This window comes from Mangifera indica, chromosome 10 (genome assembly GCF_011075055.1).
Source record: "Mangifera indica cultivar Alphonso chromosome 10, CATAS_Mindica_2.1, whole genome shotgun sequence".
Classification (NCBI taxonomy): Eukaryota; Viridiplantae; Streptophyta; class Magnoliopsida; order Sapindales; family Anacardiaceae; genus Mangifera; species Mangifera indica.
This window is the reverse complement of record NC_058146.1, coordinates 13,770,116-13,831,063: the sequence shown is the minus strand read 5'-3', so window position 1 is coordinate 13,831,063 and position 60,948 is coordinate 13,770,116. Positions and strand designations below refer to the sequence as shown.

Here is a 60,948-nt window from a genome sequence, read left to right as displayed (position 1 = left end):
AGCTTATGGTGATTATGCTCCTAAATCCCAAATAAAATGGCTTCTAAACATATAATGGCTTTAGGCACATGAAGCTTTGAAGCTAAGGTATAAAAATGTAATTAGATAAAAAGGCCTTCCTCCAACACTGTCAGGTTGAGAACGTCTCCAGAGGGAAGTGATCAATCCCACTTAACGGGGATGAGAAAGTAAGACATAACAAAAGCATTAAGAGTAAAACAAAGATGAAAAAGAAATACCATGTAGCATGCAAGCAGTTCTACCAACGATAAAACATTAGTCACATGGCACAAAGTTGTAGTGCCAATAGATTCTGATTGGAAAGCAGGCATCTCACACTTATTTGAGCAACATGATTCATCACCCTTCAGGTCATGAACATTACAAAGCTCTTGGCAATTTTGCTTAGCTTGACCCTCATGGAAAATGACGTTCATGGTCCCAGACTGAGAACAACTCTTTAAGTTTTTCCAGGTGCAATGATACAGCAACACCTACAGTAACTGCATCCTTAAAAAATGGGCATTCAACACACACATGGAACTCAGTTCGAATGTCACTAGAAGATATCAGACAAGAAGTTGCAGCAGATGGAATGCTTCCTTTCTCAAGATATGTGTTAGAACCAACGAATATGTTACACGTAGGAAAAGGCATGACCAGCTTGGCGAAAAACAAGTGACACAGGTGGCAGTCAACCTTGACCAGAAAGCTTCAAAAGAGAGGTTGATATGTGGCAGAGTTGGTGAGAATGGAAGGAGGAGATAAAAAGGAGAGTAGGGAAGAGGAGGGACAAAAGGAAAATTCAAAAAGAGAGTAGGGGAAAGTTCAGGCCTCTCGAATGCCGTGTGGAACGTTTTGTTACTATTTTGTGGAACTTGTTCTCCATTATTATGTAACCTGAATTTAGATTCTGAAATAAAAAAGGGAATGTATTTTGTAATTAAACTAGATGTATACAGAACTGAGATTAATGAATACACTGTTTCATTGATTGTGGTTTGATACATGCACTGTTTCATTGCTTTATTCATTTACAATGTTGAACCATGGTTGATGTTGAAATTGTTGAGGGCCGGATATCTGTGTGATGGTGTTGGCTGGTACTGAAGAGGGAAGCTGCAGGTCTGCTGTGGAGTGATTTTCTGGAAATTCAACCTGGGAAAACAGAGGGTGGAGTCAGGTTCGCATCAATATGTGACTATTGATTTCAATACAGTCATCGTTAAATTGTGTTTTTTCGAGGTAAATAACTTTCCCCCACTCAAATAAGCGAAAATGTGAAGAATTAACAGCACCAGCGAAGGATCACTCCTGCGCATCAGAGAAACATTGTATGCAGCCTCACTAATAAATCCAATGTGATTGGTTGCTGTACATATTGATGCCAATATAATGCTCCCCACCACCAACTGGTCAGCTGAAGCTGCTTGAAATGAGAACATTGTATTTACACCATCTTGATGGGCATTGACTATTAAATTACTTTCACTAAATGTTGCAGAAGATCCATCGGTGCATATCACAATGCTTCCACCCACAAGGAAATCCTCAATCAGACTCAGCAGCTCAACCAAAAATAAATCATCAAGTGCGCTTCTTGCCTCAGCATCAGACATTACTACAAATGAAAATTAAATTCAACTCAATTTATCCAACACATATAACAGGCAGATCATATAGTTTTGATAACTAGTTCATGTATATCATGCTCTAGTAAAATATTACATGATCACACAAGATCCATACCAACATGAACATGTCTGGCGAAAGAATCTGAGCAAACAGTGAAATTCCTTCTCAAAAAGTTCCCAGGCCATCCTGGAGAAGCTGTTGAGAAGTGAGGAGTAACAGTGAAAAGAATACACAGGCCTTCTCCCTAAACATGTCAGCAGAATAGTAAATTAAGTGTACCGACTTGCTATCTGAATGAGTATTAAATTTATATATATTAACTGCTATGACAATATCTAACAAAAGCAGATAACAAACACAAACAACATAAGCTAATTGATAAAGATTTGAAAAATCCAAGGAATGATATTAATAACTTACTTCAAAAGCAAATTTTCTTCAATTTTAAGAGCAAGCAAAACCTTTTGCAATATCCACTCTGTTTGAGTAACCAGCAATAACCGATCCACACACGTTTTTGTAGCACAAAATATTCTGGATATACTGCTATTGTCCTTTAAATCACATGATACAATGAAGAGCCTAGGAACATTATTACGTGTGGGTCCAACTTCACTTTCAGAAGGCACAACTTCATCCCTAGAACTACATGGATCTGATCTGACCCCCAACACACCAAAGTCCTCAGACTGATGATCACAAAAACTTTTTCCTGATTGCTTACTATTATGAAAACCATTCCCATTATTCACTTGAGGATAATAGGAATCAACAGGACCTTCATTCTCATAAAATAATAAAGTACAGACACATTTTTTCAACTAACTGGAATTAATCTCTGCATTGATGGCATCAAAGCTGCAAGAAGGCGCAATATCTACTTTTACATCAGACAAGCCACCATAGAAACTTTTGTCTTGAGATTTACCCGTATCAAATGATTCAGCACCTGGAAACTCAATCTCAGGAAGAGTAGGCGACATAGGCATTTCCATTGCTTTTCTGTAATATTCCTCATCAAGAGGATTGTCCAAGTCCAGCAATTTCATAAAATCTCCATATGCTGTCTCCTCAAATTTTCTATTAGTTTCAAAGTCACTGGTAACTGAATAACAAATGCCCTCTGCGCATGGCCGTGCAGATCCTGTTAGACCAATGGTAGATTGGGACACTTCTGTGGGCACCCTTCCATCTCCATGGCTATTTCCATCAACTTTTTTTGTCTTCTTCTGTGCATCAGTACTCAAAAAATACTGAATACCTACAGCCTCTTCATATGATTTCTTCCTCTTCTTGCGGCATCGCTCATGCTTGACAAACGAATTCTCTTGAAGTTTAGGAACTATGTTATTTTCCTCTTCCAAAGATACATCAACTTGTCTGTGTAACATATTATGAAAATCAGGCAGCTTCTCTCCCATCTGTAGATGCAACTTCTTACCTTCTGAGTGAAACAATTCAATGGATTCAATTGTATCAAGTTCCCTCTTTCTCTTCTTAAGATAACTGCGTATAAAAGACTGACACAAACACTCTCAGTTTATTTTTTTTTTTAAAAAAAATGAGACAGTATATAACACCTACATGAACCAGATGGAACATTTCGGTCTAAAAAGACTCTATGAGAGAGAGAGGAAGAAATTCTATTTTTATTTATAAATTGTTTAGCCCACCAGTGTTCTGCAAGTCTAATACTGTTCACACAACAAAGTATTAATTGCTAACTAATGCTCTACACACCATGTCGCTACACTAAAGCGTCTTCATGTAACCTCGTTTCTGAGAAAAATCAATCGGTAGCAAAGTTCAGCAACAAATGCCAAAACCTGTATGCTATTTTTCAAGAACAAATTTCACAAACATCATAAACAAAACAATCATCACTGTTGAGATTAAAATAATGCAAAAAGTGCAAGTAATTAGGGTTATAAACTAACCTTTTTCTTTCTCAGATTACCTATGCCTTCAGCCTTGTGCAAGAAGTTATCCACTAAATCCAAGCGATTGGAAAATTGAACAAGATCCAACTTCAACTGACCTAGTACTTCTCGCAAAAGAACATTATGACGCTTCTCCAATTTAGCCACTTGTTTTACCTGCTTTAGTTGCTTTTTTTCAAACTTTAATTGTTTTTCCAAAAGTTTCATTTTCCCAGAGTCAGCAGTCAAATATTTTTCAGGTGAAACAGCAGAAGCCTTAACCCTGTTTCTAGAGCACTGAAGGTCATATATCTGCTTCTGCAGTTCATCAATCTTTACTCTAGCTTCTTCTAACTGTTGGGAGAGCTTATCAGAACAACATTTTTCTTTCTCAACTCTTAGTTTAGTCTCTTCCAATTGCCAAGACATACTATCAGCATAAGATTTTTCTGCCTCAGCTTGATTCCGAATAGCTTCTGCTATCTTTCTTTGCTCCTCTAATTTATTCCTCTCCGCATCTGCACATTTTCTCTCTTTCATTACCTTCTGTTTTTCAGCTTCAAGTTTTTTGTTTCCCTCCGCCAATTTTAATGCCATAGAAACTAATCTTGATTTTGCATCATCAACCTCTTTACACATTGCCTCCAACTTAAGCCTATATTCATTAGCTTTCTTTTCTTCAGTATCTGCCAGCCTCCTTTCTTGATCAGCCTTACCGTTTTCAGCTTTAACATATTTCCAAGCTTCAACAGCTCTCTTCTTCTCTGCTTCAGCTTTCTTCTTTTCTGAATCTGCCCTTATTTTTGAGTTGACTTATTTCCCTTTCCCGATCAGAAACAGAAACTTGCAGCAGTTTCAGATCCTCACTTTTATCTTTAGCCTGCAATCTTCCTTTCTGTTGTAAAACAGAGATTTCAGACCTCAAAGCAGATATCTCATTCTCCAATGAAACTCTAGCAGCCAATTCTTTCTCTCTTCCTTCTTTCTCAAGTTCTGCATGTGTCTGCTTTCTTCACATGCTGAGAAAGTACACACTTACAAATCAATTTTAAAAATTGTGCTTTCATCACCAGAAATTTAAAAAAAAAAAAAGGGTTGTCTATTTGGGTAAAACCTTCAACAAAGAATACTTGACCCCTTCCCTGAAACCCACCTTCCTATTACCTGCACAGCCTAACTAAATTTTCCATTTACTATCACAATTACTGCCAACTTTGTATTTTCATAAGCCACAACATTTGAAAAGCACCACTTTCTATATATCAATATCCAAATTACTCACATAAACTAATTTTATGTAACATCAAATATTATCAAACCCTCCCCAATGAAACTTTAAAACAGAAAGTATAACTAAATGCAGCACCAGGCTCATCCAAATCAGTTTAACCTATCCAATAGCAAATAAGTAACCAACAGCTCTGCAGTGAGAACTTAAAGCATACCCTTCAGATTTATAAATTCTAGCATCAGCATAACCTAAAATCCAATAAAAAGTTTTCTACATTGACTTACACTTTATAACTAGATTCATACTAAGTATTACCAAAATTATAAATTACAATCATCATAAAAGGGGAAATATTACCGAGAAATGCCAGATTAATACAATGCTAGACCCTACTTACCCTTCTTGAGAGAGAGATTTTCATTTTGAACCTTGTCAATTTGTTGCTCCAAAAGCTTCAGAGCTTGGCGCAATGCACTCCGCTTCTCTTGTAGCTGAGAACACCTATTTCTCCACTGTAAAAGATCAATCTCCAATTAAAATTTGTTCACAAAAAAAATTCCGAATAATATATATATGCGTGTGTGTGTGTGTGTGTGTGTGTGTGTGTGTAAGTGCAAAAACCCTAGAAAAATCATACCAACTGACAGCAGGGATTCAACGGCAACATCAATCTTCAGTTAATATTGTTCACAAGAAAAAAAATCCAAATAAAAAATATATTTGCAAGTGCAAAAACCCTAAAAAGAAATCTTACCAATTGACAGCAGGGATTCACCGGCGCCTGCTTTTCAAAACAATCCGCCTCCATTTCTACAATTAGAAGAATTAACAAATGAATTAAAACTCGATATAGAAAATCAAAGCTTCGTAACAGTAAAAGAAAGAGAATTACTTTATTGCAGTAAATCGTTTAAAATCACTAAACCCTAACTGTCTCATTGTGCAAGATCTTACTGATACCCAGACCCCGGAAGTTGAGGCTCACCCCCGCCAAATTAACAAGGCTTCAGTCAGTGAAAAGTAAGGGTTCAGGGATAAAATAAACATGACAAAAAAAATTGAACAACTTCGCCTTAGGCCATTCAAATTTTTTGTGAGCTCAAAATTGGTTTAAATTGGAAAAACATTTTTTATTGATTGTCCTTTTTGGTAATTTTGTATTTATAATATATTTGTAAATTTTGAAAATTAATAATAATAGAGCTCAAATAGAATTTAGGTTGGGCATAAATAATTACACTCGATAAATTAATAAAAAATTAATATATTTTTTTTTATGATTTTTCATTGAAAATAGTTGAAATTTTCAAAAGTAGATATATGACAACAATTTTAGATTGGATTGGTTATTGATACGAACCGATTATAAGGCCACCAATTAGGCTTGGATTTAATGGAGGTTTCACTTAGATCAAAATTCAATTCAACATCGGTTAGAATTTAAATATAAAGGAAATTAATTAAATACTTATTTTACTTTTTTATTAAACAAAAATACTTATTTTTTTCTATTCCTAAGCAAAAATACTTTTTTTTTTTATTTTTAAACAAAAATTCTCTAAATATTTTTTAAAATACCAAAACTATTTTACACCACATCTATATAAACTCTTTCACTCTTACTTTCATTATATACATTTCTCGTATCACTTAAACACTCACTTTCCTTCTTATTTTTACTCAATATCAATTACTTCGTAAGAAAAAAGAAGTAATTGGATATTTGAATCGAAAGAAAAAGAAAAAATTTGTATGTCATATAAAGGAGGCATTTGGATAGTTGATAATAAATTAAGAGTTAAATAAAATATTAGACAAATATAAAGGGCATTTTGATATTACACAATATATGAAGGATTTAAATAATATATTAAGAATAGATAGATGCATTTTGATATAAGTCAGTATACAATGGTGTTAAATGAAATGTTAGATAATTATGAAAGGTAAATGAAATGTTATAAAAATATGGAAGTATTTTAATATTAAACATTGTAAGAACATTTTAAATGAAATGTTAGGAATATATAGATGTATTTTGATACAAAATAACATTCAAGAGTATTAAATGAAATGTTATATAATTATAGGAGGTTAAATGAAATGTTAGAAAAACATGGGAGGTATTTTGATATTAGACATTGTAAGACAATTTTAAATAATATGTTAAAAGTAGATAGATGTATTTTCATACAAGACAATATGTGAGAGTGTTATATAAAATGTTAGATAATTAGAAGGGTTAATAAAATATTGAAAAAATATAAGGGCATTTTGGTATTAAACTTTTTTAGACGATTTTATATGATATATCAGGAGTAAATAGATGCATTTCGAAAGAACACAACATTTAAAAGGTGTTAAATGAAATATTACATAATTAGAAAAGGTTAAATGAAATGCTAAAAAAATGAGGGTATTTTGATATTAAATATTGTAAAAACGTTTTAAATAAAATGTTATGAATAGATAGATACATTTTGATATAAGATAACATGTGAGGGTATTATATGAAATGTTAAATAATTATAAGAGGTTAATTGAAATTTTAAAAAAAATGGGGGCATTTTAATATTAAACTTTTTTAGACGGTTTTAAATGACATATTAAGAGTAGATAGATACATTTCTAGAGAACACAATATATAAGAGTGTTAAATGAAATGTTACATAATTAGAGAGGGTTAAATGAAATGTTAAAGAAATATGAGGTATATTTTTATATTAAACATTATAAGAACGTTTTAAATGTAATGTTAGGAATAAATTGATGCATTTTGATACAAAATAACATGTGAATGTGTTATATAAAATGTTAAATAATTATAGAGGGTTAACTAAAATTTTGAAAAAATATATGGATATTTTAATATTAAACTGTTTTAGACGGTTTTAAATGATATATTATGAATAGGTTGAAACATTTTAGAATATTATAGGTGGCATATATATCGATAAATTGTTATTGTAGATTTTTTCTTATAAATGTTTAATTTTTCCCAAAAATTTTTCATTGTAGAATTGATAATTAAAATAGTTATTTATACATCGGTTCATTTCCAGGGAGAATGGATTTAACGTGATGACAACATAATAAAATATGTTAGAGAATATAAATAATTGATTAAAATTTCCTCCAGAACAACATTTGAAGAATTTATTCAACTTCTGAGTGAGCATTGTGGTCGTGATCCGATTAGAAACTACTTTTAATTATCTATGAAGCCAAGAAAAATTAAGTTCGACTATCCAATACAGATCCAAAATGATGAAGATGTCTAAGGTTTTATTGATATGTCTCAATACTTCTAGAAATGTATTCCTGTTTTTGTTACATGTACCCCAATCGAAGGAAAAGAAAAAGAAGAAATTAGTGAAGTTAAAAAAAAAAAATTTGAAAAACTTGATTGATTTCAGTAACGATGTATTGTATATTACAAATGAATGGGCTCATGTAGAGAAATATAAAGTTCCCGACTAGGGTGACTTTGAAAGGAACGACATGACTGATATTTCTCTTGATGAGGCAAAGTCTCTGCATATGTCACCTATTATCGAGGGTATATATAGTTTGCAACTTGAAGATCTTATCTTGGGTGACGAAAATTATTTTGGGCCATTTTTTGACAATATCCCCACTGATTTGTTTAGGTGGTTTTCTGATTTTTCTTCACAATCATCAACATTATCAAATGGTATAAGATCGATCCGAGAGAAGAATATTGTAAGGTTTGGTGATATTTTTCATAACAAATAACATTTAAAAGATGTTGTAACTTAAATACCCTATATTGAAATGATTTCAATACAAGGTACTTAAGTCTAACACAGAGAGATGAAAGATTAAGTGTAATGATGAAAAATGTCATGGTTTATATCTACAACCAAAGCCAAAGTCAATGAAATCTTCTAAATCATTAAAATAGATCCAACTTACATGAGTTTAATTATCAAATAATGTCACATCACTAACAAACTGGGGCTCGAGCTTTAGGTTAATTAATAAAGTCAAAATTTGTATTAATTGATCGAATTTATAAACCTAAAGAGGTAACCAATATAAAATTGACATTTCATACCCTTTTTAGTTCTAGATATTTAATTTAATTTCTCTAAATATAAATAGATAGTTAAATTTAATTTAAAAATAATTTTATTTTAAATTCTGTCCAAACTAATTTAAATTGATATATTCAAATCGACTTATTTTATGAAAACAAGTTTTATCATTAAGCCAAACGCTATTTGTTCCATCCAATCTCGAATTTGAACTTGAGTGGATGAAACCCGACCTTGTCTCCAATGGATTCTGACAATAACATAAATAAAAAATATAACAACTAAGACATTATCATTAATAATAATATTATTAATGATGATACGATAGGCAACACTGATTAGAATTTTTCATTTTTTATAATAAAATATTACTCAAACCAAATACACTCTAAACGTTACGAAAAAGTTAAAATATTCAAATATTTTTGAAATACTAACATGGTAACTTCCAATTGAGTAATGTAATTATTTACTTTTTGTTTTACTTCAAAATCACTCTACCAACACTATTATCTCAATTTATACAAATAAATTTATACAATTTATTTATACATATAATATTACCGCTTAAGAATAAATCCAATCCGAACTTTGATCAAACTAACCAAGTTCAAGCAGAAAATAATACTCATTTTTATAAATTAACCTAAAATTTTAAACTAACCAGAATCAAAACCTAAATTAAATTATTTTTAAATCAAATTTAAAACATCGACTTATCAATCTTGAATTGACTTTTTTGAATTCAACCCAATCTCAAACCGGCTCATATTCAGACTCATCCAATTCAAATCCAACAGTATTGGTGTCCCTAATAGATAAGCATCTTCCTCAATTTTACACACACGCACACTATTTCTGGCAATAAAAAAATTATGAAGAAGTACCTACGAACAATTTCTATATATTTACAATAACCAAAAGAAAACTCTAAGAAAATAAAAGGCAATAATCAACTTAACAGTTGACGGAATTAAGGAATTTTCTTTCACAAATAGAATATAACAGGAAAATAGCAATTTCATTTATACAAAACTACACCACAAAATTGACACCACCCATGACCTGGAAGCAATCGCTTAGACTACTACTCATTCTAGAATAAATTAACAGCAGAAGAAAGAAAGAAAGAATGTTTGGAAAAATGTTATGAGCCAATAGTAATAATGAACAGTTTTTACCATCTCCTTTAATTCATTTCTTCTTTTCAGCTGATTTCCCCAGAGGAAGTGTTCCAAACACTCGATCCCAAAGGGATGATGTGATTCCGAACCCCTTATCTTGGATTCTGAAGTGATGATTTAAGTGATATTTCTGCAAAACACAACCAAGATAAACAATACATAAGTTATTCTGCATGCCAGTTGGAGCCATCCGAAAAAGGATACGATCATTTACAGACACCAAGAAGAAGAATTTCAATAATATCAGAAAGCTGAACTATTTTAATTTCATTTTTGAGAAATTTTAAACTAAGTTGAGCAAGACAAGCTGACGTATCTTTTTGCAATTGGACCATATGCACCCTTCTTACCTTGAGGTGTTTAGGTACTCCACTTGAGGGCTGACCATGGTGCAGGTAGTAATGGGTGCAATCATACATCACATACCCAAGTAAACCACCTCCAAACACAGCTGGAGCTATCGATGGAGTTGCTAGAAGTTTTACCAAATTCCATAACTGGCAAGGATTGGAAATGAAAAGGCAATAAGCAATAAACAAAATATTAAGAATACTAAATATGGAAAATCATAAATGCAGCTTCTCTATTTAAAGAAATATTATAGTTTAAAAATCAGTTTTAATCTTTCAGGAATTTTCTTATCATATATGATCCAAGGAACATATTTTAGTTTAGAGATTGCACTGGATTATCTAAATAGTATAAGAATATTTTTTACTAAGACATTATTAAATCGTATTCATTACTTACAATTTTGATAGTCCTAATATGTATTCTTAGCATACAAAGAGAACCTTAAAAAATTAGTAAAGTTACATTATAAGATTTACAGCCTTTAATATAGTTTTACACAATGCCTATTGATTGGATTCATTAGCTTAGGTTTGTGTAGACCAAAATACCAACAGAACCATTTAACAACTTATAAATGTAGCACTTGCCAGTGTTAGTAGAATTCATACAGCATGTATGGAACAAATCTAAAAACAAATATTTATCCCAGTCAAGCTAAGAACAGTCACAAAACAACAACAAAAATACATAGTCTACAATCAGGGCACTGCAAATAACATTATTACCCTGCCCATACTCACAATTAACAGATGAGTACTGTGCTGTTTGAAAATGGCATTAATTATGGTAAAATTCATAAATGTCATGTCTTTTATACATACATCATTGATCCACACCTGCCAAAGATGTTCAGTGCTATATGCATACAGTTTGAAAGGAAATAATGATTTACATCAAGTCAAACCTTTTCACATCTGGATATATGTGTTACAGGAAAATACAATAATAATTTCAACGAAAAAAAGGCAAAAAATACATACTGGTATACATAGAACAGCTGTCGCCGCAGGAGGAAAAACAAGCCGTAGGCCATCCATAGGATGCTTATGGTGGCAACCATGAATAAGATAATGAAAAGTATTACCCCTGCAAGTTCTTAACAAATTCAGGGTATTGGCTAAAGCAAATATAGAGCATGCATGCCCTACTCAAAAAGAAAAAAAAAGCGGTAGTGCATCTATATGTCTGCATATGTGTGTATGTTAAGACCACAGAGAAGGAGATAATTAGAGCAAAAACAAACCAATAGCTCTTTGTTTTGATATGGAAAAGGAAACGGTGCAAACTGTATTCCATCAATGTCCAAATAAAAATGCCAAAAGCCACCATTTCTACTATCTCTAGACATGTATGGCCCATTCTTACAGACATGGAGATACAGTAGAAAACAACTGGCAGCCAAATGACTGGAATTGCCCACCAGACAGTGCGAGTCAAGAACTGTTTCAAGTAAAAATGAGACATGTTATTTGAGAAGAGGAATTATTATATCAAATAGCATGAATGAGTGCATGAACATAACAAGGAAAATGCTGTGTATAAAGAAAGAGGCCATACCTCCCAAAAGTCACTTTCAAAAAATCGAGGGCCTTCCCTGGTTGGAATCGGCTGGTGAACCCATTCCTCATATGCTTCTCCAAGATGACCAACCTGTGATAAGCTCACACAAAGTTAAAAAAATAAAAGCTTAAACAAGCCGTAATACCAACAAATTCAACTTAGTATACAAGAAAAGATTCATAAAACACATAGATAGATGTATATACTATAAAGGTGAGAAAGAAAAGAAGCAATAAGAAACAAAAAAACAAAATTAAAAGAGGGGGACCAAGGCATATCCAAGAAAAGAAGAAATCAGAAGAAATGAACCAAAAACTCTGAAGTAACAGTGGACTAAATTAAGGTAGAAGAAAGCCGAACTAAAAAAACCAAACAGTTTTTAGTAAACTACAATAGCAACCATGACAAGCAAATAATGCTTTTTGTCTCCACTCCACAATATAGCACTGAACTGAAGAACAAGTACAGTTTGATTTCAGGTGATAAGGTAATAAATCCTAAACTATTCATAAACCTTAAAGCTGGTTACAGTCAACCATGTAACCATTACTCCTTGAATTCAATGTAGATTATATATCAAAATACAGATTTTCAATGATTAAATAGCTACCAATCAGATATATAGCATTTTGAATTATAAGTCGAAATGTAAGTAAACTTTTGAAAAATAGTTATTTCTTTTTCTAGAAATGCTTGTTTGAAGTGTGAGTAAGAGATGGTTCGGAACTTTAGCTTGTTTGAATAGTTGACATAACAATGACAAATTGAGAAAAAAAAAATAGTACGCATAACGTAATCACTACTTAAACAAAGATCCTAATTCCTAAGTGAACCTGTCATTCCTTTTGCCAGATGTTAATTAATTTTAAGCACAGAACCACTACCACATGAAAATAGAACACCTGTTATATATGACAGGATTTCAGACAATTGATGCTTCTGTTTGTACTTGTGCTTGTCCACACATACTTAATGATCAGCACAAACAATAAAATCATTCATCAAAGAAGAGTTGTTTCCATAAAAATTTTAATGAAATTAAAATATCTGTATTAAAAGATATCATCAATCATTAAAAAGTCAACAATACAAGGTATATAACCATTCGTCATAGATATTTGGCTTAAACAAGTGCTATTATGAACATGTGACTTTACAAGAAAAGAAAAACTGCAATTCAAATCTACCTGGAAGACAAGAGCTTTGTTTAAATCGACTGTGAATTCATTGGCGACCATCTTGGCAACTTACTATACAACTGAAATCACACAGAAAACACAAATGATTCAGTAAAAAACAAGCAAAATCAAAACATAAACCACCCAATTAAAGGAATTACCATTAGCCTAAATTCCAATGAAACTTTACAAATTACTCGTACATTTAAGTGACCGTTAAAATTGTATGTCTTAATGTTCACTCTTTGGCTTTTTTAATTGAGCAAGAAGACATCAAATAATGCCTTTTAACGAGTTCTCATGTGTCCCTGGCCCCATGGAATCAGAACTAAAATTTCTATTGACTCTTCGAAAAAAAGACCATTTGATTTCACAACATTTTTCTTTGAACACAAAACGACTAAATTGCACTCAAATATCTTATAGCATATACAATGTCAAGATTCAAGAGTTTGTCGCCACCTTTCGCAGCTCGATTCCTCCTAATTCAAATATTCAATCACGCAACAACCAAATCTTTATGGTATAGTCTCGGAATTCAAACAGCATAACATTTCCAACGAAAAAGAAAAATAAACAATGCAATTAAGTAGAAACACATTCAAACAAGAAATCCGAAGCGATTCAAAACCTAGATCTATAATAAATCAAGAACACACACAAAATGAACAAACCGAGTACAATGCGGTTCGGATCTGAGTCCAAACGCGATCTTTAACGGCGATGCAAGCGCCGTCAAGTCACCGCAACACGGACGACCACAGAGTCACAGACCACAGTTTTCTGTGATGGGACTCTTTTTTGAAAGTAGTGAAATGATAGAAAGGGAGTTTTTCGGGTGAAGTGATTCGGTGTTTATAAGTTGATGGGAGGTGGATGGATTTGGGCCGTTGGTTTTGAATGGAATAAGAGAATCCAACCAGCGGATTTTCACGTTGGATTCCAACAGCTGCCAGACTGGCACTTTTGAAGCGACAGCTAGGCATCGATTTTATAATGGGAGAGAAGCTAGCGAGTTTTGAAGCTGACGTGGCGGGCGATTATTGGAGGAAAGGATATGGTTCCTGTGTGGTGAGGAGTACAGGATCTAATGTGTAGACGAATCCTAACAACTAACAGTCAACGGTCAACGCTGTGGCAGTTTCTCCTGGAAGTAGTTAGACTAGTAAGTAATACATTTGCGTCCGCTAATCTCTGAAAGTGCCCCGGTTGTTTTTATGTACACGCTTATTTATCAATAAAAAATTCTATGAAAGAGACATTTTCTTAATTAATAAAAAAAAAAAAGAAACGAAGGTTTGTTTTAATGGATAGTTTGGATGATAACGACAAGATATCTAAAATACGAGAATGTAAATTTGAAATTTGTTAACTACGTATTAAAATTAATTTTTTTATTAATTTAATCTTAAAAAATTGACTATTTTAGGGTTTTTTTTAAAAGTATTTAAATTTTACTTAATAATTTTTAATAAACTCTTCAACATAACAATTTAATTACCAAATACATTATTAATACACAAAAGATAAAGCAAGGCATAACATACGACACGTTTGTTTCCATTTTTTATATTTTCCAATTATTTTACATAAATTATTAAAAATTTTCAAAAAAAAATTTGTGGATTTATGTCCAAAAAATCAAAAGTGCAGTTTTTGTATAGTACTTGAGTGAACACACTTTTTATAATTTTTGTGCTATTGAAGAAACATAATTTATAGACTTTCTTCGCATTGTATTTTTTTTTTTTAAATGAAGGCGTTGAATTATTATTTTATTTTTTGGTAAAATAGTGGGTAAAACCCACAACAAAAAAAGAAAATAAATGAAGGGAAGCCAATGCAGCCCTAAAGTCATATCCTAAGATCTCTTAAAGCTTAGGAGAAGTCTAAAAAAACATAAAGAGATACCTAGCAATGACAATGTTATTCAATTAAATTATATGCTATTTGTCATTTGTAGGGCTGGATTCGAGCCGAGCGCAGCCAGCTCGGGCTCGGCTCGGCTTTTTAATGGCCGGCTCGAGTTCGGCTCGAGCTCGACTCGAGCCGAATTCGGCTCGGCTCGAGTTCGGCTCGTTTTCAGTTCGGCTCGGTAACGGCTCGGCTCGGCTCGTTTTTTATATCAAAACGACACCGTTTGGTATATATATATGGATCAAAACGACACCGTTTTGTATAAAAAAATTTTAAAAAAAATATACCGAGCCAACCCGAGCCAGCTCGGGCTCGGCTCGAGCTCGATCGAGCCGAACTGAGCCCGGCTCGTTTTGGGCTCGAACCGAGCCGAGCCGAGCCGAGCTCGAGCTCGAGCTGACTCGGCTCGAATCCAGCCCTAGTCATTTGATCCCTTTATTGTGTTGCATGGAAGTGTTACATTGATTTATTGTGTTTTAGGTTGTACCCCAAATATTGAGATTTTGTTAAACTAGCCCGATATGAAAGCTCGTCAAGTGACAGGTTTTGACAGAACTCAACAAATGAGCCCAATAGGTTACACTAGGATCAATCCACCTCACCACCACCTTTAAACACAAAAGATAAAACAAGACATAATAGCATGACTAGTATGATTTCACTTTTCATATTTTCTAATCATTTTCAATAAATCATTAAAAATTGTCACAAAAATAAAAAATTTTGTTGAATGATGTACAAAAATGCTATTTTTGCATTGTATTGAAATGGACACTACTAAAAAGATTGGATTTTCTTTTTATTGAATAGACCTGACTTATAAATTTTCTTATCGATTAAATCAAACTTCATTATTTCTTATTAAAGGTTTCGAATATCATTTGACTTTTAAAAATGTTAAATATAAATGACACAACAAAATTTATGGTTACAAACCCCAACGTTGTCATTTTGATGCGATGATATGAACAATTTATGCGTTAATGTGGACATTTAAAACCAACAAAAACCTGAAATTATACTATTTTCCCAAATTTATTTCCACACAAAGCATAAAACAAATCCAAAATAATTAAAATCTACTTATAAAATAAGTAAAACCCAACTACAATAAACAAAACCCAATAAGAGATACCTCTAACTATAATGATTTCAATTAAAAAATAATTATAAAGTTTGTTCTATTTATAAGTGTTATTGTCTTAAAGGTTTTAAACAAAATACACGTTAAAAATTAATTTGGGAAATTTGATTGTGAAAATAAGCGAAAGTAGTAGAGGGGGAAAGTAGATTAACTCCTTCACACAAAAAGGTAATTACCTTTTTATATAAAAATAATTAATATATTCTTACTTTCTCTTTTTCAAATAAAAGCTTTTATTACAATCAAGATTTTTAAAATAAAATTACAATTGGAAAACAACTATTAAACTCTTTTAGAGGAACAAATAAATATTAATTTAAATATATATTATTAATAAAATTACTCGGTTTTGAATACCCAATCATAACTTAATTAATATGTTATTATATAATTAAGTAATTTCGATTTTAAAAATAAAATAACACTAAATTATATAATTATATATCATATGAATAATTAATAAAATATTTAAAACTGGATACATATAATATTATTTATATTTTATTATGTGTAAGTGATAAAATTTGTATTTTGTATTATTTTTGGATTTTTAATGTAAAACACATTTTATTGTTCTAGTATTCTCATATTATTTTCATAAAAAAAATACTAAACGTGAATTCTTTCCTCACATTTTCCTATCATTTAAAATATTCTTTGAAAAACAATGTATGTATATAAATTCACTGCCCTATTATCCATTTATAATTTTTTACCACAAAAATAGATTATTTGAAAGATTGTTAATTATAAATTATTCATATATTTGATAAAATTGAATTGCATAGATAATTTTTGTATTTGATTGACAATATTAAGATAATACTCATATATTATTTTATTAAAATGTCATTAAAAGATTATTAATTGGGTATAAATTAATATTTGAAACTATTAAAATATTTGTTTTATTCCTATCAGTAGATCCAAGCCAAGTCAACTTAGACTTGTCTCAATGCTTGACTTAAACGAGTTGAACTCAAATTGGGATAACCTTATCTCAACTTAAGCAAATTGTTGGAAAGTCATTGGTAGATTCATTTTCTATGACAACTTTTCATCTTCTCCGATAACTTTTTTCTTCTGTGATGATTCTTCTTCGATCTTCATCTCCAACGACCCTTCTTCTTCTCTGGAGAACTTATCATCAACTTAAGTTCAAATTAGAGATGTCAATGGGTCAGGCCAGGCTGGGTTGGCTCCGACTCGACCCATTGTGTTAATGGGTCGGGCCCGAGACCCAAACAGTAATGGGCCTTCAGGCGAGGTTGACCCATTGAAATATAAAGGTCCGACCCATATAATAACGGGTCTTAATTGGGGCTGGCCAGGCTGGGCTTTAATCGGGTTGGCCCGACTCATTTAATCAATATTTTAAAAAATGTTTAAACACAAATTATTTTTCAATTATTAAAATCGATGACAGTATCCCGAATATTTTATTTATAATTTCTCACTTGTGGTGGAGGAATATCATGGTTACATGATAAAAAATATTATAAATTGATAACATAGTATAAATAAATTAATTTATATACTGTAAAAATTACAAAACATAAATAAAATACATCTACTATATAACATTTATCTACTCATCTTCTATATTTAAATCTCTGAATTCTTCAAAGATAAAGAATTATTATTTGTGAATTCATATATTTTATAATATTTTGTAATAATAAAATTAAAATAAAAATGAAATTATAAATATAAAGAATTATTATTTACGAATTCATATATTTTTCGAAAGAGAGTTAATGAGAGAAAATGAGATTGAAAATATAATGAAATAATTGAGATTGAGAAATTAAAAGATTTGTAAATAAAAATAAAAATGAAGGAAAATAAAATAAATTTATTTAAATAAATAAATAAATTAAAAAATAAAAAAATTAAGCAGAGGCCAATCTGCCATTTCGCAGAAGCAGAAAAAAAAATTTATTTTATAAACAGTGCACCGCCGGGTTGGGTCAGCCTATGGGCCTAATATTTACGCCTGGCCCGATAAGGCCATGGGCCTGTCCCAACACTCTATAATGTCGGGCCGGGTTTTATCGTGCTCGGACTTTTTTTCGTACTTCGGGCCGGACCTCCATTTGGTGCGACCCGATTGGCTTGTCTAGTTCAAATTAACACCTATTTAGATTTGACTCCGCTTAAATAAACTCCTAATTGTTCTTTTAGATGGGTTTATTAATGGTAAAAAGTATTTTCTCTAAGTTCATATACTATTTATATATTTTTGTGTCATCATTCCATTCCATTGCATCAAAAGACCTGTGTTACATAAATATTCAGTCTTATAACCACATATGCTTATTTAAGTGTTAGATTAGTGTAATGCAAATTTGACACATAAATTCATAGTCACTGAGTCAATGTAATTCATTGGATTTGGATGAGAAATTAGAGTTAGCTTTAAGCCATTGAATTATCATAACTTAATGGACATGAATATTCTCTCATATCTCAGTAAAAATTTATATTACGGCCAAATAACTGTTTCCTATTAGAGGTTTGATGAAACGATAAATTTTCATTTTGAAGTTTCAAAAAAACAAATTCTTACATGTTATCTGCTTCTTCTGTTAATAAATCTATTAAGTTTTCATGAAAATGATTATTTTGCTTTTTTATTGAAATTATAAAATTGTTACCAGAGCTTGGCCAGTTTTGATGAAAACGCCACTACATTGCCAAAAGTTCCAGGGGAGATGCTTTAATCTGTTGAAATGCTCCGCAATATGGGCATATACAAAAGAATAAGCACGACGCTTATACCCTGGCTTTGGAAAGAAATAAGGCCGGCCTTTCCAAGCCAGCAAGCAAGCCTGAGATCCTCCACCTGCAGCTCCTGCATCCACCCCTGCTCAACCGATAGACTCATCTTGTGTTAGAAACGAAGGCACTTGCGACAGGCCGAATGATGATTCAGAAAGAGCTCACAAAAGTCAGCAACCAGTTATCGACCTTCATGGCAAAGTATGCTTCATATTTTGATGAAGCTTCCGAGGAAGACTGAGGATGGGTTGTTGTCTTGATGTTGCTTGTGCTGATTCTAATTTTTTTGTGCTTGTCCCAATCTGCTTCTGTTCCTGGGTTTAATTGTTAGTTTTGGGGATGATCTGCTGATGCATTTTCATTTCTCTATTTCGGTACCGCCGATTTTGATGATGAACTGTTTTGTACATTTTGCTGATGATGTTAACTTGGTAGACAAATGCTCTTGGACTGGATTTATTCAGCTGCCTCTATTTTGTTGTATTTATTACATGGAAAAACATTGATTATGCTTTTATCTGACAAAAATAAAATTAGATAAATATATAATCTAGAATCAGTTTATTGGGTATCATGAAATCATATTGTAAAAACCCATTACACTTCCTATTAAACTTTTTAATTTGAGTGACAAGTGTAAACTGTTATAATTTATTAAACTTTTAATCAGAAGATCTAATAACTTATTATATAAAAGGTTATATCCCTATCCCAAAATAGTTAGAAGTGATACGTGTACCTATTCACAATTATCACATTTTGTTTTGAGTGTTATTAGGATGAAAGACCATGATAGTTGTACAGATTAACAATTGATTAGATTTGAATTGGTTTACGTTAACTATCAAGTTTGTTTGCATCCCTAAATCTTTTAATTTTTGTATTTTATTGCCTATATGTGTTGATATCCAATTGATTAATTGATTAATTGCATGAATAGAGAGTTAAATTTGTGTAATTAATCGTATAGTATTAAAACTCTAACCAATTTTAAAATGTTATATTTTTGTGGGAAATTTTAAAAACTAGGCAAAATTAAAGGGGTCTAAGCGAAATTACCCAAAAAATTCAGGTTTAAGCAAAAATGCCCAGGTTTTGTGAAATGACGAAACTGCCCCCATATATAAACACAGCAAATTTTCACTGTGCAATTCAAAGAAAATTCGAATTTTTTCCACATCCCACGGCAATCCCACAGCGAACGTCATTTCCGCCGATTTTCTTGCTTTTCGGCAACCGAAAATGGAAAATAATGTTATCACATCTCTCGTAATCTTGTTTGGATCAAGTTATTGCTCATATTATTGCGATTTGATTGAGAATTTTGGGTTTGAAATTTTAGGGTTTACGGTTTGAATAATGCTTAAAATGTTTCAATTTTTGGTTGTTTTTGTTGAATTGATTGAGGGGTTTTATGTTATACAATGTGTAGATTTGATTTATGTGAAAATCGGAGGTCGAAACGACCAAAAATTGGCCGAAATTGGCTGCCGAATGGATCGGCAGTCTGCCGTGGGAACGGAATTTCCCACGGCAGGACGAATTCTCCCACGGCAGTTGAATGAACAATGGGTTGTGGGGGGGTAAACTGGCTTTTTTAAAACATTGGGGTGTCGGGGAAATCCTTAGCCCACGTCTGGTTTTTTTGAAATTTCGCACGTTGTCGTGGGAAAAGCGAAATTACGAACCTGCCCCCCTTTATATACAAAGCAAAATTTCCCACGGCAGGTTCTGATTTCACTGTGCATTTCCACGAAAAATCGCAAAAGTTTCCTCCTCCCACGTCAATCCCACGGCGAAGGTCATTTCCGTCGATTTTGAAGCTTCCCGACAACCGCAAATGGCAAAGAAGGTTAGTATATCTCCCGTAATCTTGTTTGGATCAATTTATTGCTGATATAATTGAGATTTGATTGAGAATTTTGGGTTTGAAATTCTAGGGTTTACGCTTTGAATATTGCTTAAAATGTTCGGATTTTTGGTTGTTTTTGTTGAATTGATTGAGGGGTTTTATGTTATACAATGTGTAGATTTGATTTATGCAAAAATCGGAGGTCAAAACGACCAAAAATTGGCCGAAATTGGCTGAAACTTGGATCAACAGTCTGCCGTGGGAACGGAGTTTCCCACGGCAGAATGAAATTTCCCACGGCAGCGTCCTTTTCAAACTTAGTTGGGGGGTAAATTGGGTTTTTTAAAATCTTGGAGAGCTGGATGAGATTCATTACAACAAAGGGGGTTTTATGGAAATTTTGGATATAACATTGGACCTTTTTAATTAAAGAATTTTCATTAGGGGTTAAATTGAGATTTTTCTCATCCACGGTTTCTGATCGTGTAGTTTTCGAATTTTATATCCGTTTTTTCTGTTTTAGGTTTTTCTATATATATTTTTCAAATTTCAAATTCGAGTTTTCAAATTTTGGTGTTTTTTGACACAACTTACGATGTAACGACGTTATTTCAGTTTCGTTTTTCCGAATTCGAATTTCAGTTCCGTTTTTTTGAATTTCACCATTTTAGGTTATATCGATTTGTATTTTCACGATATCCGAATGATTTTCCAAGTATCATCACTTTAAAGTATTTCAACGTATAGAATTCGAATTTCAGTTCCGTTTTTTCAGATTTCACCATTTTAGGTTATATCGATTCGTATTTTCACGATTTCCGAATGAATTTTCGAATATTGTCACTTTGAGGTATTTCAACGTATCGAATTCGAATTGTAACTTCGTTTTTTCGAATTTCACCATTTCAGGATATACCGAATCGTATTTTCATGATCTCCAAACGATTTTTCAATTATCGTCACTTTAAGGTATTTCAACGTTTAGAATTCGAATTTCAGTTCCGTTTTTTCGATATTCACCATTTTATGATATATCGATTCGTATTTTCACAATTTCTGAATGATTTTCCGAGTATCGTCACTTTAAAGTATTTCAACGTATAGAATTCGAATTTCAGTTCCGTTTTTTCGGATTTCACCATTTTAGGTTATATCGATTCGTATTTTCACGATTTTCAAATAATTTTCTGAGTATCGTCACTTTAAGGTATTTCAACGTATCGAATTCGAATTGCAACTCCATTTTTTCGAATTTCACAATTTCAGGATATATCGAATCGTATTTTCATGATCTCCGAACGATTTTTCAATTATCGTCACTTTAAGGTATTTCAACGTATAGAATTCGAATTTCAGTTCCGTTTTTTCGGATTTCACCATTTTCGGTTATATCGATTCGTATTTTCACGATATCTGAATGATTTTCTGAGTATCGTCACTTTAAGGTATTTCAACGTATAAAATTCGAATTTTATTTCCGTTTTTTCGAATTTAACCATTTTAGGATATATCGATTTGTATTTTCACGATTTTCGAATGAATTTCTGAGTATCGTCACTTTGAGGTATTTCAACGTATCGAATTCGAATTGCAACTCCGTTTTTTCGAATTTCATCATTTCAGGATATATCGAATCGTATTTTCATGATCTCCGAACGATTTTTCAATTATCGTCACTTTAAGGTATTTCAACATTTAAAATTCGAATTTCAGTTCCGTTTTTTCGCAATTCACCATTTTAGGATATATCGATTCGTATTTTCACGATTTTCGAATGATTTTCTGAGTATCGTCACTTTAAGGTATTTTAACGTATGAAATTCGAATTGCAACTTTGTTTTTTCGAATTTCACCAATTCGAAATATATCGAGTCGTATTTTCATGATCTCCGAACGATTTTTCAATTATCGTCACTTTAAGGTATTTCAACGTATAGAATTCGAATTTCAGTTCCGTTTTTTTGGATTTCACCATTTTATGTTATATCGATTCGTATTTTCACGATATCTGAATGATTTTCTGAGTATCGTCACTTTAAGGTATTTCAACGTATAGAATTCGAATTTCATTTTCGTTTTTTCGAATTTAACCATTTTAGGATATATCGATTCGTATTTTCATGATTTTCGAATGAATTTTCGAGTATCGTCACTTTGAGGTATTTTAACGTATGGAATTCGAATTGCAACTCCGTTTTTTCGAATTTCACCAATTCAGGATATATCGAGTCGTATTTTCATGATCTCCGAACGATTTTTCAATTATCGTCACTTTAAGGTATTTCAACGTATAGAATTCGAATTTCAGTTCCGTTTTTTCGGATTTTACCATTTTAGGTTATATCGATTCGTATTTTCACGATATCCGAATGATTTTCTGAGTATCGTCACTTTAAGGTATTTCAACGTATAGAATTCGAATTTCATTTCCGTTTTTTTGAATTTAACCATTTTAGGATATATCGATTCGTATTTTCACGATCTCTGAACGAATTTTTTATTATCGTCACTTTAAGGTACTTCAACATATAGAATTTGAATTTCACATCCGTTTTTCAAATTTGACCATTTTAGGATATATCGATTCGTATTTTCAAAATTTTCGAACAATTTTCTGATTATCGTCACTTCAAGGTATTTCAACCTATAAAGTATGAATTTCAGTTTCGTTTTTTCTATTTTTCATCATTTAAGGATAACTTTTTCTACATTGTTAACATTCTATAGAAGTTGAACGTATAGAACTCGAATTTCTGTTCTTATTTGTTAAGTTTTGTCATTTCCTTTTTAATTATTTGGTATTTCTCATCTTTATATGTTTTTTTCACTAATACATTTGTTTACATATTTATTTTTGTGAATATCTAACAAATTTTACGTGATTGTTACAGGATATTTCTCGCAAAAGAAGACGGATTGAGAGCGAGCTGCGCATTCCCGACGTTTCCAGACACTTCCGGGCAGATGCGATATCTCGTGCACAGCGTACGACATTATCCCGTACATTATCGCCGGAGTTATAGATTTTTGTGAGTGGTCGATTACGGTGTACAATTCAGATGTTTCATATTCGGGAAATATAGGGACTCTGGAGCAGCGCATGCGACCATACATGACCTTTATTCCCGCGTTATTAGAGGCGACGACTTTTTGGACAGCTTCTAGGAGGACTCCACGACGTGATCCCCTCACTTTACATCGAGCGTCGGATGTCCCTCAGCAGGGGTTGGGCTCTGGTGACTGTGGCGTCTTTATGTTGCGATTTTTTGAGTGTTTGGCGTTGGCACGGAGCTACGTTTTTCCCCGAGAGTCGTCTACCTCTATGCGTCGACGATTAGCGACACAGTTGTATTTTCATTGTATCGAGTAGTTCACGGATGTATATTTATCGTTATTCCTATGTTTAGATGTATATATTTATTGTATGTTCATATGTGTATGATATACTTTATTTGTGGTTATATATAGATGTGTATCGTATTTGAGTTCATTTTTTAAATAATCTTGTCATGAAAAAACAATAAAAACGTATAATTACTCAAACATTTACACACTTGAAACAATTAGAGAAAATATAGTAATAATGAAATAAATTAACACTAAATTTATTACATCAAATGACAATACAATTACACGTTTGAAACAATAATAAAAATACATCGGTTACATAAACCTGAAGTACAACAATGAAGAATAATATAAAAAACAAAATTGAGTATAAGCATGTCAAGATCTCGTTCCTTTGCCTTTTGTATGTGAACGCTGGGGGGCGGAGCTCGGGACTGGTGCTGGGGATTTACATTGGGTTCGTGTATGCCCCGGTTCATAGCAACGACTACAAATCCTCGGTGTAACAATTTCTCCTTGTGATGGACGTCGATTTCTATTGGATGGACGACCTGGACGACGACTATCGAGGACGGGGGGCAATATAACTCTGTCATCCGGTGAGTGTAACCAATCACATTGATTTCCAAGAGGATTGATCGGTTCCTGATATATTGCACGGTAAATGTCGGTGCGGAAGAATGGATGAACTCATGCGTGCACATTCGTCAGTCTCATATGTCGTGCAACGACAATGGTATGCTTGCACGGAATACGTGAAAGCTGAAACTTTCTACACGTGCATGACATGTCACCAAAGTCCACGATACCCATGAATCCACCAAATCCAACAACCTGATACCGAGTAGGTGTAATCGGTCGAACATCCAGACTTGCAGACTTTGAAAGACGATTACTGATCTTATCTTCCACCCAAGGGGTGAGGAAGTTATGACATTCACCAGTAATTCAGAAAAAATATTAAGAACACATTTGGTAATATGATTAACAAAGTGGAAAAAAGTATATGAGACAACTTTTAATTAATATCGATTTGATACTTACTTGCATGGGTTCTCCTCTCGTAAAACCATCGTTGCATTGTACCACGAATAAACTCCAAGAGCATGGTTATAGGTAGGCCCCGTGCATGTCTGACAAGGGCATTAAATGACTCAGCAATATTTGTGGTCATGATATTGTATCGATGCCCTGGAAAGTACGCTCTACTCCAATAGTGAAAGTCGACATCCCGTAGATAAGCTCCAACTTGGGGGTTCATTGAGTCAATGGATTGCATCATTTGCCCAAATTCAGACTCTGTGTATTATTTAGCGGCTTTCCAATATGCACCCGCGACCTGTAAGAGGGAAAAAAATATGAAAACTCATTGTAAGCAAAATGTTTGAAAATGATAAACTGTTATAAATTTAATTACTTGTTTACAATATACCTTTGAGTCTCGTTTATACTTTGCCCGCATGTTACACAGAAGGTGATGACAACAGCATCCATGGTGGACATCTGGAAAGACTTCAGCCATTGCCGAGTAGATAGCATGATGTTGATCGGAGATTATTGCAAGCTTAGAGAGGTCAGGGATGCATTCTTTAATTCTCATAAGAAACCAACACCACGTGTCGTGATCTTCTTTTTTGCCGACACCGAAACCAATAGGGTATATTTGATTATTACCATCAAGAGCCACCGCAATAAATAAATGCCCCAGATATCGACCTTTAAGGAAAGCAACGTCAATGCAAATAACGGGCCGAAGATATTGACTAAACGCATGAACGGAACATCCTAACGCCATAAAAAAATTTGTAAATCGATGTTCATCGTCTGTTTCAATAGCAGTAACGGTGCCCGGATTAGTACGTTGTAAATTGTAGCAATAATCTGGTAATAGCATAAAAGATTCCTCCGGTGAACCCCTCAATGAATTGATAGCCCAATTTCTTGCCCGCCAAGCCTGTGAGTAGGAAATATCAATTTTATATCGGTCGGCGATGTTTACAATTATTTCTTTAGGCCGATAAATTCGATCAATCATCACAAACTTTGATCTCATTAATTGACCTAAAGCTCGGGCCCCAGCTTGTCTGTGATGTGGCATGATTTGATCAACTAAACATGTGTGGGTAGGATTCATAGAGTTGATCCCCCACACATCACCGACAGTGGACTTGGTTGCATGTATATACCACTTACAATTTTCAGCCTTGCATTTAATTTCCCACCGTTTCTTGTCAGACTTTTTGACACCAAATTGAAATCCTTTGAGTAAGGCGAATTGTGTCATGGCGTCAATCAATTGGACTTTACTGTGAAAAATATCACCAATCTTGACCCTATTCTCCTTTCGGATTGATCTGGAACCACTTGATGATGCTGATGGTTGTGGAGGAAAATCAGGAAGCCACCTAAATGGATCAGTGGGGACATTGTCAAAAAACGGCCCAGAATAATTTCCACCACCTGAAGTAGGATCTTCAAGCCGTAAACTATCCATACCCTCGGTTACTGATGCCATATACTCAGGCTCTACATCGTCTGAAGGAATATCGGGCATATCATTTCCATCGAAGTCACCCCAATAGGGAACTATATCTTTTTCTCTATGAGCCCATGAGTTTGCAATATATAATGGGTCATTACTGAAATCAATCAACTTTTTCAAATCGTATTCTTTTTTGATCCAACTGCTTTCTTTTTCATCTTCATCTTCATCTTCATCTTCTTCCTTCTGCCCTTCAATTGGGGTACATGTAACAAAAACAAGAATACATTCTTGAAAGTACTGGGACATTTCAAGAAGACCTTGCACATCTTCATCATTTTGGATCTGGATGGGACAGTCGAGCTCAATTTTTCTTGGCTTCATTGATACTTGAATGTAGTTTTTCATTAGATCAATACTGCAATACTCCGTCAAACGCTCAATAAATCCCTCGAATGTTGTTCCATAAGGGATTTTAATCAATTGTTTGGCTCCTTCAATATATTTCATTGTGTTGTTGCGACCTTGAATCCATTCTCCCTGGTAACGAACCGATGCATAACCCTCCATTTTAAATATCAATCCTGCAATGACAAGTTTTTGAAGATAATTATTCAGGTATAAAAAAAAAAAATCAATAATGACTATGTAAATCAGCCGTACAATTATTAATAATTTTAAAAAACTCCTAATATTTTTCTAATATGTTATTTATCCCCCTATAATTATTTAACAATTTATATAACACTTTCGTATGTTATCTTATATCAAAATGCATCTATCTGTTTGTAACGTTCTATTTAAAAAGTTTTTATAATATCTATACTTTGAAATAGATATTCAAATTCTATACTTTGAATTACTTTAAAATGTCAATAATAAAAAATTTCTGCAGAAATCTGAAAAATACTAGTGGATATATCATAAAATGATAAAATTCAAAAAAACTGAGCTTAAATTCGAATTCTAAAAATTGAAATACCCTAGAATGGTAATAATCAAACAATTCTAAAAAAAATCTGAAAAATACGAGTTAATATATGCTAAAACGGTGAAATTCAAAAAAACAAACTGAAATTTGAATCCTAAAAGTTGAAATACCATAAAATGACAACAATCGAAAAATTCTTCAGAAATAAGAAAAATGTGCATTGATATATCCTAAAGCGGTGAAACTCGAAAAAACCTATAATTTTAATTATAATGCGCCTACAATGTTTAATATGAAAATACGCCCTAATTTTAATAACATTTCATTTGACACCCTTGTATGTCGTCTTGTATCAAAGCAATCCCTATATATTTTTAACATGTTATATAAATCCTGTATATATTGTAAAATATCTAAACCCCCATAACAATGTAAAATATCCAAAAAAACCCCCTATATTTATCCTAAATTACATTTAACCCCCCATACTTGTCAAACATTACATTTAACCCCCCATATTGCGACATAAAAACTAGAGTTAACAAATAAAATGAAGTTTTAAGATAAGATTGACATAAATACCTTTTTTTGATGAATAGTATTTTTTCGAGTCGAATTCAAAAATACGAACTTCCTTCGTCCGAACGAATCTCTACTAATTGATGTTAACAAAAAAAATAAAAGTGAGAATGAGTGTTTGAGTGATATGAGAAGTGTGTGGAAATAAAATGAGTGAGGAGGGTTTATATAGATGAGGGGAAGGGTATTTTTGACATTTTAGAAAAAGTAATGAAATAAATAAATAAATATGAAAATGCCTTTACAATGTAAAATATCTAAAACCCCCCATATTTATCCTAAATTACATTTAACCCCCCATACTTGTCAAACATTGTATTTAACCCCCCCATATTGCGACATAAAAACTAGAGTTAACAAATAAAATGAAGTTTTAAGATAAGATTGACATAAATACCTTTTTTTGATAAATAGTATTTTTTCGAGTCGAATTCAGAAATACGAACTTCCTTCGTCCGAACGAATCCCTACTAATTGATGTTGAAAAAAAAATGAAAGTGAGAGTGAATGTTTGAGTGATATAAGAAGTGTGTGAAAATAAAATGAGTGAGGAGGGTTTATATAGATGAGGGGAAGGGTATTTTTGATATTTTAGAAAAAGTAATGAAATATATAAATAAATATGAAAATGCCTTTACAATGTAAAATATCCAAAAGCCCCCCATATTTATCCTAAATTATATTTAACCCTATAGTGAGTGAGGAGAGTTATATAAATGAAGGGAGGGGTAATTTTGTCATTTTAGAAAAAGTTTTAAATAAATAAATAAATATCAAAATGCTTTTATAGTGTAAAATATCCAAAAACCCCCCATATTTATCTAAAATTTCATTAAAACCCCTATAGTGAGTGGGAGAGTTATATAAATATGAGGGGAAGGGTAATTTTGGTATTTAAAAAAAGTCATAGGCATTTTTTTTTTTGGCACAGTGATTTTGGGCATTTTGGCTTGGACATAGTGGTTTTGGGCATTTTGGCTTAATGGGAGGGCATTTTGGCTATTTTTTAAAATTTCCCTATTTTTGTCAATTCTTTTTGGGGTGAATTGTAATTTTTCAAACTATTAAAGTTTAAAAATTTTTGAAAACACTCTTAAAATTTTTTCGAATTTTTTAAAACCTAATATTTTAAAACATTTTTTTGCCCCCCACACTTTTTGATAAGAGGAAAAAAATAGAAAAATCTGTACAAAATGACATTTATGTTATTTCACTTAACATAATTTACTAACGAAAGTGAATAACGAGTGAAATTTTGATTTTTTGAAATTTAAGGAGTGGCAATTTGTCTCAACAAACCTTGGGGGGGAAATGTTTTTGGCCTTTATGTTACTATTGCATAAGCCTGATCTATTGATTAGGATTAATTCTTGATTCCATTTCTATGTTTATTTAAGCCTAGAGACATGCATACACCAATACAAAAAATTTTGATTGAATTGCCGGACGATGACATTTGTATGTAGCTTTCAGGTATTTATTTTGTCATATCACAGTCGGCTCAATCTTGGAAATGCCGCCATTAATTTCATCTTGATCTCAACCTTGGCCGGCCATGCATTCATCTAATTGAAAAGGTACCATCGATTCCTTTATTTATACATCAAAGTGTGACCATGCTCATTCAGGCAAATCAAGCACATTAAGCATGGCGGTTTGCAACATCTTCTTCTTTCTATTCATCATCTTCTTCCTCTTCATTCACAACTGATTATTAAAACCTTCTGCAACAACGTGAGTTACTCTGGTTCTTTAATGTATTCTTAATTAGTCTCCTCTTAATTACTTAAGTTTCTGATTGTAAATTCTTTCTCTGTCTAACTCCAATTGTTGTTAGGGCTCCGGCTTCTGTGTCAGCAGATTATGTGCTTTGGAAATCCAATTGTGTCCTGTATGAGTATGCATCACTGTGAGGATGATAATGCTAGGGTAACTAAATCAAATATGCATTTGCGGCTGCTTATGTTGTAGACGTGATTCTTGAAGAAATTTTAAGAAGAATGTGATTACCAATCCATCGATCAATTATCAATACCCTTTCTAAATTCATTAAGTATCATTCATTGACTAATGCTATGTGAATTCAATTTTGAATATCTAATTAGTTATTTAAATAATATATTACTATTTAAGTAGTGAATTATATGATAGCATATTATCTAAGTCTCTAATTAAATATTCAAAACTGTGTGTACATAATTTTATTATCGTTCATTTGTCCGATCTTTAAATTCAACATTATTGTGAGATATCTTTGGGATCTTTATCATGACAAAATATTAAGAATGTATTAAGAAGAACCAACAGTTGAATACCAAGTGTGAAGCTAGAGAAACACAAGTTTGATTCCACACTCTCATAAATTTTGATATATCTCTATTGAATTGGAGTCTCTCAAAGGCTTATTAGCTTGGTGGTGAGCCCCACCCAAAGAGTTTAAAATATATTAATTTGTATACATAAAAAAAAATAAAAAATAAAAAAAAAAGGATAGTTTTATTCTAACAAAAGACTCCTAAGCAAAAGAAAGTGATTTGTTTAGTGGTTGGAAGAATGAAAAAATAATTTACTTTAAAATGTTTAGAGTTTTAATTAATTTATCTTTTAATAAATTTGTATAAATAAGTTAATAAAAAAATAAACATAGTTTTGTGATCGAAAGAAAAAAAAATATTATTTTCAAATAGTATGAGCTCTCTCATTCTTGTGAAAAAATTTTGAATTGACTAATTTAGAATTAATAGTTAGATATAACCTAAAGAAACCATATTCTATTTGATATAGTTAGACTGAATAGTTAAATCGTGGCAAGGAGGTGAAATTTGTTCTATGAAAATTTTCTCATTTTAGCATCATTTCAAGAAATACTATACCTTGAAATGTCTAGTCAATCCATGGATTTGCTTTTTCAAGCCATTAAAAGACAATGGCGGAAGGCCAAATTCTCAAAAACTGATATAAAATAAAGGGAAATTGAAATTTTTACTCTCATTTGAGCCCACGTATACATTTATACCATACTTTTTACACTCTAAACATTGTTACCACTTTATAGGATAAGATGTCTAAATTGCTCTTATTTTCAACCTTGAGAAACCAAAACTAATTTTTTAGTATTACTTATTTTTAATGCACTGTAGAGAGAGAAAATATATAAATATTTAGTATCAATATTTAAAACAAAATTTATATTTATGTGTACTTGGTGTTGAATATGTAAAGAATACATCAATATATATATATATATATATATATATATATATATATATATATATCAATAAAACTATATATGCCCATTTTTGATACATAATTTGTGTATACAGATGAAGTGTTATCATGTGATTGGATGTTTCTTTATTATATGATGACACATATTTTAAAATCACCTAATTCATGATGACACATCACTGTGTACATGAATTGTGTACCAAAAATGGGTACACATAGCATTGCTCTCTATATATATATATATATATATATATATATATATATATATCTGAAGAATCAAAACAAAATTGAATTGCAGAATCTTGCAGGAAAAAATTTGTAGAAGCATGAGAGAATAATTTTTATTGCAGAAGAATCTTGCAGAAAATAAATTAACTTGCAAAGAATTATTAGTGTAATAATTTTAAAAATAAAAAAATTATCAGAAAACTGATTTTGGTTGAAAAAATTTGGAAAGAAGGGTTGACATAAAAATAAAGAGTTAGGGAAAATTTAAGGGTTGACGGTGTTAACGCCATAACGTCAACGTCAACCCTTTATATTTTAAAAAGGTTGGCGCCTTTATTAAATAAAAAGAAGGGTTGGTCATTCCTTTATTAATATAATATTATATTATATTATATTATAAATATAATATAATTATATTATATAATTATATATAATATATTATAATTAAAATATAATATTATATAAAATATATTATATTATATAATTAATATATTATATAATATAATATAATATAATTAAAATATAATATTATATAAAATATATTATATTATATAATTAATATATTATATAATATAATATAATTATATTATATAAAAAAATGGTTGGCGTGACGCGCCAATGCCAACTCTTAGGCTGTTTTGGATTTGCCAACCCTTAAAATTTAAAAAGGATTATTATAAATATAATATAATTATATAAAAAAATGGTTGGTGTGATGCGCCAACGCCAACGCCAACCCTTGGGTTGTTTTGGATTTGCCAACCCTTAAAATTTAAAAAGGATTATTATAAATATAATATAATTATATTATATTATATAAAAAAAAGGTTGGCGTAACACTAGGGGTTGGCGTAAGGCTGTAAATTTAAAAAGGGTTGGCGTGGGTCTTTTATTTTAAAGGTTGGCTGAGGCTAACCTTTTTAATTGGTTTTAACTTTTTTTTTTCAGTTTCTTTTTTCAATTAAATGCTTTTTTTTTTTCAGTGAACTCCTACTAAATGATCTTCTTTAATCATCATTTTTTTCGGGTATAAAATGGATATGATTAAATTTTTGTGGGTTGTTTTTTTCTTATATCCTTATTTTGAAAAATTCTTAATCTGAAATCTATTTTCTTTTTCAGTTTTTTCTTTTCTTTTTTTTGTTTTTGAAGCACTTATTCTATTTTCTATATGATTCTTTTATCACTTGAAAGATGAGGAAGAAGAGAGAAAAAGTTGCAGAGAAGAGAAAAAAAAAAGAATCTCTACATAAAAGTAGAATGAAGGGTATTTTAAAGAAATAAATTATTATTGTAGTATATTTGTTTAAGTTTTAGAATGAGTGGTATTTATGTATACACGGATTACAATAAGAGTAAAAATTTCAATTCCCCTAAAATAAATCCTTTCTGTAGTGACATAGTCACATCGTTGGGAACAAGCTAATTGTATTACTATGAGAAAGTTTTAACTTTACAAAGGTGTAATCACCAAAATTCTTACTTAGAATTAATTATTTTGATTACAAGTGGTGTCAATAAAATCATGTGTAAATACTTCTGGTATATAGATGATATATGGTTATATAATTAAATAATTTTATACTAAATATAAAATAATATCTAATCACATAATATCATTATCTATATATCCAAATTATATATCAAAAATATATATACATAATATTGTTCTAAATGGTATAGAGGTACAATATGCGCAATGTTAATACAGTTAGTTAATCAAGCCTTGATCTATGTTGAGTTGAAGCTTAGATTATGTTTAAGAATATGCACAAATGTGGCCCAAATGGTGGTAAGCGAGTTTGGTGTTTTGCACAGTGAGCTTCATTAATATAGGTGGTGCAAAATGCGCTATATTAAGTAAGAATACTGAGTTGCACAAATACTACAGAGTTCTAGTTCAAGTACTGTACAAGTCAACTTTAGTCTAGAAGAGTTGAAGCTTCTATTTTGTGTTTCTTTGCTTAGTTAGTTACATGGCAGTTGTTATAGATGTTTAGCCATAGATTGTAAAAAGTTTGTTTTTAATCAACGACAATGATGTAAGATTCTGTTACAGATTGGTAGCTCAGATGCTTGGATAAATGATTGTATAAGTTGTTTCACAAGTTAATGAAAGATTTTGAGGAATTTCAAAAGAAAACTTATGCCTTAGTCTTACGATTTACAAAAATCTAATTCTCAGGTTTTTCATCAGAATCTTAGATTTTTTTATAGTATCAGAGCACAAGCCAAATGATATGCCTAATGACCTGAAGTGTTCTTGGATACAGATAATAACACACCTAACAAAAAACCAATTGAGCTAAATGATCGGTTTAATAGCCTAGATAGTTGCACTTGAATAGGGGTGTTTGAGACTTAAATTAAAACAAAAAAGTCTCATATCTAATAAAATTGAGTAAAATGAGTGGTATATAAGTATGTGAAGTAAACTTTAACACAAGCCAATTGATTTTGTATAATATAGGTTTCAGTCTTTACACTTATATTCTCAATATATTTTCGACATTGTATTAGAGCTCGCGACTCAGTTCTAATGGCTCTCGATTCTAATTTGTTTGCCACAGAGAATATAATTATGCATGAGTTACAAAAATCAGTTGGTGGAGAATTAAACAAAATAACATCAACGAGCTTCAACTTATTTCCTATTTCATGCTTGCAAGCTATACACCCAAAACTAACTGAAAATAACTACCGATATTGGCACGCATAAACCTTATACATGGTAGAAGCCCATGGTTTGAGGGAGTATTTCACAGGTTTAGTCTTCTGTCTTGTTTTATTTGTTTATCTTAATATTGATGGTGTTGTACTTGATACTAAACAACCAAATCTTGAGTATTTTGTATGGAGACGATATGATGAGCTACTTATGAGCTAGCTACTTGCATCAATCTCTAAAGATATGTTCAGGACAGTAGCAAATTGTACAACAACTAGTGAGGTATGAGATACTTTAGAGCATTATTTTGTTATTGAATCAAAGGTGAAAATAACTACACTTAGAAATGCTTTACAGAATTTTAAAAAGGGTAATCTTTTGGTGCGAGATTATATTAGAAGGATTAAGAAGATGTATGATACATTACTTGCCAGTGGTCAACAACTTACAAAAGAAAAGTTGATAAACTTTTTGTTAGATGGTTTGAGGCCAGAATTTGAACTGATTATTACCATTATAATAACCAATTTAGCTTCTTCAATTGAAAAAATGTCTTTAGCAGATGTGAAATTGAGCTTATAAAAGTATAAACTGAGGCCGAGTAAAATTCCAGCTTTTGGTTATGACTATGGGGGTGTTGTTGCAAATCTGGTCAATACATAGAGTGTAAGAGCTTTATACTTTAATGCTGATTCAAAAGTGCAAATAAGAGTTGATAGAAGTAATCAGAAGACATTCAAATCAGTGGCACATGATAATGGTCAGTATGCTTAAGGCAGCGGTAAAGGTAGATATGCTAATAAGCCCAAAGTCATTTATCAGTTATGTGGAAAGACTGGTCATATGGCCTTACGGTGTTATTACAAATTTGACATTACCTTCCTGGGACACAGAGAAACATATGAGTGTAGCAATAATAGTATGGTTAATGCTGCTTATCTTACAATTTTTTGTTCTACTCTAGCAGGCTTCAATTATAGACATTAGTTTCATCCTTCACAACTACCACAACCATAGTTATATTCCTCAATACATACACCCCAATTGTATTATCCATCATAATCAGGTTCCCAAACTCATTATGTTTATCCAGTGAATCAAGAAGCAGCTCAAGTAGGACAATCGACTGGTTACTAATTGTAATTGTAGCTCAACAAATATTTCCTCAAAAATCTTGTTTTGCTTGCCCTGGTATAGTTAAAGATTTAAGTTGGTATATGGACTTTGGAGCCTCGGATCATGTCATCTTCAAGGTGGATCAACTTGTGCTCAAAGAAGATTATGTGGGACCTCAATAGCTTTAAGTTGGGAATGGTGAGTGTCTAGACATATCACACACTCGTTCTCTTTCATTGCCCACTTCATTTTATAATAAATTTTTACACCTTTGAAACATTCGGTGTGTACCTAAAATAACCAAAAATCTTTTAAGCATATCCAAGTTCACCAAAGATAATGATGTCGTTGTTGAGTTCCTTAGTGACTCTTGTTTTATGAAAGACAAGGCCACTAGGATTGTGCTGCTCCAAATGGCACTTAAAGATATGTTGTACCAACTCCAATTGCCTTCTGATCCTATCTTCAACCATTGTTCTGTCAAACCCAATCTGCCTTACTAGTGTTTAGCCAATGAGAACACCAAGAATGATAAGGTTACTTGTGATAGTTTTATTTTCTGTGTAAATAAGTGTGACATTGACATGTGGCATAACCAAGTGAAGACAATGATAATTGTTTTTAAAAGCCTAAATGTGCATAATGATTTTAATAAATTTTCTTTTTGCAAAGATTGTCATTATGACAAGCATTATCAAGGACATTTTCCCATTTCATATTCTATAGCTAGGAAGCCTTTTAAATTAGTGCACAATGATGTATGGGGGCTTGCTCCTGTACTATTTAGAAAGGGTTTCAAGTACTATGTTCATTTTGTAGATGATTGCACTAAGTATCCATGGTTATTTCCTTTAAAATCAAAAGTTGAGGTTGCATCTATTTTTGCTTATTTTCATAAAACTGTTGAAAGGCAATTAGATTTCAAATTGAAAACTGTTCAAATTGATTGGGTAGTGAGTACAGGGCATTAGTTCCTTATTTTCAAGAGCATGGTATAGAATATAAAGTTTCTTGCCCACACACACACCAACAACATGGAAAGGCTAAAAGGAAGCATAAATACATAATAGAGTTAGGGGTTAGTTTTGTTATCTCAAACATGTATGCCTGTTAATTTTTGGTGGGAAGCCTTCCAAATTGCTACTTTCCTCATTAACAGACTGCCTTTTACAGTATTGTCTAACTCAAGTCCTTATTCTCTTCTTTTTAACAAGTCTTCAAATTATATGTTTTTGAAATCATTCGGCTATTCCTGCTTTCCTTTCCTCAGACCTTACAATCATAAGAAATTTGATTTTCATACACGAAAATGTTTATACTGAGATTCTGACTGTCATGGAGGGCACTATTTTTTTTAGTTTTATCACTTCAAACCTTGAAGACAGACTCATCACAAAGGTGCTTTATATGTTTGTGTTTCCAATAGGGCTTCCTCACTTCCAAAGTAATGTGGGAAATGGTAGTGTAGTTGCAATCTCTGCCTTGAGCAACCAAAACCCTGGTGTAATCACTATCGCCAATGCTTTTTTTGGATCAAACCCCCTTTTATCACTGATGATGTTTTTTTAAGGCTTTCCGGATAGAAAAGATTGTGATCAATCAGTTTTTGGCAAACTTTTAGTGGATTGAAAATAACGAACCCCAGAAGAATTACCTTTTCAAGTTTTCATGCATGCATGTTTTTATTTTGTGTTACTTTTAATAAATTCGTATTAATCGAATTTGCTTTTGCTTTGTGTTAATTAGTTTGCATATTATTGTTTTGCTTGGAAATATTTGTATAATTCTCGGCAATGGTTTAATTGATCAAGATTAATATATGCCCATTTAGTACAACTTATGATTATTGAATTGTGATTATGAATTCTAATAAGGAATAACTGATCATGCGATAATCAATTTTTACATATTCAACACAATTTATAATTATTAGATTATGAATAATCATAATTAATAATCAATTTTTTTTATTAAAATGTTTAACATGGCTAGTACTTTATTTTTTGGATTAGGACTGGAAAAAATTTATTAAATCTAATAATCCAATAATTTAAAAAAAGAAAAAACAATTCTTTTAGCTTTTAGACTATAACTTAAATAATTTTAAAAAATGATTATAATCCATGGTTAGATTATTCATGTAATTTATCTCAAATATTTGAGGATTGATTATTTAAATAAGCTATACTAAAGCTCTACAAGTTGGTGATTTATCAGTTTCAAGCACTGACAAAAATAATCATAAGTTGGTTCACCCTGTTATAGATCCAGGTGGCTTTCCACCAAATGAAGTCAAGAAAAAGGGGTGGGAAAACATTTATTATGGCAAGCATATGAGAAGAAAATTTGGCCGAAGGAGTGTGAATGCATTAATGGAGTTGGAAAATTGGCTTGGAAATTTGACATCTTTGTTGACTGGAGGGCGGCAAATTGCCTATAAATAGCCCCCCTCCTCACTTCATTTTATACATGCATTTTCTTTCTCTCCATCCGGATCTTATATAAAATTGCTCTCTTCTCTCCTTTCTTCTCACTTCTTCTTCAATCTATTTATAATTTTATATTTGTGTATTATATTTATAACACGTTATCAGCACCATCAACTCAGATATATTATATATTTTTATTACATCGTTATGCTACTTATATATTATAAATAGAATATCCCAATTGTGATATTCTAATTATCTTTTAATTTCTGTTATGCTTTTATTTAATTTTTTTTATAATTACATCATATTTGCAATCTGAAGTTTGCAAAATTATAAATCTAGACCTGAAGTCCTGAAACCCTTGAATCTAGACCTAAAGTCTGAAATATCATAAATCTGGACCCGAAGTCTTGAATATTATTTGTAATATAAAGATTACAAAATTATGAATCTGGACCTGTAGCCCTGAATATCATGAATCTGAATCTGAAATCCTGAATATCATTCGTAACCCGAAGTTGACGAAATCATAAATTTAGACCTGAAGTTATAAATATCATTTGTAACCTGAAGTTTACAAAAACCAAGAATCTGGACCAGAAGTCTTGATATTATTTAAATATTTATTTTTATTGTATTCCATTTATTTGAATATTTATTTATTTATATCTTTATTTATTTGAATCTTTATTTTTATTTATATTCGATTTACAACCTAAAACTTGTAAAATCGTGAGAATATATATATAAGCCCAAAGTCCCAAGTTTTACGATTTACAACTTGAAGTTTGTAAAATCATGAGAATACATATATATGGGCCGGAAGTCCCAAGTTTCATCAAAGTATATATTTTAGAATAATGATATCACCTTTGCAACCTGAAGTTTGCATAAAGTGTGAAAAATATGGACTTGAAGTCCAAAATATAATCAAAATACTATTATAATATTCTGAATACTAATTACAAAACTAGAAGTTTTGTAGATATGGGATAATATATGGATCTGAAGCTTCCAAAATTAATCCCAATAATTCTCCTACAAAATCAGCTATTTTATAAATATAAGATAGTATTTGAACCTGAATTTTCAAATATTAACTCATATATATTGGCTACAAAACCAGAAGTTTTGTAAATATGACAATAATTGAACTTGAAGTTCCTATAATTGGATGGATAATATTAAATGAGCTTTTTGCATGAGTCTCCACCTAGAATTTATGAGCCTTGAAAAACTAACTAAATAAAATATCCCAGAAGGATAAATACAAAACTATTATTTTTCGGTGTCATATCTTTGAAGGATTGCAAGCTAAAATATAGATATAATAATAAATACATTAAATTTGTGGAGAAATTTGAAAGATAAATTTGAACATCAGATTCAATAATACTCTAAATGGCTCTATAATTTAGTATAACTCTGCAATATTCAGAATCTTTTATTGAATGTGGAATATACAATATTCCCCACATTTTATTTTATGCTCCTGTAGAAGCAATATCAGAAAAGAAAATTCTAAATTAATATTTTTTCATTATACATCGTTCCCTGAAGTGAACGCAACTACCAGAAGTAGTTATCATGAGTATGAGTAACTTACCCCATAAGTATTACATCGTTCCTTGAAGTGAACGCAACTACCAGAAGTAGTTATCTTAGATGTGAGAAATAATAGAAAATCTCAGTCACACCACCAGAAGTGGACTAAGACTGAGACGAAATAAATTATAATGCAGAGTAAACCACAAAACAATAAGTGTGGTTATAAATGTCATTGGTGGTGTACCTGTAGTACACACAAATATTGGGTGAATCTATATTAAGCACCCACAAGAATTAAATTTTTGATAAATTAGATCCTGTCGATCTAATGAATCTTGATGTTTCAAATTCTCTTTCAAAGAATAAAAATATGGGTCACTTAAATAGTGATAGAAATGCCCAAAATCTTTATAATTAAATCAATCATATATATTTATTTTGGAGTCATGCATATTATTTTGTATTTTATTGTCATGTTCTCTTCCTTTCAATATTTTGTGTACGTTATAACTAACGTAATTTTTAAATGAAAAGAAATGAACTCCAAAATTGAAGCATTGACTTCAAAAGCTGATGAAAGAGATATGTGTTTAGTGGATAGTGCAACAACGCACATAATTCTTAAGGAAAAGAAATTTTTCTTAACTTTAGCATTGGTTGAAGCTAAGGTTAATACTATATCAGGATCAATCAATCTGATTGAAGGCTTCAGAAGAGCCACCATTATGTTAAATAATATGACCAAACTAAGCATCAATGATGCATTATATTCAAGTAGATCCAGAAGAAATCTATTGAGTTTTAAAGATATAAGAAAAAATGGTTATCATCTTGAAACCATGAGTGAAAATGATGCAAAATTCATCTGTGTAACTAGTAATGCCTCCGGAAGAAGGCTTATACTAGAAAAATTATCTGCTTTATCATCTGGATTGTATTATACAATCATAAAGGCAATTGAAACCTACGCAGTATTGAACCAAAAGTTCGTTGATCCAAAAGCATTACGTTTTGGCATGATCGTTTAGGCCACCTAGATCTATAATGATACATAGGATTATTGAAAATTCACATAGATATACATTACAGAATTATAAAATTTTATTGTCCAGTGAACAATTCTGCACCGCCTATTCTTAAGACAAATTAGTAATAAGACTATCTCCCTCCAAAATTAGATGTGAATCCCCATCATTTTTGCAAAGGATTTAAGGGGATATATGTGGACCCATTCATCCATCAAGTGGGTCATTTCGTTATTTTATGATCTTAATTGATGCATCTACATGATGGTCTCATGTTTGTTTATTGCCTACTCGAAATGTTGCATTTTCTAAACTGTTAGCACAAATTATCAAATTAAAAACACATTTCATAAATTATTTGATCAAGTTAATACGGCTAGATAATGCTGGTGAATTTACATCTAAAACATTTGATGATTATTGCATGTCTATGAGGATTGAGGTTAAACATCCAGTCTCGCATGTCCATACACAGAATGAATTAGCTGAATCTCTTATCAAAAGACTCCAGGTAATTACACGCACTTTAATACTAACAAGTCAATTACCTACTTCTATGTAGAGACATGTTATATTACATGCTGTAACATTAATTCGCTAACGACTTTCTTCTTATCATCAATATTCTCCCCTACAATTAGTCTTTGGTTACCAACTTAATGTATCTCATTTGAGAATATTTGGTTGTGTTGTATATGTCCCTATTGCGTCTCTTCAACGCACAAAAATGGAACCCCAACTTCGTTTGGGAATATATGTTGGATATAATTCACCATCTATTATCAGGTACCTGAAACCATTAACAGATGATCTTTTTACTGTACGATTTACAGATTGTCACTTTGATGAGACAATTTTCCCATCTTTAGGGGAAAAGAAAATGCCTCCTGAAGTTAGGCATAAACTTGGTATGTACCTACCATGTCTCATTTAGATCCTCGCATATCCCAAAGTGAAACTAAAGTACAGAGGATAGTGCGATTACAAATTATTGTCAACCAAATGCCTTTTCCTTTTTAAATACAGCAAAAGTGACAACATCACATGTTTCAGTTGCTAATGCATCAGCAAGAATCAATGTGACTGCTAAACAATCTATTTGAGTCATGACTGATCAATCTATTACACGCCAAAAGCGTGGTAGACCTATTGGATCGAAGGACACTGTTCATAAAAAAAAGGGTAAATAATCAAACAAATATCAATCATGATGATCTTAAGATAATTGAAAAATCCACACTCTCTAATATTCCTCCAGAAGAGGTTATAGTCCCTGAAGAGACTCAAGCCCCTGAAGTGGCACAAGTCCCTGAAGTGACACAAACCTCTGAAGTAGAACAAAATCCTGAAGAACAGGAAAATGAGAATATTGAAATATCTTTAAATTATGTTCATACACGAGAGATGTGGAATCATGAAACAATTATAATTGATGATATATTCTCATTTACAGTAGCTACTGAAATTCTGAATGATGATGATTTTGAGCCATGTACTATAGCTGAGTGTAAACAAAGACATGATTGGCCTAAATGAAAAGAAGCAATTCAAGCAGAATTAGCTTCTCTAGCAAAACGTCAAGTGTTTAGGCATGTAGTTCCAACACCTCAAGACGTACAACCCGTTGGATATAAATGGGTATTTGTGAGAAAAAGAAATGAGAAAAATGAAATTGCTAGATATAAAGTCAAGCTTGTAACATAAGGCTTTTCCCAAAGGCTCGGTATAGACTTTGATGAAACATATGCACCTATGATGGATATAATCACATTCAGATATTTAATCAGTTTAATAGTCTCTGAAAAATTGGATATGCGTCTAATAGATGTAGTTACTGCTTATTTGTATAGAAATTTGGACACTGAAATTTATATGAAACTCCCTGAAGGATACAAATTGCCTGAAGTAAAAAAGGTCAATTCAAAAGGCATGTACTCAATTAAATTACAACGATCATTGTATGGATTAAAACAATTCGGACGTACGTGGTACAATCGCCTCAGTGAATATTTGAAAAAATAAGATTATGTAAATGACCCTATATGCCCATGTATCTTTATCAAAATGTCAGAATCGGAATTTGTTATTATAGCAGTTTATGTTGATGACATAAATCTAATTAGGACTCCTAAAGAGCTCTAAAAAACTGTTGAATATTTGAAAAAAGAATTTAAAATGAAGGATTTGGGGTAAACAAAATATTATCTCGGCCTGCAGATCGAGCACAATTCAAATGGAATATTTATCCATCAATTAGCGTATATTGAAAAATTATTAAAACACTTTAATATGGATAAGACTTATCTTTTGAGCACCTCAATGGTTGTTCGGTCTCTTGATCTAAAAAAAAACCAATTTCATCATAAAGAAGAAGATAAAAAGATACTTGGTCCTGAAGTACCATATCTTAATACTATGGAGCTTTATTATAGTTGACCCAATGCACAAGACCGGATATATCCTTCGCAGTTAATTTATTGGCTTGATTTAGCTCTGCACCAACCCATTGCCATTGGAACGGAATCAAACATATACTCCGTTACCTATATGGAACTAGAGATTTGAGATTATTTTATTCTATCAAATCCCCTAAAAATCCTAGTTTGGTTGGATATGCAGATGTTGGTTATCTTTCTGACCTTCATAAAGCCCATTCACAAACAGGTTATGTTTTTACTTATAATGACACAGTTATATCATGGTGCTCTACCAAGCAGACCTTGGTTGCAACTTCTTCAAATCATTCAAAAATTTTAGCTCTCCATGAAGCTAGTCGAGAATGTATATGGTTACGGTCTGTCATCCATCATATCCAAAATGCATGCAGTTTTCCTTCTACAACAGACACTTCTTCCATATTATATGAAGACAATGCAACATATATTTCCCAAATTAGAGGTGGATATATCAAAGGAGACAAAACCAAACATATCTCACCAAAGTTCTTTTACACTCATGAACTCCAACAGAGTAAAAAGATTGATGTCAAGCAAATAAGATCTAGTGAGAATCTTGCAGATTTGTTCACTAAGATACTACCGACATCAACATTTGAAAAGTTAGTGTATAACATCGGTATGCGGCGGCTCAACAAACAATCAAGTTAATCATACTACAAAGAGGGGAAGCATTCATCAGGGGGAGCATTCATCAAGCAAAATTTTGAAGTTTATCAAATATTGGATAAAAGGTGCACTGTACTCTTTTTTTTTCTTTACTAGGTTTTGTCCCACTAGATTTTCCTAGTAAGGTTTTTAATAAAGCAGTTTAAACACGTCTAACGCCAACTTACAGAACATTTAATAATTATGTTCCTTTGCTTTGGTTTTTATCCCACTAGGTTTTTCTTTAGCAAGGTTAATATAATTATCTATAAGTGATGGAAATCCAAGGGAGAGTGTTATAGATCCAAGTGGCTTTCCACCAAATGAAGTCAAGAAAAAGGGGTGGGAAAACATTTATTATGGCAAGTACATGAGAAGAAAATTTGGCCAAAGGAGTGTGAATGCATTAATAGAGTTGGAAAATTGGCTTGGAAATTTGCCATCTTTGTTGATTGGAGGGCGGCAAATTGCCTATAAATAGCCCTCCTCCTCACTTCATTTTATACATGCATTTTCCTTCTCTCCATCCGGATCTTATAAAAAATTGCTCTCTTCCTCTCCTTTCTTCTCACTTCTTCTTCAATCTATTTATAATTTTATATTTGTATATTATATTCATAACACACCCAATTTTATATATATATATATATATATATATATATATATATATATATATATATATATATATATATATTATATATATATATATATATATATATATATATATATATATATATATATATATATATATATATATATATATTTATATAAGATTTTTTTTTAGTTTTTTACATTTTTTTACCACCCTATGGATTAGACTATAAGATCTTCCATAGGTTTTATACAATCCACAAGTTTGACATGACTCACAAAAATAAAGACGATAACTTTTTAGAGGAGTCGGTCCAACCGCTGAATGTGTCTAATCTCATGCTGGTGCATATCCATCAAGGCAATGCAACAATTCACAAACTCAAATCTGGAAATTATTGTTCATATGGCACAACAACACTTTGTCTTCCAATTTAACCAATCAAATGACCTCCAAAACATACAAATTATAAATCATTGGAAAGGGTATTCAAAGAGCTTTCTAATGGTATATGATAATAGTCACAACTCAATCAACAAGGCATTCAAAACTTGTTTCAAAGTTTGATGGGAAAATCTGAAAATAGCAAAATCACATACTATGAACAGTATCCGAGGCATATAACACACATTCACACTTTGGATTTCAAGGGTAACAAGAAAGTTAACCAAGGCATAAAGGAAATTTCCACCAACCTTGGGATCTTCCACCACCAATTCTTCCTTCAAGATGAATTGGATAAAGGAATAAGCAACTAAAGAAAAGCTACAAAGCTTTACTTGAGAATTTCATTATCAAAGAAGTCTAAATTTTTACAAGTGAAAATCCACTTCATATACAAGAGCAAGTGGTGGCAAAAATTGGGCATTAATTTGACATGGAAGCCTTGCCCTTCATTTAAGCTTAGCCATTCATTTAAACTAAGGTCATACCACATTAATGAAGAAACTAACAAAAGGGAACAACTTTTCCTTAAAAGGTGGAACTATGTCCACCAACTAAAGTTACTTGCTTCCTTTTTAGTTGCAATTCAACTAAATGGGCTTCATGGCATCTTGGGCTCCAATTTAAGTGATGGATGGCTGCCTTATCTACTTGGGCTTCAAAGTGGGCTTGTAGTTGGCTTCTTGGACTCATTTAAGCTTCAATCTCATTAAGGCCTTGGATGCAAGTAATGAGAGTGCACCCAAAAGTAAAGTTAGGCCAAATTGGAGATGGCAAAGGTTTTTTGGACTTGCATGGAGCTTTTCCCTCATTCTCAATGGTGACTGGAGCGAAATGAAGATTTGATAGAGACTTAGAAGCTAAAGTTGGAGAAGTGGTTGAAAATACATCACATGCACTGGTAATTTTTTTGATTTATATTTACATATAATTTTGATAACTATAATTGTAAAGGTTTGAATAAAAATATGGAAGAAAAACAATTTTTTTTTTTTTAATCTAGTTAAAGTTAAAGATTGGAACTAAAGACAAAAATACAAATAATTTCATATTAATTATGAAATTAATTCTTGAAAGGTTATAGGAATAATTGATAAGTGACATATATGAATTTTACTTTACGGGCGTCTGATTAGGGTTTCACATATTGCTACAGTAATTTATTTTTTATTATTTATATTATTTTGTTTAGTTTATAAGTAAAAAAATATTTTAGTAATTTTCTATTATCAATAGTAATGTGATACATAATATAAAGAATACTCTTATTATCACGTTCATTTTAGGTATTGAAAGATTACGTAATCTTAATTTATTATAACTATATTTTTATTTATTAATTTTTCAGAACAAAAATAATTTTATTTTCAATTAATATAACAAATAATATAATTTAAAATAATTATATCCAAAGAATTTAAATAAAATAATATATTAATATTTTTTATCAAATTTAACTAAATATAATAATTATTTATACCTACTCAATTTTATTAAATATAGTATTAATTTATACTAAATAATTTTTTAAAATAATTTATCTTTAAGATAATATTTTAATTTCGATAATAAAATATTATCAAATCAATCACCCCAAGGATTTATATATCTTTCCTCCTATTCCACTGTTTAAGGTTTCTTAATGCTGATTTACATCCAACAAATGCAAGATGTAAACAAATTAATTAATTAAAAAAGAATTTGTTAACCATAATTCTAAGTAACATGTGATTATTTTTAATTATAATTGCCAAACTAATAATAAATTACGCAAACACACCTAGTTCACCCTGTCTTGTTCACTAGTGTCATTTTTCTATATTCAAATATAAATTAAAGACTTTTGACCACCTGGTTCCTCAGAAAGCAACAAGATCAACGGTCGGGGATTGTTCATGCTGCAACTTCACAATACAGGCCATTCGACCAAAGCACTGAATTATTGTAACGTGGGTCCCAAATCACGGAGTCCCCAAACCGTGGAATTAGAGGCCACAAATTAAATTATTTTGTTAAAAAGGAAACCCGACATATATTAAATGTAATGTTGTTTTTAATTGCAATTAAAGGCCACGTGTGAGAAAGAGCATTCATCACACAAGGGAAGTTGGGGAGGGATTGTCACAATCAAGTATGTTAATTTGACACGTGTTATCATATAAGATTTTGGTTAGGGAAAGGTATATTTACCACCCAAATTTTAGTCCAATGCCAAATCATACTTTCAAGAGAGAAAAAACTCAAACTCTCATTTATAGCTAAACTATTGTCTAAATTTTTAATTAGAGACAATGGTAAAATCATCATTTTACCTATAAACTTTAAAACTTCAAAAATTTATCATTTTCCTCTTCTAAATTTTAAAAACTAATACTTCAACAGTGCGATGAAGAGATAAAGATCTCTTTGTCATATCACCGCCATTGCATCAGGAGAAGGAGGAGGGTCGAGATGACGCTAAAAGATGAAGTTGAAGAGTATGGGTGAAACTACTGATTTTGAAAGTCATGGGGAACAACCAAGTTTTAAAAAATATAAAAACCCTAGGTTTGAGGGTGAAAATATTACTTTTCAAAGTTTAAAAACTTTAGGTAAAAATGAATATTAGTTTTTAAAATCTAGAGGGATGACAAATAATAAATTTTATAATTTTTAATATAAATGGTAAAATGATTATTTTACCCCTCCATTTAATAGAAAAATTAATAAAAGTTTGGTCATGGGTGAGAGTTTGAGTTTTTTATATAGAAATTGATCATTTTGAATTAGTTTTTGAATCTCCGAATCATAATCTAACAAACATATAATACTCAAAGTTTGTCAAAAAAGTCATTGTATGTTTGCCTAAAAAGGTTTTAGCAGAAAAATTACTGTCGATTTTAATTAATATCCCTGAAACCGGCATTTGGCCTAATAATTACAATAAAATTTATACAAACTGATAATATACTGTGAAATTATACATGCCAAAATTTGATATGATCCGTTAATCTGACATGATACAATATAAAAAAAAAGGGTTAGGGTTATGATTTTCGACAAAAAAAAGTGCTTCAGGTCGGATTAGGGTTGATCCTAAAAAATCGGGTCGAGTTAAAGTTGACACAAAGCACTCTAATTAATCTGAACTATCTCAAAAATGTTAAATAAAAATTGTATAACATCATATTGACAAAAAAATCCCTAATATCCTTAATTTTCTTCATTTGACCAAAAAAATTTCAATCCATAAAATTCATATTTTCTAATTTAACTCAATAAAGAAATTGATATTACATCACTATGCACCAAATTAGCATCATTCAAAGACATTTATTTTAATTTAATAACTCTTTTTGACAAATTTGTAAAAAAACTATTTATAGTTTATCTATTTTTTTATTGGTTTATTATAAATAGTACTAATTCAAACTTATAATGTTTGATATGTTATATTCATATAATCATTCGGTTTAAGGTTGAAAAAATATTTTGATTACTGATTTAAACCTATTTTGTCAAGTCAATTCGAAAATATTTTGATTTAGTTTAGAGTTGAAAAAAATATTATGTTGAGAAATTCGTGTCAAAATACATCGTAACTCACATTTCCTTGGCTAACAAACACACAAAACTCTACTTGTAGCCGTCGGGTTTTAGAATTTAAGAGTGAACAAAATAAAATCATCCAATCAACCAAAGGGTTATAAAATATTAAATTGAAATTTTTAAGGTTATAGAAATGTCTAGTATGTTATACATTTTGAATTTGTAAAACTATCAAAATTATCAATATTAAAATAATTGGTTTTCTTTGAAACCTCCCTCGTGGGATTTCATAAAGACCAACTTAATATATAATAAATTATGAGCCATACTAATATTATTTATCTATATAATCAATTGTATGTATATTAAACTTATCTTTACTAATAATTCAAACTTATTAAAATTGTCATTAAACTATTGATTACCTGATCCTATTAAACTATAACTATAAGTAATTTTAGCCAATATCAGAAAAATTCCTATCATTAGTTAATGCAATATAGTTTTTCGAAGAAAAGACGTAAGCAGATTTTAGTCCTTTCCAATAGAAGAAGAGACTTATTACTTTATATCTAAACGGGGTGCTTTGACATAAGACACGCCATATTGATTACTCTACCCACAACCTTTAAGAACACTGGCAGTCTAATTCTGCATTATTAACTATCAAACAGAATCTGTTCGATAATTGTTTTCTGATGATTATAAAAACAGCAAAACTCTATATATAAAATTAAATAATCAAATAAAAACGTCATTAATTACGATAAAATAATATTTTATTATATGATAATATAATTAATAACTATTCAATTAAATACTTAAAAAATTATATGCATATATTGTACATATCTTAAAACTATTTCTCGTCCTCAAGCTTCATATATATTTCCAGCTTAATTTTAAGTTTTTCATCGTGATAAAATAATTAATAGTTGACAATACAACAAGAGCTTATCTGGCCATATCGTAACTGAAACGGTATCTACAAAATATGATTAAAAAAAAAAACTAAAATTGGACTGTGCAATTACGACAAAAAGCTCTTTTGAGTGTGAGGCCTGTAATTATTTTTATACGCATAAGATTCTTATCCAAAAACCGCGGACATTAAGTTCAGACTATTTCAACACGATTCAGGCTTCGTCGGCACCTGAATCTTTTCTCCCGAGGACTTTTCCTTTAATCTTCTTCTTCTTTATGGACTTGAAACAATTCAAGCTTCAAAGTACGCCGTCTCATTCCTTCATTTATTTAATTGCTTTTGTCGTTTTCTCAACAAAATGAGTTCCTATAAAAGACGCATCAAAATGGCCAAGAATATTTAGGTGTTTAGTTTCTTAGCCGCCATGAGCTAGCTTCCTTCAAGATTTCTGCGTTGCAGACCCCAGTAGCTGAGGTTTCACGTTTTTATTTTATCTTATTTTTGTACATGTGTTTATTCCTGTACATTAGAAACTTTCTGTATAAATACGACTGAAATATTAAAATCAAAATTTTGATTTATCTAATATAATAAAAGTGTAATTGATTATTGAATCTACTGATTCATTTGTTTAGTGTGATCACTTTAATCTCAAAGGTCCATTTGATTCAAGTAAATTCTCCATTAACAAAAATTAAAAATAAAAACAAACGTTTTTGCTTATTAACTTCTAACAAGTGATTTGATCAATGTTCATGGCAGTACATTGCTTCTCCTGCATGCATGGACTCTAAGCCTGTAGATGCTAGCCAGTTTTCCTTTAGCGGACTCCTTTTTGTGAAAACTGGTAATCAATTGTTAAGAAAAAAGAGATACTAAGGTTTCTCATTGAATTGGACATTGAAATTCATGAAAAAACACGTTGAATTGCATCACCATGAGAAAAAGACAAAATAAGACAATACTACCCTTACTAAAGAAACAAAAGATAACGTAAGGGCGTTAACTTCTGTTGGAATATTTAAAGATGATCGAATTTCACATACCCAGTTGCTAATATGAGAAGATTGATGAACAAGCCGAATTGGTGATGATCCGTAGCCTGAAGGCACAATTTGCTTCTTGATGCACCGAATTCTGTGTTTATTATTATTTTGTATACTAAAGAACAGAGAATAGAAGAGAAGAAAGAGTTTTTGGTCTTGCTGCGTAATGTTTTCTGTGTGCGTTAGTTGGGAGCAGTACTTTGGAAGTATTTTAAATTAAGGTAACCGTTTCCACAACAGCTATGGGCAGTATTGTAACTCAACATCATATTGGGCATGGGTGGATCAAACCCAATATCTCTCACTTGCAAATGATGAGTGATTCAAAAAAAAAAAAACTCATACACAGAAATCTCACATAATATATTTTATATTTGCAAATGTGTTACGCGATTTTAAGAGCAACCTGCACTTGAGATTTAATTACTATGCATCTATTATGGATACCATAATAGCTTTAACCTTAATAAAAATGCACAATAAAGCATTAGTCTTGTTATACCTTAAACTTATTCGATAATACTAACTCTCTTTAATCTCTCAAATATTATTATATTATTTTTCTATGTATCCATGATCAAGTGATATTTCACATAAGATTGACAAGATCGACCGACCAATAGACACATGTGATATATGTAAAACCTTTGTGAATGGCTAAAAGGAACCTAGAGCAGGATGGGGGAGGGGGGAGGGTGAATAGGTTTTTAAAAAAAATTTAGATTCTTTTAGACACCTTTAATTGAGACAAAAACAATTAATGTCAATGTAAATGACCACAACCAAATCAATTTTGCATTATAAATATTGAGCAATAGTGGTTCAAAGCTTTCTCTTGCAAGTCTCCTATGTCAATTTCTCCAAGTCAACCATTTTGGAGTTCCATTATCTCTTGAACGAATTTTACACAGTTTATCTGATGTTATGCCCAATACACTACTTTTTCGGGATTGCACCCTCAAGAGTTTGATAACAAGAAAATTTGAGTATTAAATTGCCTATCTAAGGCTGAAAATACAAGTTAAGTGCACTTGGTTTCTCAAAGAATTTCAATGTAGGCTTTGTGAGAGTGATGGAAAGAAGAATAAGTATTTATGTATGTTCAATATTTTCTCTAACCCTTGATTCATGCTCCTTTTATAGTGAAAATGTTACTTGAAACAAAAGAGTCGTTATCCTTAAAACTTTTCCCATTGGAAATGAAAAGAGCAGTTAAAAAAAAAAAAAAGATGCAAATTAACTTCAAAAGCATTTGATTCTGGGTTGGTATGGCCAAGGTCCATTTATGTGGCTTTGTTTTAATGGGAATGTAGAGTGCCTTCTTTCTTTGTTCTCTCTTCTAGAAACTAAATCTCATGTCTATGTTATGGTTTCCTTTGATGACATGTATTTGCATAAGTAGAAGTGTTATTTGGTAAGACTGATTTTACAGTTTGAATCCATTTTTGAGGTAGTTCTTAGTAATTTGGTGTGCAAAATAAGTAAATGTTGATTATGTTTTAAGCACTAGTTCTTAGCAAATTAACTTCAAAAGCATTTGATTTTTTATGAATCTATTCAATTATCCCTTTTTTTTTTATCCTGGGTCTAGTATACTTATCTTCTAGGCTATGTATAATCCCAACCATATATAAGTGACAAACGTACATATATATAGGTTAATCTTTTTAATTAATGTTAGTATGATATTATCTAATATATAGTTAATCAAATTTTGTGGATGGAAAACATCAATGATGAGTTCTCGCTTGGAAAGGGAGGAAGTTCATCTTCCTTACCTCAAGCTGAGAGCAATGATAATAGTTCCTTGATAGCAAAAAGAAAGTTTATGAAGGAAAAATCAAAGGTATGTGAGCATTTCACCAAGTTTGAATCTAATGGGAAAAACAAATGCAAATATAATTATTATGGTCAAGTGTACTAACATTCCTAAAAAAATCTTAGAACAAGTACACTAAAAAATCATTTGTCTAGGTGTAAGAAAAATCCTCTAAATGGTGTGAATAAAGCACATCCCAAGCAGAAAATATTGAATTATAATGTTGTTGAAGGAGATAGTGCAACTGGTAGTGTAAATTCGGGGAAATTTAATCAACTTTCATTTAGGAAAACTCTAGGAAAAATGATTGTAGTGGATGAACTTGCTTTTAAGTTATTGAAGGGGAAGGGTTTAGGGATTTTGTAGAGAAATACAACTTAGATTTCGAGTTTCATCTCGTACTACAATTGGTAAAGATTCTTATAAGTTTTTTATAGAGGAACGAGACAAGTTAAAAGGATTCATAAAAAGTAATTGTAATAGGATTTCCCTTACCACTGACACATAGACATCTTTACAAAGTATTAACTACATGTGCATGAAATGCCATTTGATTGATAATAATTCGCAATTGCATAATTTTTTTTTAATTCTTTTCCCTATCACTTGTCACATTGGTCAATCAATCGGAAAGACAACTGAGAAATGTTTGCTTGAATGGGATATTGAAAAAGTCATGGCTATCATAGTTAATAATGCCAAGTCTAATGATGTTGCTATGTGGTATGTAAAGAATAAAATAAACAGTTGGGGCGAAAGTGTTTTAGATGGATAATATCTGCACGTGTGATGTGTTGCCTACATTGTTAACTTGATTATTAAAAATGGTTTCGAATTAGCAGAAAATCATATTGCTTGCATTCGAAATGTAGTAAGATATGTTTGACAGGCTCTAACTAGGTTGCAAAAGTTCAAATCATGTGTTGAGGAAGAGAAAATTCAAAGTAAAAGCTTGTTACACGTAGATGTACCCACTAGATGAAACTTTACATATTTGATGTTAGATACGGCCCAAAAGTTTCAGAAGGCCTTTGAAAGTTTATAAAGAATGAGCCTCATTTTTATAAACAACTTAAAAAATCACTAGAATCTAATAAATATAATGAATCTAATGCTCAAGATGATTTTAAAAAGCCACCAACAAATGAGGATCGGGATAAAACTAAACAATTGACCACATTGTTAAAAACTTTTTATGACCTAACACTTCATATATTTGCAACATCACATGTGACTTCGAACATACGCTTTCACGAGATTAACATTGTGTTTTGTTTCTTAAGAAAGTGGAGTTTAAGTGATAACTTTGATTTTTTCTTCAATGGCATGGAAAATGAAAGAGAAATAGGACAAGTATTGGGGAAATTTGAGGAAATTAAATGTTTTGTTATTTGTGGTTGTAATTCTTGGTCCTTGATACAAACTTAAATATGTGAATTTTTGGATTTCTCAATTGTATGATGATGATGTGGCTACTTCAGTTCAATGTAGGGTGAAATCAACTTTGAATGGTTTGTTTGATGAGTATAAATGGCCGATTGAGCATACAAATGCAACCACTGTAAGTTTTGATTCAAGTCAACAGATTGAGACTCAAAAAACATTAAAAAAATATTTATTTATTAAAAATCTATTTAAGAAACATAAGGCAAGCGAAAGTATTGTTGAAAACAAAATTGAGCTAAATAAGTATTTGGATAAGTTTCTCGAAGAAGATGGTGCTTCTTTTGACACTTTGGCTTGGTGGAAACTAAATAGTTCTTGATTTATGACTGTTGCACCAATTGCTCGAGATGTATAGACAATTCTTATCTCCACAGTTGCGTCTGAGTCTACATTTAGTAAAGGAGGTCGCATTCTTGATTCTTTTAGGATATCTTTATCTCCAAAGATTGTACAAGCTCTCAAATGTCCAAAAGATTGGCTTCATCGCGTCCCTAAAGTTAATATGGATGAATCACTCCAAGATGTAGAAAAGTTAGAGAAAGGTACATGTCACTTCCTTCGAATATAATTTTAATTATATTTTTTTGCATTTATACCTCAATATGATTTATAATTTAAATTTTATTGTCTTTCTAACAAATATCGCTAAATTCTCAATAAATGATTTTAGTGCACAATATGAAAAAGATGTTTAAAAGTATATCTTTAGTAAGATAAGATACTTATTTCAATAAGACATGTTTGATTATGAATTATAATTGATTCTACATTCATCAATAACACATATCAAAACTTTTCCTATTCCATTTTCATGTCAACATTTTGCTTGCACTTTTGTTTTGTTTATTAGTCTTTAAGCTATCTCAACATCAAGAGCTTGCTGGATTTGACTTGTCAAATAGTTACAGACATAATTAAATGCAAAACTTCATAGGAGATTTGCAATACATTCAATACTATGTAATTGTATTATTTTACTTACTTTGGTTATGCGTTTACCTAAACTTATTTTGTAAATGTATAATGGTTATTTGGCTGCTTGTGTTTTGAACTATACTTTCAACTATGGTGTTTATGTAAGGGAGATTCACAAACAATGTTTATGTAATATTTATTTAAGACTCTATATTAGAGGCTATTGATTATGATGTTGTTATTATAAATTATGTTGTGTTTATAATGTTATTACTATAAATTAAGCATGCTATATTTATGATAGTATTATTAAAAATTTATTAAATTTTACAAATGGAAGACATCAATGATAAGTTTCCACTAATTAAGCTTTTTGATCATGGTTATTTTCATTTATTTATTCTTGAATACAAATATTGAAAGTGAGTGATTTTTATTCGGTTTGAACCATAAACTAAACCACACCAAATTGTATATTTTTAGTTTGGTTTGGTTTAGTTTGTAATCTAAAATAGTTTGATTTGGTTTGGTTTGGTTTATAATCTAAAATGGTTAGGTTTGGTTTCAAATTTTTTCAAATTATTTTTTTCAGTTCAGGTTGAAAAATATTGTAAACTGCATCAAACCGAACTATGCACATCTCTACGTAAAAGTTATGTTGAAAGTCTAAAATTTTATGATCTATTTATAGTGCGTTTTGGTCTGATGATCTTATATTATCAAAAATAAAAAATTAATACAAATGTAAATTTCTTAAAATAATACTATATATGAATTATTATTTTGATAAAAATTGAAAGTATTAAAATAATATTAAAATATTATTTCCTTCTAAAGATTATTGAGTATAATTATTTTAAAATATTGTTCATATTACTTATTATATTAATTAAAAAACAAGTGTATGTTTATCCTAAACAATTAATAAATAATGATGAAATAGTAATAAAATCAAAATTACCTCAATAATTTTTTAATATATAAAATAATCAGATTACCTTTTATATTACATACCAGATTATTATTAGTAATAAAATATTATTAAAAGTTTTTATTATCTAACAAACCAAATAACGTATGTTAATAATAAAAGATAAATTATTAAAATAATATTTTATTCTTATAAACCAAACAACCCTTTAATGTTATTTTTTCTAATATAAAATCTATAAATACATTGCTTTAAACGATGCAAAATTAGGACCCTCAATGTTGACGAGTTGCAAATTACAGATGAAGTGGATGAGAATACTCAAAGAGTCATTGCAAATTACAAACCAATGGATATTAGTTTCTTTTTTAATCATCCAAATGAACAACAAATCATGTATGTTTTAACTAAAGAAGAAATTATTGTTGCATTTAGACAAGAAGAGTAAACAGATAATCTTGAATACAATAGATCAAAATACAAAAATTTCGTGCCAAGAAACATTTTGGATTCAGCAAGAAATGTCTATGCTAGTAAGCTATTTCATACCCACAAGTTTAACGATGTGATTATACTTTTAAAGAATAAATCATCGTGTAAAATAACTTTAGATAAACATTTTTTTTGTATCTCAAACATTTAGTTTAAAGTAACATATATTTTTGAAATATACAATGATTATTATCATTTGGAGATAAGTTTTCTTAAAATGGGACCTAAAAAAATTATAATTTATTACAGTTTATTATAATTGGTTAAGTTTGTATCAAAATAATTTATGAACACATAGAGCTTATTCCTATAATAAACATATCCATGAAGAGGTTTACTGGATCTATAATTTTCAACTTAATGATAGGCCAAAAGACTTATTCCCACCTAAGGTTTACTGAAAAGTTAAACTAGAACCCACTAACTTTCAAAAATCCAAATACCCACCTATGAACAAGTTTTTATTAAAAATCTCAGTTAGAGTTAGGGGTAAAATTATTATTTAATAAAAAATTAAAAAACTAAACATTTATCACAATTTCCCCCTCAAAATTTTCTTCAAAGTTTGAAAAGTGGTTATTTCCTCCCTAAGTTTTTTCTTTTCTGGTGACGATTGCTTCTTGACTGTCAGTCGACGTTCTCTTGTTCTTCTCCCTCAGCCAGTCACCTCCTTCCATCGTTCATTGGAGATGAAGACGGTCGTCTCCCTCTCAGATGAAGACCTTCATCTTCATCTCATCTCAAACGAAGACGAAAAGTTTTTATCTCAAACGAAGATGAAAAGTCTTTGTCTCAGACGAAGACTTTCATCTTCGTCTAAGACAGCAACGATGGTCTTTCTCTTCAACGAAGGCAAAATGAGAGCAAAGAAAGTCGATCCATGAGGGAGAAGAAAGAGAGAAGCTTGACCAATGATGGGGAATAGTGAGTCATCAAGGGAAAAAACTAGGGGAAAATTATAAGATTTCAAACTTTGAAGAAAAATTTGGAGGGAAATTGTGAGTTTTAAAATTGAGGGGGAGAATATGTTATAAAAGTTTAATCTTTTTAAATCTTTTATTAAATAACGATTTTATCCCTAACTTTAATTCAGATTTTTGACAGAAACTTGCTTATGGGTGGATGTTTGAGTTTTGAAAGTTGCAGAGTGACAAAAAGTTGCTTATGGCTGGGAACAAGTTATTTGGCCTTTATGATATAATTTATAATTTCAATGTAATGATAAATATTAAAACTTTAATAGTTATTGATAATTGTTTTACATGCAATTATAATTGTTTTCAATACATTTCAATGTTTTGAAAACAATAATTGTGAACTTAGCTATGAAACCCATAAAAATTTAATTTCTTGAAGGCAAACTAAAATATAAGCATTTAAAACAAAATGTCTAAAGAGCAATAATATAGGTATCCATTTTGAGTATATACTTATGTATGTTATCATGTGATAGAATAATTTTGAATTAAGTATAAAATAACACTCAATTACATGATGATCCATATCAAATGTGTACCCATTTATATACTCAAAGTGGATATAAATAGTTTTATTGATTCGTTGTCTCACATCAAAGCAATAATTTAATAACATTGGTCCTATTTTTTAATCTAATAATTTTACGTATTTTGCTTATGAACATTATTATTGGATCGAGTAATTTATAGAACATATAAGCTATTTATTGTATAACTTTAAATTTATAAAACTAATGAATTTTTTTTCTTGATATATTGGAAGGATCTAGGTCTGTCAGTAATCACATACTTGTAGAACCTTAATATAGTATTGAGATTTCTTATATGAAATATTAATGGTATATTATAATTACATTTATTTTTAGATTATTGAAGTCATAATCTGGATGTTGGTAGAATTATCCTTTTTTGAATTATTGGATTTAATGAATTCTTTGCCTTTCAAATCCAAAAGATAAAGTATTAGACATATTAAACATTTTAATACAAACAATCAATTTTTTAGATTATTTGTTACTCACAATTACGTTATAATTATCGGTAATCCAACAATCATGCACAAATATAAGAATTGATTATCACATAATCAATTATTCATGTAATCATAATTTATAATCACCATCCAATATTCATAAATTGTACATCGATACGTAGTAATCTTGATCAATTAAACGATTGCTGAGAATTGTATAAGAATTCCTAAACAAAACAATATTATGCAAATTTAGTTAACTCAAAACAATGAATTTATTTATAGTATCACAGACACAAAATAACATGTGCATGCATACAAACTTGAAAAGGTAATTCTTCTTGCCTGGGTTCGATATTTTCAGTCCGCTAAAAGTTTGCCAAAAGCTTATCAATCACAGTCTTGTCAATCTGGAAAGCCTTAGCAAGAACATCATCAGTAATGGAGGGATTTGATCCGAATACAGCATTAGCAATGGTGATGACACCAGGGTTTTGGCTGCTTAAAGCAGCGATTGCAACTGCACTAACATTTCCCACATTTTTCTGGAAGTGAGGAAGCCCTACTGGAAACACAAACACATCACCCTTATAAAGTACCTTCGTGATGAGCCTGTTTTCAGGGTTTGAAGTGACGAAACCAACAAAGAGAGTGCCCTCCAACACAGTAAAAATCTCGGTGGCTCGTGGGTGCAAGTGAGGAGGGTTGACACCCGATGCTGCATAGTCAATACGAGCCAATGAAATACCAAGAGTATTAAGTCCGGGGACTTGAGTCACAGACACCAGGGTCACCCTGGAGCCGAGCGGGTTCGATGTGTTGGCCGTTAGATGCAGTCCACTGAAGTAAAAATGATTGGCTTGTACAGAATTCGGGTCCAAGCAGGCTAGGCCGTTCACTCTTGCTGCCATCACACAAAGATATATAAATAAAATCAGTCACTTCAATAATAAAAATTGAAACATATATTAATAATCAGGAGATTGAAGTCCATACTTGAGCTGTTAGTGTCAGCAACACAGAAGTCTTGCAAAGAACCAGGGTCAGATGCGATGGCCAGAGTGCAAGTGATAGCTAGCAAGCAGAGTAAGAGAGTGTTCTTTGCCATCTCAATTTTTCCTGAACTTTCAAATGGAGATACTAGAAGAAAATTAGTTTTAAGAGAGTTGGAGCTGCGATGCTGGAATATTATGAAGTCTCTATATATAGACGAAGTAGAAGTGTTTTCATATGTGAATGCATGTATTATATATGAAGAGAGAATAAGTCAATGATAAAGAAAGCAACTGCGGTATGCAGATTCCTGAAATGTTGAAGAAGTCTTCAGTCAACCAGACTCATGGAGAAGACAGATACCTTCAAGCCAAATGTTTAACTTTCATGCGGTTTGATTTCTTCGTTGTAAAGCACTAATTAAGAAGAAAAATTAATTAATGGCCCTAATGTTTGAAATGTACATTGAAAAAACAATTGCAGGGAGAAAAGCTCAAAGAAAATTGATTCTAGAAACTTGTATTTTGCCAACTTAGTGGTGGCATTGGCATTTGGCCAACACACAGCCCAGGACCCTCCGGGTCGTGCCTTTGCCGGCTGGCTCGTGTGCTTTTATAGGTCAACTATTGAATTATATAATTTTAATAATATTTTAATATTTAATTAATTTTTATTATTTTTATTTTTTAATAATTTTTCATGAGTCGGCTCACAAGCCTTGTCTTAAGGGCCTCGACATAGCCCATGGGCTTAATATAGCTCGTTACAATAACAAGTCATACCCCCAGGGGCCAACCCGACTCTCTTAACGTGTCTAAGCCAACTTATTGCAGTACAATTTATACAAATTGATATTATATGCTGGAAATTCATGTCGCAACACATCTCAACAAACATTTTAGATCTACGCAAATGTTATAAAATACTAAATTAAAATTATTTAGAGTTATAGGAATTCCTAATAAGCCATCCATTTTGAATTTGTAAAACTATAAAAAATATCTATATTGAAGTGATTGGTCTTTCTTCCCTAAAACCTCAATGAATCACAACCATAATAGGTAAAAACTGTTATGTTTTGGTTTTAGAAAGAGATCTAATCAATATATAATAATAGGTTATTAGTGTTAGAAAATTTATTGATGTGAGTTAACATTAATTATAATTTGTGTTTAATAAAACTAGGGAATTTAATAGTTCAATGTTAATTTACCGATGAACTTAAATAATAATTAAAGATAAGTCCAATACACTCCACATATTTAGATAGATGGTTTAATATGGGCTTTTGGGTTATTAGACCTTTGATGGGAGGATCTAATAACTTTTTATAAATTAGCTAAGTCCCTTTTTCGAAACCCTATCATTATAGTTTTTCTCGTTAAAAGTTGTCAAAAATGAGGTTTCAAAAGTGGTAGACCAATTATTACATACCTTCAATTTTCAGGGCATTCTCAAAAGTTCAATGGATTTAGAGGAATTGCTTAAACATGTTTTTCTACCTCCCTAATTTTGATTATATATTTAGATTAAAGCTATAATTCAATATTCTATATACTATACATAGTTACAATTGATCAGAATTAAATTTAATATGTGGTATCAGAGCAAAATGACATAGATAAAGAATTTGAATTTTAGGATTGAAATTAGGGTTTGAAACTTATATTCAATTTTAGGGTTTTCAAATGAATGATCAAACCTTAGAATTAAGAATTAATTTTCGGGAATTGTACGGGTTATAGATTAAATTTCCTTCTTAGTTTTCAAATTTTCATAATGTTGTTGAAGTTTTGGCCCTATTGAGCTACAAATAATCACCCAAAAAAACCCTTAATATCAGCCATAATCTACAAATTTGTGGCGAATGCAAGCTTGTGGCTCACGTCAAATAATTTCCCCCATGTGTAGACCAGAATTTGTGGCTAAAGATGGCAGTAAGAGTCATCAGGCTTAGATTTTCTTTCCATGTTCCTACTACATTTTCGCGGCCAAATCCTGTCAACGACATCGCCTTTAATGGTAGAAAAGTGAGCAAAAAGTCACAACAGGGCTATTAGAAACAAAGTAATTCTAAAGATGGTAGAATTAGGCGTCGGAGTTTGAGGAATTGACACCTAGGGTTTATCATAGTCGCAGGTCGAAATTCACGCACAAAAAATGTGTCCATGATGTATATAGGTGTGTGAGGTGTTATGTTGGCGCATAACGGCATGTGGCAGAGGTTTTTGGACATGTGATGGCTTGTAAACTCAAGTTACTCATGTCTGGTGGCACGTATTATCTTTCTAAAGTCTTAAATCAGTAAAGTTTTACTATAAAAGCTTAAAATATCATAAAAGTATTGTTCATAGGGTTAAATGCA

At 31.2% G+C, this 60,948-nt stretch overlaps 3 protein-coding genes and 1 long non-coding RNA gene across 10 annotated transcripts; 1 reads left to right on the top strand and 3 right to left on the bottom strand.

The window, feature by feature from the left end:
* Window positions 1-919: 919 nt before the first annotated feature.
* LOC123228360 (cytadherence high molecular weight protein 2-like) lies at window positions 920-5,850 on the bottom strand. Of its 5 annotated transcripts, XM_044653735.1 has the most exons (8): window positions 5,678-5,826; window positions 5,540-5,595; window positions 5,183-5,297; window positions 3,573-4,573; window positions 2,056-3,155; window positions 1,750-1,879; window positions 1,299-1,621; window positions 920-1,158 (listed from the first exon to the last, which is right to left on the bottom strand). In XM_044653735.1, exons 4-5 carry the CDS (start codon window positions 4,191-4,193, stop codon window positions 2,457-2,459), a joined length of 1,320 nt encoding a protein of 439 aa, XP_044509670.1. In that variant the 5' UTR covers window positions 4,194-4,573; window positions 5,183-5,297; window positions 5,540-5,595; window positions 5,678-5,826; the 3' UTR covers window positions 920-1,158; window positions 1,299-1,621; window positions 1,750-1,879; window positions 2,056-2,456. The 5 variants fall into 5 exon arrangements, with proteins under 5 accessions (XP_044509670.1, XP_044509666.1, XP_044509668.1 ...); XM_044653731.1 differs by having other exon boundaries at window positions 920-1,621; window positions 5,678-5,850; XM_044653733.1 differs by having other exon boundaries at window positions 920-1,621; window positions 5,717-5,832.
* A 3,963-nt stretch (window positions 5,851-9,813) lies between these two features.
* LOC123227092 (dihydroceramide fatty acyl 2-hydroxylase FAH1-like) lies at window positions 9,814-13,948 on the bottom strand. 3 transcript variants are annotated; one of them, XM_044651738.1, is made up of 7 exons: window positions 13,794-13,948; window positions 13,129-13,199; window positions 11,939-12,031; window positions 11,625-11,821; window positions 11,362-11,467; window positions 10,378-10,524; window positions 9,814-10,157 (listed from the first exon to the last, which is right to left on the bottom strand). In XM_044651738.1, exons 2-7 carry the CDS (start codon window positions 13,177-13,179, stop codon window positions 10,038-10,040), a joined length of 714 nt encoding a protein of 237 aa, XP_044507673.1. In that variant the 5' UTR covers window positions 13,180-13,199; window positions 13,794-13,948; the 3' UTR covers window positions 9,814-10,037. The 3 variants fall into 3 exon arrangements, with proteins under 3 accessions (XP_044507673.1, XP_044507674.1, XP_044507675.1); XM_044651739.1 differs by having other exon boundaries at window positions 13,801-13,936; XM_044651740.1 differs by lacking the exon at window positions 13,794-13,948 and adding an exon at window positions 13,582-13,745.
* A 15,825-nt stretch (window positions 13,949-29,773) lies between these two features.
* LOC123227047 lies at window positions 29,774-30,207 on the top strand. The gene is made up of 2 exons (XR_006504425.1): window positions 29,774-29,887; window positions 29,991-30,207. It is a non-coding gene; the product is annotated as an uncharacterized LOC123227047 (long non-coding RNA).
* A 27,751-nt stretch (window positions 30,208-57,958) lies between these two features.
* On the bottom strand, window positions 57,959-58,698 carry LOC123228448 (putative germin-like protein 2-3). The gene is made up of 2 exons (XM_044653886.1): window positions 58,587-58,698; window positions 57,959-58,494 (listed from the first exon to the last, which is right to left on the bottom strand). The coding sequence occupies exons 1-2, from the start codon at window positions 58,696-58,698 to the stop codon at window positions 57,959-57,961; spliced, it is 648 nt and encodes a 215-aa protein (XP_044509821.1).
* Between the last annotated feature and the right edge of the window lie 2,250 nt (window positions 58,699-60,948).

What these genes read in the sequence shown, in the direction of transcription:
- LOC123228360 (XM_044653731.1), bottom strand. Translation starts at nt 4,193, where the DNA reads ATGTGTAAAGAGGTTGATGATGCAAAATCAAGATTAGTTTCTATGGCA. An exon ending in GTAATCTGAGAAAGAAAAAG is followed by an intron (nt 3,156 to 3,572) that starts GTTAGTTTATAA and finishes TGTTTGTGTCAG; the next exon opens with TCTTTTATACGCAGTTATCT.
- LOC123227092 (XM_044651738.1), bottom strand. Translation starts at nt 13,179, where the DNA reads ATGGTCGCCAATGAATTCACAGTCGATTTAAACAAAGCTCTTGTCTTC. An exon ending in TTGAAAGTGACTTTTGGGAG is followed by an intron (nt 11,822 to 11,938) that starts GTATGGCCTCTT and finishes TACTTGAAACAG; the next exon opens with TTCTTGACTCGCACTGTCTG. An exon ending in CAGCTGTTCTATGTATACCA is followed by an intron (nt 10,525 to 11,361) that starts GTATGTATTTTT and finishes AATCCTTGCCAG; the next exon opens with TTATGGAATTTGGTAAAACT.
- LOC123228448 (XM_044653886.1), bottom strand. Translation starts at nt 58,698, where the DNA reads ATGGCAAAGAACACTCTCTTACTCTGCTTGCTAGCTATCACTTGCACT. An exon ending in TGCTGACACTAACAGCTCAA is followed by an intron (nt 58,495 to 58,586) that starts GTATGGACTTCA and finishes GTGTGATGGCAG; the next exon opens with CAAGAGTGAACGGCCTAGCC.